The 60,948-nt window shown below is 41.6% G+C and overlaps 4 protein-coding genes across 5 annotated transcripts; 2 read left to right on the top strand and 2 right to left on the bottom strand.

Moving 5' to 3' along the window:
* The first annotated feature begins 523 nt into the window (after positions 1–523).
* LOC307031668 (uncharacterized protein) lies at positions 524–8,108 on the top strand. 2 transcript variants are annotated; one of them, XM_079668959.1, is made up of 6 exons: positions 524–891; positions 1,134–1,193; positions 5,607–5,738; positions 6,433–6,579; positions 7,074–7,131; positions 7,623–8,108. In XM_079668959.1, the coding sequence occupies exons 1-6, from the start codon at positions 727–729 to the stop codon at positions 7,730–7,732; spliced, it is 672 nt and encodes a 223-aa protein (XP_079525085.1). In that variant the 5' UTR covers positions 524–726; the 3' UTR covers positions 7,733–8,108. The 2 variants fall into 2 exon arrangements, with proteins under 2 accessions (XP_079525085.1, XP_079525084.1); XM_079668958.1 differs by having other exon boundaries at positions 1,104–1,193.
* A 3,631-nt stretch (positions 8,109–11,739) lies between these two features.
* Positions 11,740–16,657, bottom strand: rab33ba (RAB33B, member RAS oncogene family a; the record flags this gene model as incomplete). The annotated part of the gene is made up of 2 exons (XM_079671249.1): positions 15,789–16,657; positions 11,740–12,231 (listed from the first exon to the last, which is right to left on the bottom strand). Exons 1-2 carry the CDS (start codon positions 16,014–16,016, stop codon positions 11,740–11,742), a joined length of 720 nt encoding a protein of 239 aa, XP_079527375.1. The 5' UTR covers positions 16,017–16,657.
* A 1,202-nt stretch (positions 16,658–17,859) lies between these two features.
* Positions 17,860–52,509, top strand: hspa9 (heat shock protein 9). The gene is made up of 15 exons (XM_079670598.1): positions 17,860–18,161; positions 19,207–19,265; positions 19,520–19,607; positions 22,089–22,270; positions 35,160–35,284; positions 37,615–37,688; positions 41,947–42,053; positions 42,530–42,785; positions 43,000–43,209; positions 43,521–43,748; positions 46,210–46,432; positions 47,338–47,432; positions 47,924–48,016; positions 50,346–50,486; positions 51,171–52,509. Exons 1-15 carry the CDS (start codon positions 18,081–18,083, stop codon positions 51,276–51,278), a joined length of 2,070 nt encoding a protein of 689 aa, XP_079526724.1. The 5' UTR covers positions 17,860–18,080; the 3' UTR covers positions 51,279–52,509.
* On the bottom strand, positions 22,281–25,287 carry LOC307032550 (E3 SUMO-protein ligase ZBED1-like). Its single transcript, XM_079670599.1, has 2 exons — positions 24,650–25,287; positions 22,281–24,042 (listed from the first exon to the last, which is right to left on the bottom strand). The coding sequence occupies exons 1-2, from the start codon at positions 25,119–25,121 to the stop codon at positions 23,027–23,029; spliced, it is 1,488 nt and encodes a 495-aa protein (XP_079526725.1). The 5' UTR covers positions 25,122–25,287; the 3' UTR covers positions 22,281–23,026.
* Positions 52,510–60,948: the final 8,439 nt, after the last annotated feature.

Genomic DNA, 60,948 nt, shown 5'->3' with positions numbered 1-60,948 from the left:
ATGTGAAGGTAATATTTACATTTATTTCACATCTTTGATCTTTCCCCCAGAGTTGATCTCCTTTCATCTTTCCGCTACTGGTTTCGCAGTTTCACATTTCTCCAGTTTCACAGAGTAGGAGTGCAGCTTCTGCTGTCAAGTTTGTTATATATCCCAAAGTTTGCATAGAAGTCTTTTACACCTTCTTTCGGTTTTAAATGAGGCCCTGCACAGATGAATTGTTTTAACCATAGTCTACATACAAATATAAAGGCTTTAACCATAGGCTAACATTTATTATGTTATCACCATAGACTGTATATATAAAGGTAATCCCTTAAAGCACAGTTCCGATATCTGCAGGTAAGAAACTGGAATTTACATGTCACGTAAACCAAAGTAATGTTACCCATTCTACAGGCCACATAACTAGGTTTTGAATGATAATTTATTTCTCACAAATCCGATAATTAGTTTGTTTTTGTCTAAAAGTCAGTTTAAAACTCGTAGAGCCTGGTGTGGCCTGCAAGTCTAAACTCTGGGCAACAGATCCCTCTCTCCACCTGCTGCTGGTCAGCAGGTTAATGAGAAACCAACTTCCTACCTGCTTAGCGGCAGCCGGAACTCACCGCAGCTGGAATCAAGTGCTCCTTTCTGGGAAGAAAACTTGATTTAGGTGAATCCGTTGTCCGAACCGGGGAAAAGTATACCGAGCTAAGTTCCCCCTTCTGGGGTTCGAACCTGGAGATGGACCGGTACAGGTATTTCATTTTCAACCAGAAGAGCGTTCTGGTCCTCGGTATCCTGCAGATCGCCTGTGCGGGTCTTTGTGTGGTGTGTGGCTTCATGGACGCTATTTCCCGAAAGTACACCCCGCTGAGCGGCACCAGGGCCCCGGTGTGGGGAGGACTGGTGAGATATGGATCCTCTATCATCACACACTCTTTAGCAGTTATTCAAGCAGCACTGCAGCCTTTGTAAACTTCACTTTCATCATGACGTTACATATTTTTCACATGTCAGTCCGCCACTTTACAGTCTGCTCTAAATGTCCTGAATATTATAATGGAGTGAACCTCAGCTAAGAGATTGGAGCTCCTGGTCTTTGCCTTTGTTCCTGTCAGTTTATTCAGACTGCAAGTCTTCCTGCACAGATCCTGGGCTCTCCGGGTGTCCTGGCACTGTTCGCCTCCCAAAAGAAAAACTCAGTGCTGGTAAGTGAGAGGTGTCAGTGTATGTTTTGGTCATTGGGTTTTCTTTTCACAAATAGATATTCAAAAACAAAAAACGACTGGATTTAGTAGATAGGCCTATATAGTTTTAAAATTGAAAAACCAAAATTGAAATACAAGGCGTTTTTCTTTATCATGGTCAAAAAGGGATTTACTAAACTTAAAAAACGGGATGATTTTCATTTTCTACTTCTCAAAACTAAAACTAAAATCACTAGAAAACAGAAACAAAAAAATACAGTTTTTTCATATTCTGCTACCGGAAGTTACCTTACAAAATAAGAGTGCAGATGAGGACGGTCAGCCCGTGTATCTACGATCCATTTGTTTTTCTTTAAAGTGGACCGATTATGCTATATTGGAAACATATATTGTAGGGCCATACATATACAAAACATAGGCACATTCACACACACCGCAGTAGTTTTCCCACAAAGGTTCATGAGAACTTAGTTCATGAGAACTCTTTAGTTCTCATGAACGTACAGATCGCGTTCACACCGGAATACATTTCTGGGGAAGGATTAGGCAAATGAAGCCGCTGATGTCACTTCTTCTTCTTCTACTTTGGGTTTACTGGCAGGCCGCAAACAACTTCACGGCGTATACTGCCACCCGAAGTCCCCGGCCGGAAGTCCCCGGAGTTGGGGACTAGCTTCAGTAGAAGCAGCTGGGACTCCCAGCAGCTTCTACTGAAGCCTTCCGAGTAAATCGCCAGAACGCCGACACCTCCTCATCTCCACCGCTACCATGTTTTCTTTTGTGTTGCGTTAAACAGCTGCACTGTTCAGGATTCCAGCATCTGCATGTAAACGCACAATGGCGCACACAGCAGCAAGCTCAGACAGCGATGACAGTTTAATTTTGAACGTGTCTGAGAGCTCATATGAGGCTGAAGGATCGATTTATGTTGTATCTGTTAGAAGTTTAGGAATTAGGTGCGTCAATATGGGCGATCATACGGTCATGTAGCCAGTGGTGGACTGGGACTAAAAATCATCCCGGGACTCTCGACCGGCGCACTTCGGTTCCGCTAGTAAATTGTCAACGGGGGGAGTGGGGGATGTGCTAGTGACTTATCCGACCGGCCCACTTCGGTACCGGCCCATCGGGATTCGTCCCACGTAAACTGTCAACGGGGGGAGCCTCGCTGCGGGGAAACGGTAGACCTAGTGTCCCGATCGGAGTCGGAATAATAATAATCATTATCTGTGCATTTTATCCATTAATTTCCCCAACATTGTGGGAAAAAAAAAACACAAGTTTAATCCATATTGGTGTACTACAACTACAAAAAGCATCGGTTTGTTTTTTCAACAGGAAATGCAGACCGGCTCAAACAAACGATTTTTAAATCATCATCCTCACGATCATTTAATGTATCATATGTTCGCTGAATTGACATGAAAGCACTAATAAATGTAGTTTCATCCACTTGAGTTTACAACTACAAAAATAATCGATTTGTTTTTATATCACATCAGACGGGAGGAAATTCAGCAGCTCTCACTACCGATTTGTAATCCTAATTTAATCATCATCTTCACCACGATCATTTATGTTTATGTTCGCCGAATTGACATGAAAGCACAGACAAATATGAATATACTGTAGTCAACTTCATTAAGACGTTATTAACGTGCCTAAACTCAGTAATTCACCATTTCTACGCATGACAAAACACTTTGTCCGTGTTTCGCTCTCTCGCCGCACAGTGAAGCGAACGTTCCCGCATTGACGTCACTTCCGGCTTCCCCCAAAACTTCAAAATGAGTCGAAGAAATTTCCCCGCGATGTTCGAAATTATTGATATTTATCGGACAGTATCGCACCTTCTTTTTTAAACTGACGGTTCGAGATTACCCAATATTTCATTGCAGAACAGTTGTTGGGAGGCTGTCACAGTGTCACAGGCTCTTTAAGTTAGGCCCAATCCAAAACCACTCCCTCGACCCTGCCCCTCCGTGACGGAGTGAACTCCGTCTGAAGCCACACTCGCAGCTCAACGAGGCTCCCTCCTGTCAGGTGGAGGGAGTAAATACAGCGGCAAGCTTTGGGACGGCCTCCCCTCTCTCCAGCAGAAACAGGAAATGCCGTAACTGTATGTAACAACGGTTTCAAATCAGCATCTCTTTGACAAAAAATGTAAATTAATAACTCAAATAAAACTCCAAACATATTTCATTGTGTTTTAAACCTGATGTTTATAAGCTTCTTAGTTTTTGCAACAGTCTGTAAATATACACAACTTTATAATAAAATGCACACATTTACCTTTTACTAGACTAAACACAGGTATGATCCTAAGTTAAAACATTATGAGGTTATCTTGAGGTTGTTAACATCACAGTTTATCAGTGGATGTTTGCTGGAACTACTTGTAAACAGCGTGTTTCCTGACGGACACACACAGCGTCACTCCGGTCAGGTAGAGACCGGTCTCAAGTCAGCACCGCTGCAGCCTCGCTGTTTGAGGGCTTGATAGCCCACTCACCCTCCACACCGCTCCACACTCGTTGGTTTGGAACAGCCCTCAATATGGCGGACCCTCCGCGTGAACGCGCAAACGGCGGGGTAGGGTGTAGGGGGCGGTTTGGGAATGGGCCTTAGTCTCTCTGCGTTTGTGCGCTGGGCTAATGCTAATAATGCTAATGCGAGGATAATAAAATGGCGGCTTCACAAAACTTTTTTTGAGTTTTACGGGGCGTGGTTTGACATAGGAACCTTTTTCTCCCACGAAAGTACCTGCTCTCTAATACCTAATTCACACCAACGGTGTTTCAGGGCCGGTTTGGAGCTGGAGCTTGAAAAGCACCGGGTTTTCCTGTTCACACCGCAGCGGAGCAGCCTCTTAGCTCCGGAATCCGGTTTGTTTCAAGCACCAAAAAATTGTCCGGCTAGAGCAAAAGCACCACATACGTCACACTTACGTCGAGGCAGGGGCGGGGGCAGGGGCGGGATCAACTCCTGAACAACAACAAAGAGCTGGCGTTTTATCCAGTTTGTACACAACGATGGAGAAACTTAACAAGCAGCAGTGGTCCACTGAAGAGACCAGCTACCTACTGGGAATCTGGTCCTCCGATGAGGTACAGAGGAAGCTGGAGCACAATCGGCCATTGTTGTTGTTGTCGGTTGAGCTGTGAGGGGTTTCCGCGCGGTTTGGCTTTATGAAGCAGGCACGCAAACGGTTACGTCATGACGCAAACGATGACACAATGACGCAGCACCAGTCGGACTCTGGGCAGTGTGAAAAGAGCCGGAGCTAAACCGAATAACCGGTTCTGAACCTGAAAAGCTCTAGCACGGAGCTTGAACCGGAGTTGCGTTGGTTTGAATGAGGTATAGCAGGGATGGAAAAGGTGGTAAAAAAGGTTCTGATTAACTCATTTTAGTTACGGCTCTTTTTGGTGTGAACGCGACATTTCGGAACTATATCGGAACTAAAGTGGGAAAAGTACTGCGGTGTGAACGCGGCTTTTGACAGAAGATTACTCACAAAGTAAACAGTAAAAGTACTTAATTTTATTTCTTTATTTCTTAAGAACTTGAGGTAAAAAATATTTGTATCACTCGTTTGTATAGCGTGAAAAATGAAGAGCAGCAGATTTGAAAAAAACAAACGTGAGAGGCGGCTGATTTGACCTCAGTGCAGAATCGCTGTAGCCTATAGTTTACATTTTTATATCATGTGAGTTTCCCCCAGCCCCTCGCTCCAAGAACCATTTGACCATTTAGTAAGGTAAAAAGCAAAAACGCCTCGCAGACACTCTTCCGTTTACTTGTTTAATAAAGAAAAACAAATGGACCGTAGATACACAGATTCTGACCTAATCTGCGCTCTTATTTTGTAAGGTAACTTCCGGTAGCAGAATATGTTTCTGTTTTCTAGTGATTTTATTTTTTGTTTTGAGAAGTAGAAAATGAAAATCAATCCCGTTTTTTAAGTTTAGTAAATCCCATTTTGACCATGATAAAGAAAAACGCCTTGTATTTCAATTTATTTCAATTTTAAAACGAAAATTAAGTATCCAGTCGTTTTTTTTTTAAATATCTATTTGTGAAAAGAAAATCCAATGACCAAAACATACATTGACCAAAAACATACACTGACCAAGAGGGTTCCTTCACCCTTGTTTTCTATGTATGTGAACTTTTTCAAGGAAATGTATAATCTGATAAAACCCTCTATTTATTTTTTCAAGTATCATTTTCAGCATTGTGATCACCTACCTGTTATATTATTTGGAAAAATGTGTGCACAGATCGATGCCGTTACAGATACATTTATATAAACTCCCGAAAATAAGTTTTGTCAATAATAAGCTCTATTGTACACTCAACCCTCTCAGTATGAAAAAGAAAAGCGCGCACTCTGTGATGTTGTCCCTGCAGGTGAGTGTGATGGTGGCAACAGCCGGCCTCTCCTGTGTGGCTGCAGCTTTTATATCAGGCTACTCGTGTCTGACACTCACCTACGGGGAGGAGGATAAGGAGGTCTTCCACCACCACGACAGTCCCAAAGTGGTAAGGCATGTTAACACACACACATACATACATGTACACTACCACAAAATATATCCTTTGGGCGATCCCAGTGTTTGGTAAAGTGTGTGTTCAAATATTTGTGTGACCAAAAGGCCCTGACACTCCGAACCAACATAAAATAACTAGTTGCGACGGGGCTGACTGTTGTCCAAGAAGTTGAACGTGAATGCACCCCTACTGCCAAATATCATATCCATTCTAAACCTGTATAAAAGGAAATAACTCTCCATAACAGCAAAAAGCTTTAAAAAAGGAAAAACAGACTGGAGCAACATAAGTTATTACTTTACCACTTAGCTGCATTCCAGACAGACATGTCGTTGTTACAATATCAGTACATCAGAATGATCAGATGAGAGGATAGAGACTTGTGTTTTTCCCCTTGACTTCAATCGTTTAATCACGTTGGTTTTCCTTGCATCCTGAGTGCACTTATTCACTTAAGATGAACAGCCTATAAGAGTGGTTTATTTAGCAGATTAAACAGGCTGAATCGGGCTGAAAAAAGTTGGAATTAGCGAATAATGTGTGGCCCATCTAAAAAAAACATGGCCGACAGAAACTTATCGACCACTCAAACTATGCCAACGTCCAATATCGGCCCTCGGCTTGGTGTGTCAGAGCCATTAGACAGTGTACCTACAAGATGTTTACACTTAATGTCTCCGCTCAGACGTTTGTGCTTCATCGGATGGTGAAGGGGGCAAACGCCACCATCCTGCTGACCTGCACCATCAGCATGGCTCTCTCCGCTCTCATCGCCTATGTGGGATGCCGGAGTCTTCCAGGCTGCCGCTGCTATGATGCCAGAACCGGACTGGTAGGAAGAACATCCCTTTAAACTGAGTGACTGTTGCTTTGCAAGATTTCTGATCTCACAATACTTACGCTGTTTCCATTGACCATGGTGGCACATTTATCTCCAAACATCCTTGGTTTCAGACAGAGATAGACCAGAGCAGCTTCTCAGTTCTAGCCTGAAATTGTCCATTATAGTGTCTAAAATGTAAACAGTTGCTGGCAGCTTGTTTCAGCTGTAGCTAGTTAGCTAATAAAGCTAAAATGAACCCCCTGAATTGGTTGAACAAGCTAAAAACTAGTCATTCTTTTGCGTATATATTTCTGAAAAAAACTTACAGTTCTGCCTAGACAAATACTGTATGCCTGCCTGCACCAATTTATATTGCTGTCAGATAAGGAATCCCATTTGGATGCCTTTTTAACGTATGTCTTTCACTTTCCATTCTCAGAAAGAAGCCTTTTTTCCCCCTGCAATTAAAAGTCTGTCTGTCTGTCTGTCTTTCTTTCTTGCAGGAGACACTGGTTCCTCAGTGTGACCCTGGGGACACAGAGATGGCTTGTAGATGGCAAGGTAAGAACTATTAATGAAAGTTGTTTTTAAAAGGGCCCTGTTCCGCTAATTCCAGGTTCATATCAGTGTGTATTGTCTCTACTTTAAAGAGTCCTCTCCTGCTGATGTTCTGGTATATATCAGTGTGTAGTGTCTCTACTGGGACATGTCTCCATGCTTTAATGTTCAAAAAGCTATTTATTGTTCTCATACTGCCTGTGCTGCAGCACCTCTTTTCACCCTCTGTCTGAAACCAGAGCCCAGTCTGCTCTGATTGGTTAGCTGGCCGGCTCTGTTGTGATTGGTCAACTGCTTAGAGATGTCCTGCCCATAAGCCAATCACGTACAATGTATTGGAGTGCTGGCCAGTGATGTCATTATGTTACTGAAGTAAACAAAAGAGTCCAATGGAGGCATGCAACAAAAAAAAGGGAACCCCCAAAAAGCAGAATAAGGCCTCTTTAAAGGAACCCTCTGCTCTCAGCAGTGAGTGATGGTGTTCTTCTATCCAGCAGGGGCAGACGACAGGCTGTTCAACTCTCCTGCTCCGCTCCCTGATCGGGGCCCAGCAGAGGATGAGGAGGGGCCCTCCAAAGTGCCTCCTTACAGCAGACTGACCTGACACCCCCACACTACATAGCCTGGTCCTGTGTGTCTCCATCTCAGAGAGGAGGGGCTGGTTATGGTATATATGTTTTTAAAATTGAGCTTCACAATTATTATTTGTGGATTATGGGAATTTAAAGACTCAACTGAGGATTTCATATTGTAATGTTGTAAACCCCTGATTAGACTACAGTCTTTATTTCCTTTTTCGCTAAACATGTCTGGAGCCAAACTCATTTAATCTTGCCAAATTGAATATCTGTATATATAAAATGTCCAGCCTGAAACGCCTAATTCCCTGTGTGCTGTCTGAAAGTGAGATATCTTCTCAATGTATCAATTATTTTGTATGTGTATTTAATAAATAAAACCCTAATGAACACATGACCACATATTGAAATGTCCAGGGTAGTTTATTGCAGGGTTACACACGTTAACACCATTGCAACTACCTGTCCTGGGTAGATTAATTCATTACTCACAGTATGCACATAGCATTCTGTCATTGATATTCTTCTTCCAGGACATTTGCAATGAGAAATACAGTATTTGTTGTTGATGGCTGCAGTGAAGAGAAGGCAAATGAAATGATAGCATTCATAAAACAAAGGTCACTTGAAGAACAGAAGCAGCACCCGAAGCTAAGAAAAAGACCCACGTGATGTCCTCCACCGCAGAGAGGGTCGTTGAGAGTCCTGAGAGGTCATGTGACTGCGTGATCAGAAGAGGGGCCACAGGACCAGCTCGGGCCACAACATACATCCAAACAATCATGACATGGAGCCCAACTTGTGGTGCATCTTGGCTTGTGAAGGATTCAATGGTGCGTTAATCATACAAAGCTGAATATTATATCACAAGCTAACATACGGAAGCCATAGTGGGTGTAGGCTTCTTTTACACTGTAAGAGGTATGTGTTTGATTCACTAGCTAGCCTACACGGTACTTTAGTCTTGTTTGATAATCTAGCTAAACAGTGGTGCAGTGATGATGTATTTTTATTGGCCCTCCTGGAAGTAAGCAAGGGCTCCTTCGCAAAAAGCAATGGGATTATTCGATTGGATTTTTGAATATTTTAGAAAATCTGATATTTGGCAAACACACTTTTACAACACATTTTGTTCAGCAGGATTCTCATTTTTAAGCGTATTTGAAATAGCTAGAAGTAAAAAGCTAAAGCTATGCCTAAAAAACGACATTGTGTCATATGAATGCACATCACCACCGCTAAGCTAAATGTGGGTAATATTTGTGGAGCCTCGCAGATGGGGCTTCTGCAGCCCCCCCCCTCACAGCAAGCAGGACACCACACCAGCCAGCAAGTTACGTCATTCACACCAACGCAACTCCGGTTCAAGCTCCGTTCTAGAGCTTTTCAGGTTCAGAACCGGTTCTTCGGTTTAGCTCCGGCTCTTTTCACACTGCCCAGAGTCCGACTGGTGCTGCGTCATCGTTTGCGTCATGACGTAACCGTTTGCGTGCCTGCTTCATAAAGCCAAAGCGCGCAGAAACGGCTCACAGCTGACACCAATAACAATGGCCGATTGTGCTCCAGCTTCCTCTATACCTCTTTGGAAGACCAGATTCCCAGTAGGTAGCTGGTCTCTTTAGTGGACCACTGCTGCTTGTTAAGTTTCTCCATCGTTGTGTACAAACTGGATAAAACGCCGGCTTTTTGTTGTTGTTCAGGAGTTGATCCCGCCCCTGCCCCTGCCTCGACGTAAGCGTGACGTATGTGGTGCTTTTGCTCTGGCCAGACAATTTTTTGGTGCTCGAAATGAACCGGATTCTGGAGCTAAGAGGCTGCTCCGCTGCGGTGCGAAGAGGAAAACCCGGTGCTTTTCAAGCTCCAGCTCCGAACCGGCCCTGAAACACCGTTGGTGTGAATGAGGTCAACTGTCAGCTCCTCGTAGCACTGAGGGGGGGAGGGGGGCAGGAGCTCCAACAAGGCGTTTAGGACAGAGAGAAATTCAGTGAATACACATATAGATGCTGTATGAGAAACCAATGAGAGTTTGGAAAATTGCACAACGTAAATCTATTTTAGTATACCTCAAAGGAATTATGATCATTAGAAATGGACATGTCATGGGACCTTTAAGACACATAGAAGCTTCAAAACATCACCATTGGGGTATTTCTATTTACTGATGTATTTGATGGCGTAGAACAAAATGTGAATATCTCTTAAGCTTGTGTTAACCACAGACCTCATTTCAGGCTTTTAAACACATTTAAAAAATCGTTATCTTTGGGATGAGGTAACTGGAACTGCTAAAATGCTAACTCATTTCCAGGTTTTTGGAGTCATTCCTGCACCACTGTCTTTCACAGCATTCATAAACAAGAGGGAACAGGCAAATCATCACATTCTCTTCATTTCCATTATCTTAACAGGTTCCCTTTTCATGACTCTTTCAGACAATTTGTGGTGACACTTCCTCCTCCCTGTTATACAGATAGGATTCACCTTAACTGTTACAATGACACAGGCTGCATCTCACTTCGGTTAAATGGATTCCTTGCGTCCCTCACTTGCGTCGTTTCCCTGCGACTTGTCCCTCCCACCAGGGAAGCATGGAGAGACGCAAGGAAACCACAAGAAGCAGGGAAATGAGTTTTAAGAGCAATGGGACGTCCTTTCCTCCGGAGTGTCATGTGAAGCGACGTCCGTTTGTGATGACTCCGCACAGCTGATCGTCTGACAGCAGCCAGCTCTGTCCCCATTATTTTCGCTAACACCCCCGCCTCTGTTAGTATACATTTACTGACATAAACATTTGTATAATCTGTTGTAGATCCAAAAACATTAAATAAAATAATTCATTCTCAAAAAAGATAAACGCCATTCTTAAAATGTACAAAACACTATAAACTGAGGAGTGACTCCCGTAAGGTTCATGTATTTTCTTCACTCTGCTTGGAAACTGCTCTCATGTCAAAAGCAACAGATCAGTGCACGCGCTGCATCATCCAATCAGTGAGCGATAGACAGTAAGTGGGCGGGGCGAGTGCATGAGGATTTCACCGGAGGATGGTCTGGTAGTTCCTCGATTACCGATCCTCCGGCACCAATAAGGCCACTGGGACGCTACTCAAGATGGCGCAGACAAATCAACTTCCGGTGATACTGAGACCGAGGAGCGAGGAAATGAAAAATAACCGAAGTGAGACGCAGCCCATGACTAGCTATGGAGCTAACACTGTAGCCACCAGGGCTAGCAGTAGTCAGTTACAGCTCTCTCAATAACGACATGGCCCAATCACACCGATGTTTAGGAACACCTGTCATTCAAACCTCGCTCACCTTAACGGATAGAATCTTATAATACACCGGCGTAGTAATCAACAGAGGGTTGAGATCGTGCTTTGACTATCCATAAATATGCAAACAGAAGATTTTTGGAATGTAGAGAGAAGTCAGTATTCAGATAGAATACTGGACATGCTTTATTTCTATCATGTGAAATTGGGCAAGTGTTGCATTTTCTAACTTAGTGTTCATTGGCAGTGCACTTTCTGTTACTCATAAGCATGACATTGATTTCATTTTGAAATCTAATTACACACTTCACATCCCTACAAAATAAAAGGCTGCATTTTTTTTTTAATTAGGGATGTCACTGTTAATTCTTGCCAACAATTTGAAAACTTTGAACAAGTTAAAATGGATTACTTGACAGCCCTAATATATTTCCACTCAGTATCTCAAAGAGAGGGAATTGGAAACGCTAGATGCGGCTGCTTGTGTTTTCAATGCAGAATGGGGGAAAGGGGTTAGGCTTGTGGCTGCTTGTTCAAGATCACTCCAATGAACACGATTCCAAAACAATCAAACTGTAAACACTGAAAAGCATGTATAAAGTAACTCACAGGCATGCGAATAAATGATCCTCTTCTATATGAGGTGTGTGTGTGTGCTCTGATTGTGCAGCATCCATTCTCCCTTTATAGACCTCGACTCGATGCAAGCTTCGTGGTGTAGTGCTGAAGTTCTCCCTCTCCCTCCCTCCCTCCCTCCCTCAGCATCCGCCGCTGCAACCCCAGCTCCTCGCTCCCTCTCCCCCCTCTGTCCCCCCCTTGCTCAGGTTGATGGTGCCCCCTGACCCCACGGGGGGCTGGCTCAGTACCAGGGGCTTCTGAGACTTGAGCTTGTGTGCCACCGTCAGAAAAATAGCCTCCACATGGTCACTGTTTCCTCTGTCTCCCTGGCTGTTTGGGTTTTTCGCGGACGTCTCGAACAGGGGCATGGAGTGGGTGTCTGCAAACTGCTGCGCCACGTCTGTACCCACCTGGACCGAGTCTTGGAGGTCACACTTGTTGCCCACAAGAATCCTGGGTACCTCCGAGCCCAGAGCGTGCTGCTTACACTCCTCTATCCAGGCCGACAGGCTGCGGAAGCTGGTGCCGTTGGTGACATCGTAAACGAAGACCACGGCGTGCACGTTGCGGTAGTAGTGCTGCACCATGGACTTCCTGAAGCGCTCCTGACCCGCAGTGTCCCATAGCTGGATCTGCAGGGGGACAGTTTTGAAATTAATCAAATCCTAATAGCACCCGAATCACGAATGAAATGAATTCCAATAAGAACAGAATGTGTGGCTGTAAGTGTGTGTAGGGCTGTAAGTGTGTGTAGGGCTGTAAGTGTGTGTAGGTCTGTAGGTGTGTGTAGGGCATAGGTCAGTAACAGGCGGGACGCGGTCTGGATCCAGACGCCGACCTATATGGACCCGGACCTATAATCAATACATTAATAGGGGAATTCAATTTTGATGGGGCGATTCTATTTTAACCGCCGCCGACAGGGTGCGAAAGAGACGAGTGAGTGATACAGGGAGAGAAACACAGAAGAGACGAGTGAGTGATACAGGGAGAGAAACACAGAAGAAGTGACGAGTGAGTGATACAGGGAGAGAAACACAGAAGAAGAGACGAGTGAATGATACAGGGAGAGAAACTCAGAAGAAGAGACGAGTGAGTGATACAGGGAGAGAAACACAGAAGAGACGAGTGAGTGATACAGGGAGAGAAACACAGAAGAAGTGACGAGTGAGTTATACAGGGAGAGAAACACAGAAGAAGAGACGAGTGAGTGATACAGGGAGAGAAACACAGAAGAAGAGACGAGTGAGTAATACAGGGAGAGAAACACAGAAGAAGAGATGAGTGAGTGATACAGGGAGAGAAACACAGAAGAAGAGACGAGTGAGTGATACAGGGAGAGAAACACAGAAGAGACGAGTGAGTGATACAGGGAGAGAAACACAGAAGAAGAGACGAGTGAGTGATACAGGGAAAGAAACACAGAAGAAGAAACGAGTGAGTGACACAGGGAGAGAAACACAGAAGAAGAGACGATAGCGCGGCAGACAGAAGCGGAGGGGAAAGTGTGTGAAGAGAATAATTAGCGATACAGGGAGAGAAGCGGAGAGGAGAGTGAACAGGCGTGTTAGCGGCAGACAGGGAGAGACAAATAATTACACATAGCGCTCTCCAAGAAGAGGAAAGTGGACAGTGAGAACAGAGCTTTTAACCCTGAGTGGACTCATGTTCATCCTGCCCACTGGGAGCACAGAACCAGTGTGTCTCATTTGTTCAGAGACCGTGGCGCTCATTAAAAAGGCCAAAACACAAAGTGTTTGACCAAACATTCCCTCAAGTCAGAACTGAGGTCACAACAAATAACTAGTCTCAGAGCCCAATATGATCAGTCCACCAGGATCAAAATTAAACTAAATATCGTTCCAGGGCAGGCTAACCGAGGCTAACCAATGAGCACCTGCATGTGTGTATGAGAATGGCCCTGACACCATTTTAGCCCAGATTCAAAGTCCTGGCAGGACAAGCTCAAGCTCAATTCTCGGAGGGACTGCAATATAAGAGGGAAAGAAAGAGGAACTTTAAAACTGTTCAATTGTTATGATGTGTAAAGACTGACATTGTTCTATAATCGTCTGAAACTGTTAAATCATGATGTGAAACGGTTAGCAAAGAAAAAGGAAAACAAGCTGCTGCTACACTTTATTTTATTTATCTAAAATGAAACACTTTTAAGATGCACATATTTTCAAAAGCTATTTTATTTATTTTCTCTATTTTATTTTTAAATGCAGCCCGAGAGGAACATTACACATATCCACAGTATTTACTGTATATCTGTAGAGTTCAATGTTCATTGACAATAAATATTGTTGTTTATGAATTGTACTTTCTTTATTTGATTGGCAGTCAGTTGTTGATTACATGCAGACGTTGATAAAGCTACAGGCTACTTCAATATATATCACAATAATTCATAAAGCAAGTTAGACATTTTGAAGTTCCGGACCTTTGCATGGGGAGATGTTCTCTAACTGGACCTCGTTGAATACCCCTGGTGTAGGGGCTGCAGGAGGATGTTTTCTAGACTCCTCTGTCCTCAAGTCCCTTTCTCGCTTCATAGGCTCACATCTCTCTCGTGCGGACTAAGACACAAGGAGAGGACCCATGAATGTCCAAACTGGGAAATAGGAAAGGTCAAGGCCGGATTAACCATATGGGCACGTGCCCAGGGGCCCTTGAGCAAGAGAGGGCCCTCAGTGAGAAGAGAAAAACTATTTATTTGTTGGCACAACCTCACTCCTCATACATTGTTTTTGAATGAATCTCACTCTCCGCGCAATAAATAACTCGGCTTTTCAAGAGGATCAAATGTATACATTTTCTAAACCGTCTCTGTACCGTACGTCTCACTATGTATGCGCTCAACTTTATTAGTACGCGGCAGCAGTCTATAGCCGAATCACAACCCCACCTTCACTCATCATGTCACGCGAGCTGAAGGGATGGTGCCGGTAGCAGCCGAATGCCCAGCGGGGCGGCGGAAGGAAAGAAAGGAAGAGAGAGTGGCGGCTGCATTAAAACATTTCCCAACAATAAATAGCTTTTACAAAAAAGCTAAACGTGATGAATTAGGCCAGCAACCACAATTTACGGTCACGGAGCCTGAGGACGTTGTTGAGCAAGCGAGCAATGTTAGGATTTTGATGAACTTATCACAGACTTTGCAAAGAAAAGGGCGAGGAAGAAACACTTCCAAAAGGTAAGATCCAGTGATTTGAGGGATTGTCTTACAAACACACTTTCTCTCTCTATTGCACACTTGCGCACTCTCCCTCTCACATACACAATAATATCTTCTATCACTATACTGATCACTTAGTTGAGCAAACCACATACTTTCAATACATGTTTTACTTTTGTAACTCGATGTTGGTGACAAACAGAAAACCTTGTGGACTTATACAGCCAGCCAGTCATAAGTTGGCATTAAGTGGGGTGCTGCTCTGAGGTTTTGAGTGATATTACCAAGGTCTTCTTGTATCCTTGTCTTGTTATTTGTGACTGAAAGGGCAAAAGGCTAGACCTACTTTGGTTGAAAGCATCCCTGCTTTTGACAAATAGGTGTGTGATTGACTGAAAATGTAATATATTGGTCATGTTCGCTTGGCGTGTTCTTACGTGTTGGTGCGTGTTGTTACGTAGGTTGAAGGGCCCTGAGCTCTCAGTACCCAGGGGCCCCTGGAGGTACTAATCCGGCCTTGGAAAGGCCCTGTGTGTCCGCTGTGTCTTTGTCAGTTAGTCAATGCAACCAGTGAGTGGAATTACTGCTGTTTTCCCCTTGAGTTTTCAGTTTGGATACTGGATGATGTCCTCTCACTAACCATGAGAAGTCTTTATAATGCTTGCAAGCACTGCAGCAACAATATCCAGTATTTAAAACCTGGAAATCTGGAAAATCTCCAGCATGGGAACACTGGATCAATTAGGTTGTATCCAATGAAAATAATGATTTATAACACTATATTCATATAGTTAGACCAACAATAACTGACATATCTAAGGGCTGATAACTTCTTACTCAAATTGTTATGGATAGTTTCTGCTCTTCCTGTATACGTAAACTACATATTTGATGAGATGTACATGACTATAGTCTCCACATCAACAGACACCCAGAGTGATGGTCTGCATCTGGCCCGTTTCTAAGTTCTTTTTTTTTTTTAACAGGGTCCCGTGTCTGCAGGCACACCTTGATTTTCTCTCCGTCAATCTCCACCAGCCTCTCCCTGAAGTCCACCCCGATCGTGGCCTCGGTCTTCTCGGGGAACTTGCCGGCACAGAAGCGGTACGTGAGGCAGGTTTTCCCGACACCCGAGTCTCCGATCACGATGATTTTGAAGATACGGGTCCTCGGCGGCGGAAGATTCGAGCTCGTCAGAGAGCCGGAAAATTCAACTGACGACCCGCTCTCCGCCATATCAGTCCAGCAGGCCGGAGAGTCGGCAGAGTCGGCAGAAAGCTTGTTTACAGCAGCTGCAGCAGGAAGTAAACGTCACAGCCCCGCTGCTGCTGCTGTGTCGCCGGTCAATAAAAGGCTTTCTCGAGAACAGCTAAACTTAAAGAATACACAGCATGTATTCCACGTTCAGGTTTCCCATCTACAAACAGTACATTCAACTCTCTGTTAACAAACCCTGCCAGCCCTCAGCTGTGAAGCCACGTAGGCTACATGATGTCCAAATTAGAGATTTCTCGCGAGAGGAAGATTTGGAGCATTCACTGACCCATTGTAAATACAGTAAAGTCAAACCTCCTACAAGAAACTAATACACCGAAAATGTAGGTGATTCTAGAAATGTAATCTGTAGGAAAAGGTTCATATCATAGACTGGCTGTATAAGGTTTGTATACAAAAATAAGCATTATACAAGCGAACTCCCTGCCAGGCAGAATGCAGTGGGATACTCTTGCATAGACGGTTTAAAATAGGATATAACAAGAGCGACATCTGCTGGTTACATGGAATAATTGAGTGGAGGAATCAGGGCCTTAAAGATTGACTCAACCTTTATGCAGTCTCTGATCTCAATCCGAGGTAGAGCCATAGTAGACCGTTGCATGCAACAAAGCCTTATTTCAGCTATAGCCTACCTTTGAAATTGATACATGGCAACACCCATGCATTTGGGCAAAACATAAGTTATACACACTGGCCCTAGCCTTAACCCTAACCATTGAACATAAGCTCAGGGTGCCCAGGGACTTGCACCGAGCCCCTCTACTCTTCTCCCTCTCAATCTCTGCCTCAAATTTAGGACTTAGTTGGAAGATGGCTATAGTGCATACATTTTTGAAATGCCCTTATAATCAAGATTTTCCCATATACAAAGTATTCCAAACAAACAACTGAGCAGGTTTTCTACCTGCGTATGTCCCTTAGATTTTAATCATGTATTAGTTTATATATTTAAAAAGGAACTCAATTACCTATTTCTATTGCTGGTGGAGTTAATAAAACGAACAATGATATAGTGAACAGGGTATGTTAATTTGTGATGCAAATTCATCATAATCAATCTTCTGGCTTTACTTGATAAATAATGGAGACACGAAGGTAAGTCTTATTATTCTATTCTGCCACCTACTATATTGGAGTGTGTAGAAAGCCTATCATAGAATTATGTTATCTAATACAAGGTAATCATTGTAAAACAACGTATTTATAAATCGCATCCTATTTTCAAGTCCTGCCTATATAATCAATATAATATTATAATATGATGTATAGTCAACCCCCTTCTGATTATCCTGAAGTCCTGTCCTCTGCTTTTGGGTTTAGACCTCATTCTTGTCCTATGTGTTGTACTATACGTCTTATTGTTTCCCTCTCAAAAATATATATTCCAATGCATAATAATGAGTTGTATATCGTTAACGTGTTACACCACTGACACAAATTCTATTATATTGTACCCATTACACGTAAGTTCATTCAGCATCACTGATGCAACGCATGTGACACCGGTGTCCCCGCACACCCATCTATCTATACATTACATCCATGGTTACATCATGACCTTCACATGGCCACTACGCATGTGTGCCCTTTTCTGTTACTGATCACAAAAAAGGCAAAAATAGCAGAAATGTGATACGATTGAGTATCAAGCATTTTTCTAATTTGATTTGCATATAATACAAAGAATAAAAAGTGTACTTACATGTTATAAAGAATTATATAATGTTGCTTAAACCATTAATATCACTCAGGCAGTAAATGTGAAGCCCGATTTGGGGTCCTTCAGCGGTGCTGGTGCAACATGTGTTGGATAATTCTAGAAAAGCTTCGCAGTTGCTCTTGTGTTGGACCTTAGCTCGAGCTCGAACCCTCTAAGCCGCTACCCCTGGAAAAGAACCCCGGAGAATAGACATCTTTTAGTTTTTCTTCGCTTTTCAACATTTCAGGGAGCTCCTTTCTACACAAGACGTTTTATTACGTTTGCATTTATTTTACATTAGCCTGTTAGCCGAGTTGTCAAAAATGTTGAGTGTCGCCCAAATTGCTTCAAGGTCTCTCCCGAAAAGGAACTCCACAACAAATGTCTCCTCTTTGGTGAAGAAGGTGGGTTGCAAAATAATGTATTTTAGTTTATTAAACATTTGTTAATATTAGTGACGAGTGTATGTATGAGATTTGACAATCTGCCGCCTAGCTTAGCGTGCTAAATGTGTTAGCTTGGCGCTAGCTTACCTAATCGTGACTACCAATATGTCACTTGTGGCGTTAGTTAGCTAACGTTGGCTCGAAGTGGTCAGTGTTATTCCTCTCTTTTAATAAGCACGGTATTAAGAGTTTGTGCATACTTGCTAACAATGCATTTGGGACACCAGATGTTTGGAGCTAATGTAACCGTATGCAGTACCTGTCATGTGTTGAAACTACAATCTACAAAGAGTTTAAATTATTTCTATATGTGTTATTTATTAGATGTAAGTAATGACTGAATTAGTATCTAATTTACTAGATTTAAGTTAAGCATACGTGTTGTAAGAGAATGGCTCACGATTGATGTGACCTTCAATGAGTGCATCCCCACCCCCTAGCATGGTGCAACATTTCTTACATGTTGTTCCTAAGTTTAATACGTTTAGAAACCTTTGATTGTCTGCTTATCAACGTATTAAAGGCTGTTTTGTTGTCCATGAGCTAATCGACTTCTTGCACAGTGTCACCTTCCTCATGCATTTGATCACCCACAGATTTAAAGGTTATGTCATGTCTGTCCTGTTCGAATGAAGTCCCTTGAGCTTACAGTTGTTCATGGTCTACCGGGCTACTCTGAGAAATGTCTAAATCAAACATCATTTATTGTAATATCATGTCATTTGTGGCATACTTCTTTGTGACAGGAGTATCATAATTGTATAACAACCCTGTTCTACAAGACCACTTAACATTTGCAGTTGTTAAATGCATAATATTTACTATTGTGATAATCATGGCTGCTCCTTTAGGACTATTACATGACATTTTCTTAAATGTTGTTACTTGTTTCTACTTCATTGCTGTTATGCAATGCTGCTACTTATTTGTAACCATGGATGTGTACTTTTTTAATTGTCTTTAATTAACATGAGTTTGTATCCGTTTTGTTGTTTCTAAACAGGCTTCCTGGAGCGGCTTCCAACCCGATGCTCTCAGGGCTCTGTCCAGAAGAGACTATGCGTGAGTAACATCAGCACAAAACCTATAATATCTTGGTGTACTGTAAAAATGTAGAGGATAAATTGGTGCTGATCGTAAAGTCAAAGCGTAATTTATTTACATAAGCAAAAATACTTTACATTTGTTCCAATCCACTAATGTGACTAATGGATTATTAAGATTACTCAGTTCTTGGTGCGCCAATTTGTTCGGCGGCCGATCGATCGGATCATTCCTACTAATAATAACAACGGAGTATATCTTCTGTGTTGCAGGTCAGAGGCGGTCAAAGGCTCCGTCATTGGCATTGACCTGGGAACCACAAACTCATGTGTCGCCGTCATGGATGGGAAACAGGCAAAGGTGAGAATGAACTTCACTGAACTCACAACTGTCATGGACAGTAAAGTATGTCGACTTTGTGACCTTAATTATGTTACGATTGTGCTTTTGAAATAGCTGGGTTTATTACATTTGTGAACTCGGTGTAGTTCAGAATCTCTGGCCTTCACATTTAGGTAGTCTCAAACACACGCGCACACACACACACACACACACACACACACACACACACACACACACACACACACACACACACACACACACACACACACACACACACACACACACACACACACACACACACACACACACACATATTCTTAATCAACATGACTTGTCAAGTCCTTTTGACAAGGGGTTTAATACTCATTAGTTTTAGTGAAAGGAATGAAACTGACTAATTAATTTCATTTTTAAGATTTTATTTTATTATTCAGGGGTACAAGCTTGTCACCCATCCACAAAATTCGCCGTTTTAATCCAAAATAGGTAATTTGTGTGATTTATGTCGATCTGCAATAAAAATATTTTTTGGGGGGGGGGGGTGGTCTGGGATTGGAAAAAGAGAAATCTCCAACGAGGTGTTCTGGGGCAGCATAGACGGGTCTTTTCTGTGTTAGAGTTTTACTCGCTACAGGGTGTACTTTGAGGGTTTGTGACTCTGCAGACCGTTTACATGCAGAAAAACCTTCATAGTACACAAGGGGACGGGTAATAACCGGAAAAGCATGACATGGGACCTATAATCAAGTTTTTTTTAAACTTGATTACAGATTTGGCTGAATGATGTGAAATATAAAGTAACTGAAGGTATTAAATACATGTATTGGAGGAAAAGTACACCTTGTACCTCTGAACTGTAGAGGAGAAGATGAACAAAGTACCAAGACATTGAAATACTTAAGTAAAGTACAAGTATCTCAAAATATTACCCAAGTATAGTACTTGAGTTTATGAATTGGGTTACTTTACACCATTGGCTATAAGGATAGAAAAACTAAGCCTTGCACAGAGGCATGAAAATACATTTTCAAAATGCTCAACAGTGCTGCCAAAATTATAAACTGACTGCTACACAATTTAAAATACATGTTTTTATATTTTTCTATTAATGTGACTCTTTGGCGTTTCTTTTATTATTGACATTGCTGCTTTAGTTGTTCTGACTGCTAAAATCCTCTGTTATTCCTCATTTTAAAGCCGATATTCCATGGGGGGGGGGCTCGGATCCTTGACACCTTTTTCATACCTGATGAGTTTGCATCCCTGAGTCAGTGTTGCAAATTGGTCGCTTTTCGGCGCCTCCCGCTTTTTTAACGCTGATTTGGGTGACACTTGTGTAACTCGTGGAGAACCGAAGAGTTTTCGTTTTGGGGGGGGGGGCTCGGATCCTTGTCACCTTTTTCATACCTGATGAGTTTGCATCCCTGATTATTGACAACCAAGTGCTTGGGTCTTGGTTATAGTTTGCTCCCATACCATTTTCTAACATACTCATAGACATCTTAGTTAATGTTGTGACAAAATATTTTAGCTTGGAAAAAAAAAAATAAACATTTTGAATCAGTTTACAGCTCCACATGCCACGGCATGCTTTGTGAGCAGAGAAGCATGTTCAAGCTTTTTCCACAAAGTTAATACCAGCACCACATCAAAAACATTTGTAAGCTTGAGATTCAAAACTTAGTCTGACATGTTAGTTTCTTCTTGATGTACATTATTTTAAAGCGTTCATAAGAGGTGTAAATCACCGGTTTCATCACAACACCATATCATATACATTATTTGGAAAACAATAAGACATTTGCAGATGTCACGAAGTCTGCTCCAAACACATTTCAATTACACTCAAAGCCCGGGATGTATATGATCTGCCAGAAGAGCATGAGATGGATAACCTGTCTTTCCCTCAGTGCTAATGGCACTTCAGAGATTTAGCAGGGCAGGAATACAACCAATCAGAGCCGGGGATTCTCTAACGCAGCGTCAGTCACTGTTTTTCTTTGTCAGTCTCAGATCTTGCCCTGACTCGGTATATTCTCCAAGTTTGGTACCACCAGTTTTTACTTAAGTTGAAATATACCTTGTTGGCACCTTGAACGATGCCACCCATGTTTGTTTATAAAAGTGTCATTCTTTTAAGATAGTTTGCTGTCTGAACATGCTCTGCAGTGTCACTCAATTGCAGAGCTCATATATTTGCTGAGGGAAATTAGATTTATTTTGGCAAACATAGGTGTTAGAAAAATTAGTTTCAACAAGTTCTGACATTTTTATTAACTCAATTCTGATACGGTTACACTTTATTATCATTGAAAAATGTGTTAGTTTGCAAAATAATTTAATTGATTTAAGATAAATAATTGTTTATCATCAGAAAGCTCTAAGAGAAACTATTATGCATATGCATTACAGCAGTTTAACTGAAAACTTGGGTACGCCATGCAAGGAAATAATGCCTCTGCCAGGGTAAATTAACTGAACAACTTCTCCTCCCCTCAGGTGTTGGAGAACGCAGAGGGAGCTAGGACAACTCCTTCTGTCATCGCCTTCACAAGCGAGGGGGAGCGCCTGGTGGGCATGCCCGCCAAACGCCAGTCAGTCACCAATCCTCAGAACACACTGTACGCCACCAAGAGACTGATCGGACGCCGCTATGACGACGCTGAGGTGCAGAACGACTTGTGAGTGACCTTTGGCATTTATAAAGCATTCTACATTACTCCTGCGCTTGTGAATGGTTTCCCTTAGTCGCTGCAGGGTGTAAGGACAATGTTCCTGAAGACAATATGTGATATTAGGCCAGTGGTTCTCAAACTTTTTCTGTCAGGCCCCCCCTTCGGAAAAAAAAAAAAGGTGGACCCCCCAACAAAAATAGTCACGTAACAGGCCAAGTTAAAGGAGAGGTGTCATGGCCATTTCCACTGATCATAATTCCATTTTTGAGGTATACTAAAATTGAAAAATTCTGTGCAATTTTCCAAACTCACATTGGTTTCGCATACAGCATCTCTGTAAAGTATGTGTATTCAGCAGTAGGGCTGGGCGATATGGAAAAAAATGTTATCACGATATGTTTTTCCATATTGATCGATCTCGATTCTTATCACGATATGTAGTTTTTGCAGATGCTGCCAGTGTGAGGGACATCCTGAAGCTTGAAGAAACAAGAGATTCACTGAAACTTTATAATAAAGTTTAATGCCTTCCAATAGTGAGAACAAAATGCTTTCGCTCATACAGAATAAAAAAAAAAAAACAATTATTAAATAATAATAATCTCAAATATTTGTACAAAACCAAGGCAGTACAAAACCAAGTGGGTCAGACCCTCTGACACATTAAAGTGCTAAACATAAAAAACATGTGTAATGTGTAAACATAGTAAACTAGTCACAGTTATTCTACATCTTGTGCAGTAGTGAACATCATTTACCCCATTACAGGTTTTTTGCAAGAAAGACAAGTCTGTTCACCACATCTGGCTTTAAAGCTGCCCTATGGCAGGACACAATATTGCCACTTGTACTAAAAGCACGCTCTGAGGGTGAGCTGGTGGCAGGAATACATAGATACCGCTTTGCCAGGAAGCTCACTCTGGGGTATGATGTGCAGTGGAGTTTCCACCATGCCAGGGGGTTGGTCTCACCGTCTACTTCTGGAGCTAGCAGGTAACTGTTCAGTTCAGCCTCAACATCCTGCTCATCTGTTAGACTAGAGGTAGAAACAGAGTAGGACTTCTTGAAAAAGCTGCCCAGTGTCTTCCTCTGCATTTTGGCTGGTGGAGCTGAAGCTGTAGCAGTAGCAGTAGCTGTAGGTGTGAGAGTAGACTGTGGTGTGCTCTGACAGTCACCCAGGATCTGTGCCACAGCTCTGGATTTCACAGCCTCTACCTTGTCACCTTGGATGTAGCGGGTCTTGAACCGAGGATCAACAAGAGATGCCATGTTAAGGAGGTCATCAGTGGCATCATCATCATACTTTTCATTCAAATATGTGGTGATAGTAGTTTTGATGGCCTTCGTTAGCTCTGTGTCATCCTCTCCTGGCTTCAAGACCTCTGTATTGAAGAGCTGTAGGACAGGTTTCACACAAGAGACACTGACATGTGCTTCACCAGAGAGGGCATCAGTGAACTCAACAAGTGGATTAAGGGCCTTGTGTACAGACTCCAAGACCTCAATGTCTTGCCATGAGAGAGCCAGGTGCCTTGTTTTTCTATCAGCAGATAAAACCTTTGAAATGGCCTTCTCCTGCTCCAGTACTCGTGCTATCATTGCATGGCGAGAACCCCACCTGGTAGGTGATTCTGTCATCAACCGGTGCTCAGGTAGGTCGAGCTCCTTTTGTGCAGCTGTTAGTTCTTTTTTCTTCTTCCATGAGTATGAGAAAGTACTAACCACTTTTTTGCTCACACCCATGGCTCTCTCTATTCTCTTGTCTCTCACACTTCGCTCTGTAGATGACAAAAATGTAGTATTATTAGTATTAAGTATTATTTAAAAATTAGTTTCTGTCTTATAATAATAAATCATAATATTGTCATGACATCCTCGATATGAAAATCAATTAGACTACACACATAAACATATTTTTCCTCAATTTAAGTTGAGTACAGTGATAGAATATAAACTCTTCATTCAAATACATCTTAGATGCAAAATGTTAGTAATGATCGAATTATCACCTAGTATCAGTATCAATAGTTATAAAGTGATAGCCTGTACATTGGTTTATTGAGGCATGTAAAGTGAAATAATTTTGTTTTCAGATACATTCCTATTTCTATTCCAATTTATACACATCAGTAATTACCAGGTGCAATAATTACATAGGCTACTGAGTCCCAGTTACCAATTTTGAGAATATACTTTATGAAGAATAAATCACATTGTTACTATCATTTCATGAGAAGAGGTAAAAATATACATTTTATTCCAGCTTTATGGGCAACAGTGTATAAGAATACGAATCATTACACTGAGCTATTATTAGAGCTGAAAATGTAGCCTTTGACATCATCATGAACTTTTTTTATTATTAGCCTATCATCATGAACTTACCAATGGCAAGGTGCAGTCGATGACCAAAGCACTGCAGCCGGGACCAGTCTTTGAGGGAAACAGCCTTGACAACGTTTGCACCGTTGTCTGTTGTGATGCACACCTGTCGGTCTTCCCTAAGGCCCCAGGATTTGAGTGCATCCTCCAGCCCCTGGCTGATGATTTCCCCAGTATGGTCCTCTGGGAAGTATGCTGTCTGTAAGCATTTGCTGTGTAGAGCCCACTCCTCGTCAATGAAATGAATCGTGAGACTCATATATGGCTCCGATGTACGGCTAGACCATAGATCGGTGGTGGTGGCAAAGTATTTAACATCATTCAGATGAATTTCCACCTTACGACGGCATTCATTATAAAGCTGTGGCATCGCCGTCCGAGAAAAGTATTTTCTACCAGGGAGCTCGTACCTGGGGTCTAACACTTTGATCAGTTTCCTGAAGCCTTCTTTTTCCACTGTGTACAGGGGCATCATATCTTTAGCGAGGCAATAAGTGATAGCGCTCGTTATAGTTTTGCTCCGCTTTGACTGTTTTTCATACGGGGCAATGGCTGCAAAGCACGACTGGATGGATTGTTGTTTATTGATGTTACCGGGCGACGTGTGTGTGTGGCTTAGCTTCGTGTGTGGTGTGCTAGCTTGAGCCCACAGTGTCACACTCTCTGTGTAGTTAGTGGGGTGGTGCCTTTTCAGGTGATTGAAAAGGTTAGTCGTATTCCCCGTCCTGGCTGGTACTACCCACCGGCATATTTTGCAGACCGGCTTCGTCTGCTCCTGGTCGCTTTTGCCGTAACCGAACCATGTCCACACAGCTGACGTGGTGTGACATTTTTTGTCAACTATGTCTTCTAGTAGGCCTAGTAGGTGTCGCTTTCGCGTTCGCCAATAATTTCACTTTCACGGTCCTCTTTAGTTTCGCTCATTTTTGACAACTTCTTTGTTCATCCCTTTCTCCCTCTGTCTTCAGTCTCACTCTGTAGCCACGCTGCTCGCTCGTGGGCGTGTCCTACCGGCATACAGCAGCCAAACTGATACTGGTGTTGTTGCGCCTAGGCGGCCTACTTTTTATTAAGATGTCATATCGAATAATATGTCCCAAGCATAATATCGCAATCGATCAAAATTTTATCGCGATCCCGAACCGAGATCGAATTATCGCCCAGCCCTATTCAGCAGTATTGACTTTCTCCACTAAACGGCTCGCTGCAGCTCCCCCCCCCTCCGTGATTTCCTTGTTTAGCGATACACAGCCAAACACAGCCAAACTCAACCTGAACACACACAAAGTCACAGCCGAAATAAAAACAATAAGTGTGGTTTGATATTGAGTAAGAAAAAGGTTTATAGGTTGATAAACGCTGTGAGAATGGGTCTGCAGAGAGAATTTCGCTCGATCCCAACTGTCTTTTATCAGCCTGCAGCACAGAGCAGAAATCAGCAGGGCTGCCTGCAATGAGTGTGTGTGGATTGGTCAATTTGGACCAATCAGCGGGGGCTTAACGTAACGGCTCCACGGATTGGCCCATTTAGTTCCGGGTATGTGCTTATCAAATGGATGATGACGTCATGATGACGTTTCACCAACGAGGCGTTTTGGGGAGGTATTTTCTGTTTTAGAGTTTTACTCGCTACAGGGTGTACTTTGAGGGTTTTGACTCTGCACACCGTTTACATGCAGAAAAAACTTCATAACACACAAGGGGACGGGTAATAACCGGAAAAGCATGACATGTCACCTTTAACATTTAGTAAAATACATCAATATGAATGTGAGCATTCCTCTCAAACAAATAAAAAAATCACTTTGCTCGAACAGTGATAATAAAACAATGCTCCATAAGTCTGTGTGGTCAAAAAAATAAATACAATTGTGCAATCCCTTTGCTAGAGCAATAAGTTATAATACTTTGCCACTTTGCAATCTGTGCAAAAAAATGAAAAGAAAGAAAATGCTGATATTTGGCAGAAAAGTGTCTTCTTATCACAGCATTAGTGGCTGCAATGAGCCTGTGTTGCAATGCACATTTCTTCAAAACGGGGTTGCAGGCTCAGTGGCGGCGCCAGAGATTTATTTTGCGGGTTGCTGTGGGGTAGCTTGACGTTTCATAGAGGGTGCTCAAACATTTAGGGTTTCCCATTAAGGTACTGGGCGCTACAGTGGTATTTTCTACTGCAACACTCCCCACACATATACACAATGTGACTGTTACAATAAAGTAGGGCTGGGCGATATGGTCTCTAAATGATATCGCGATATTTACTGACTATTGCGATATACAATATATATCGCGATATTCTGAAATGTCCTCTAAACATTTTTTTTTGTATTTAACCCCTTGGTGTTTACAGTCACGCCAGTATGATGATTCTAGTAGTCCCTGTAACATATGTCTGCATTAAAAAAATCGACTAATAATGAAGAAAATTAACACTTGTTGCAATAGTAATTTATGCACGAACTACTACTTGTACTACAACATTTGAATCATCAGTTCTTCCTCATTTTCCTCAATTGTTCATATTTGGTTTATTAAAATAATGATATTGTGGTCATTGTTCAAAAATGTCTGCTATTATGAGTAGTATTATTATTATTAGTATAATGTGCTTTCTGTCTTCCTGTCATTATCAGGAATTAGAAATGTAATGGCTATGTATTAGATTATAACCTTCATTATCCTAAACTGCTGGGACATTTCCCTAAAGCCAATACCTTTTTATATTGTCTACTCTTCACTTACTTGTCAGCATAGGTCGGCATTGATGTACAGAGCCGACAGAAGACCTTGTTTATATTGGCATCATATTGAGAGGTGCAGCCAGTGACGCGTCCTAAAACCAGGAAGTAAGCTGCTGGTTCCCTCGACAAAAAGCAATGGGATTTCTCCATAGGGTTTTGGAAAATAGCTGGAAATAAGGTCTGTGGAAAACAAACCTGTTTGATAAATGCACGTTTTGTTCAGCCGGATAATATCCACATGTCTACAATAGTTTTATAATTTTCGAAATCATAAATCTAATCGATAGATTATAAAAGGGTTTTAGGACGCGTCACTGCACCACTAGAAAACAACTCCATCGATCAAGCTGGCTGAAACTTTCTCTCCCTCTTCTTCTCATGCTCCCTGTTACTCTCCTTTAACTCCTCCGGTGACTTTCTTTTATTTGAAGATAGTTTTTTGCCCGGCGCTCACGGGCAAACGGGAGCCTGCTCGCGCTGGCTCCCGTTTGCCTTTCACCCAACAACGACAACCGCCTCACGAAACGCTATGTTGTAGCGTTAATAAACGAAACAATTTAACAACATTGCTTGTCAAAGTACCTATACCACTGGACAATCTTTTTTTTTTAACCAATATTTTTAGTGGCCCGAGCGGGCAAGTGGAAAGTACGTTATGCTGGCCCGGGGTGTCCAAATAGTGCTTCCGAGCCAGCGGGCCATTTATAATGCCGAGCCCTGCTCTCTGTCACTGTGCATGTGTGTAATGTTTGTGTGCAAGTTAGACGGGGCCTGCGTGTGTGACTGTGTCTGAGGGAGAAAGGAAAGCTCATTTTGGCCGCGGCGGGAAATTGATTTGACAACATAATACTCGACGTTCACGATGTGGTCATTTACGACATCGCATGGAGTGCAATCCACGATGTATCGTGTAAACTCGATATATCGCCCAGCCCTAAAATGAAGGCTGGATAATCAGCTCACGGCATATACAGTGGGGCAAAAAAGTGTTTAGTCAGCTGCCAATTGTGCAAGTTCTCCCACTGAAAAAGATGAGAGGCCTGTAATTTTCATCCTAGGTAAACTTCAACTATGAGAGACAAAATGGGGGGAAAGAATCCAGGAAATCACATTGTAGGATTTTTAATGAATTAATTGCCTGCATCTGGTGCTGAGTTGCTATATTCCTTTCATGAACCACTTCCTGATATTCATTGTTGCAGATAAATATAAATGATAATAGCCAAACTAACCTAGCAAGAGTAAATTCCTCGATAAAATAATTATTTGGTCACCTACAAACAAGATTTCTGGCTCTCACAGACCTGTAACTTCTTCTTTAAGAGCCTCCTCTGTCCTCCACTTGTTAACTGTATTAATGGCGCCTGTTTGAACTCGTTATCAGTATAAAAGACACCTGTCCACAACCTCAAACAGTCACACTCCAAACTCCACTATGGCCAAGACCAAAGAGCTGTCAAAGGACACCAGAAACAAAATTGTAGACCTGCACCAGGCTGGGAAGACTGAATCTGCAATAGGTAAGCAGCTTGGTGTGAAGAAATCAACTGTGGGAGCAATTATTAGAAAATGGAAGACATACAAGACCACTGATAAACTCCCTCGATCTGGGACTCCATGCAAAAATCCCAGAACCACACGGGGGGACCTAGTCAATGACCTGCAGAGAGCTGGGACCAAAGTAACAAAGGCTACCATCAGTAACGCACTACGCCGCCAGGGACTCAAATCCTGCAGTGCCAGACGTGTCCCCCTGCTTAAGCCAGTACATGTCCAGGCCCGTCTGAAGTTCGCTAGAGAGCATTTAGATGATCCAGAAGAGGATTGGGAGAATGTCATATTGTCAGATGAAACCAAAATAGAACTTTTTGGTTAAAAACTCAACTAGATTTGTTCGGAGGAGAAAGAATGCTGAGTTGCATCCAAAGAACACCATACCTACTGTGAAACATGGGGGTGGAAACATCATGCTTTGGGGCTGTTTTTCTGCAAAGGGACCAGGGCGACTGATCCGTCTAAATGAAAGAATGAATGGGGCCATGTATCGTGAGATTTTGAGTGACAACCTCCTTCCATCAGCAAGGGCATTGAAGATGAAATGTGGCTGGGTCTTTCAGCATGACAATGATCCCAAACACACCGCCCGGGCAACGAAGGAGGGGCTTCGTAAGAAGCATTTCAAGGTCCTGGAGTGGCCTAGCCAGTCTCCAGATCTCAACCCCATAGAAAATCTTTGGAGGGAGTTGAAAGTCTGTGTTGCCCAGCGACAGCCCCAAAACATCACTGCTCTAGAGGAGATCTGCATGGAGGAATTGGCCAAAAATACCAGCAACAGTGTGTGAAAACCTTGTGAAGACTTACAGAAAACGTTTGACCTCTGTCATTGCCAACAAAGGGTATACAACAAAGTATTGAGATGAACTTTTGTTATTGACCAAATACTTATTTTCCACCATAATTTGCAAATAAATGTGATTTTCTGGATTTATTTATTTTTCTCATTTTGTCTCTCATAGTTGAGGTATACCTAGGATGAAAATTACAGGCCTCATCTTTTTAAGTGGGAGAACTTGCACAACTGGTGGCTGACTAAATACTTTTTTTCACCACTGTTGGTTCAAGCAGGGGTCAAGTGATATTTGTATAGGTGGTGTGTGGACCTCACATCCTCTAGGGGGGTCCTCACCTCTAGGGGGGTCCTCACCTCCTCTAGGGCAGGGGTTCCCAAAGTGGGGATCGCGAGATGATTACAAAATAAAAATGATTAATTAATTTTTTAATTTTTATTATTAATACAGTGTTTCACCTAGGATGGAGTCATAGCAGTGGTGCGAAGGCATGTGGGCCCAGCATAATGTGAGCGCGGAGCGGGTGGAATCTTTTTTGTGTGTGCGAAGTGTGCCCCGCCAATTTGTTTCTGTGTCAGCACAAGAAAGGCTCTTGAGGCCTAGTACTAGGGCCGGTTCTAGACAATTTGCTGCCCTAGGTGAGATTTTAGGCGACATTTTATATGTAAAGAATAAATGAAAAATCTCTACAAAAGACAAATACACTGCAAAAACAGAAACTTATTGACATAGGTAATAGACGTCAAAATGGCTTCAAATGTATTCAGTATTGTATGAACATGTTTGAATTGGGGGGTGGACGTGACATCCTCTAGGGGGGTCCGGGGCAATGTCTCAAGATTTAGCAAAAATACACCTTTATTGAACAGACAGTAACACAAATACTACAAATCCACATAACAAACAATAAAAAATGGAAAAAGAGTCCCCACTTATTATTATTTTAAGAAAAAAGATTAAAAAATCTTCTTTTTTTTGGGTACCTGGCTGGCACCCCTAGCAGCGGCGCTCATATTTCAGCAGCGGCGCTGCGTCGCCACTATTTGTATATAGGGGAAACACTGTAATAATAACATTTGCATAAACATTTTCAGGGGCGGACTAGCCATCTGTATAATTTGACAATCCACGAGCGCAGCGTTTCTCAAACTTTTTCATACCAAGGACCACTTAACCAATAAAAAATACTCATGGACCACCTAACTCCACAAATATCCAAAAACAATAGGCCTGCTTACCCATTCCAACAGTATATAACAAATTACAGCCTAATAATGACAGCTTAACCTTCTCTATATCGCCTCGTTCACACATTAAATCAACAATAGAAATACAGATTGCATTTAATTCAAATGCGATTTAAAATCCTCAGGTTTTACACCTTATTATGAAATATAGACTACATTTTATTATGTAGTATTATTTTAAACACGAGTTTATGTCCGAGCCAACAGACTCACAGATTGTTGGCTACTGAGAGATATGCGAAATACACCGCATGTAGGACGACACAAACCTCCGCTGTGGATTTTCAAAACAAAATACAATAAAACTATGGTCGCAGGTCCAAGTTTAACTCTCTGAGGCCTGCATGGTCTGTCTCCAAAACAAAAATGAAAAAAACGTTTATGCAGCCCCAACAACAGCCTCTGATCATCAACAGACTTCATGCAATGCTTCATCAGATGCATATATTAGATTATAATCTCTATCTCACTCCTAAAACATCTAAATCTACTTTCAGCATGGATAAATGTTCATAAAATACATCCATTGTTGGTTCTATATGCTTCTTGAAATCCTAAAAAACACATCACTCTTGAATTGTTTTTACGGAAACAGAGGGGTTTTAGGTTGCCATAAGGCTGTTGACGGTCTTATTATAGGCTGCATCCATTGGTTGGTTTTGTGGCACATTTGTAACGCTGTGCCAACTTGGGCAAGCATGCAGGCAAACTTGAGGAGCGCACACAGGGTGGAGTGAGGTTGAGCGATGGAGAGAAAGGGAGAGAGAGAGTGAGCGAGGCAGATGGCGTGTGCAGCGGTCTGCTTGCGCACAGAGCCGGAGTTTTGGAGAGAGCCGGCTTGAGTCAGAGTCAATTTCTCTTCAAAATATAATTGATTGCCAGCCTCCCTTGTCCCTGGCAAATCAGTTACGTTGGTAACGTAACTGATTTCTTCTAATGTGCCTGCCTGCATCTGGCGCTGAGTTGCCATATTCCTTTCATGAACCACTTCCTGATATTCATTGTTGCAGATAAATATAAATGATAATAGCCAAACTAACCTAGCAAGAGTAAACTGACAGGTTGCTGTGCCGCATCTCACTCAAACACCCACACGACTCAACCCAGCGAAAAACCAGTCTCGCGCGCAGCCTTTCATTCAGAATTTCATTCAGAATTTCATAGCAAAATAAAAAAATTATATTAAACTAATCTTTCAACATAGTTTAAAACAAAAATAAATATTAGGACAGAGCCCTACAAATAACAACCATAAACATAATAATAAAAACAATTAAAGTGTTGTATTCAGCCCTGATTAAACCCCCCCGTCCCGTCCCCCCGTCCCCGTTGACAGACACCCCTGCTCTAGGTGGGCCAGGGGCATGCTCCCAAATATTGAGAGCAACATTAAGAGATCTATGGAAACAGATCTCAACACCCATATGAAACAGAACTGTAAACAGATTTATTATTTCTTTATGGATATTTTACAAATCACTCTCCTTTTAAACTTTATCCTTTTTTTACTTTCATATAGTATTTGAAACCTGTTTTTCATTTATTCTCTTATTTTTTCATAACTATAATGATCATATAAACGTGTGCCTCGGAAATAATTGTTTACATTAATGGTGACCAAACGTTTGAGACCCACTGAGATAACTTAGACTAAAGTGAACTATCTAAACACTGAGAGTCCTTTAGTTCACTGAGCCTCTCAGTCGGACAGGAGAGGACTCTCCTCCGCGTAGCTCGCTAGCACCAGAAGTTAACAACAACGATCTCCGGCACCGGTGTGCTCTCTCTCCGTGTAATTCATGTCTAAAATGAAACGGATTAAATTTGAGTAAAACAGGTCTTTATCACTCTACTTTCACCACAGCCGGGACTGAGATACGTTGGGACTGAATTATGACTTCATATTACATACCAAGGTTCATGTGATGTGTACAAATACAAATGGAGCATTCTAACTTTTTTTTCAACCAACTATTTATATAAATATAAGAAACTGGAAAATCTCTCTATTTACAATATTAAACATCAGCATTTTCAACCAACTATTCATTAAACATTTCAAGACAGTGTCAAGGTCTTTGTCTGTCTTCCAAGACAGTGGGTCTGGCTGCTGTGTAGGTGGGGGTGATGGTGCATGGGCTGCTGTGGGGGTGGGGGGTACAAGTGCTATACGAGACCTCCTTGCTGGCTGGGTTGAAGGTGATGACTGTGGTGGAGCCTTTGTGCTGAGGTGTATGGTGGCAGCCGCAGATGGAAGTGGAGGCAGCTCTAGTGATGCTGGTCTGCTGGTCCTTGGTTATGATGGCTCTGGTGGAGGCCCTTGAGCCACAGTAGATCTTGACCTGGGGGCCGGCACAGATGGATGTTCTGGCTGCTGGATAAACGCCGTCTGTGGACCACTAGGCCCAGGCAGCTGTGAAACATCTCTGTTAAACAAATTAAAATGTAGAACAATAATTACAACTAATTTCATTGAAATAAAGTTAAAATAAAATTTTGCTCAAGCACAAATAACAATGCACACATAAAAAGAACATTTGGGAGGTGGGGTAGTAGTCTCTGAGGGATTATTTGTATCATTTACACACCAAAATAAGGTTTACACATTAGAGATGTGCATCTCCATCACTGGGGCCGATGCGATGCTCGTCTCGATACCTTGCCAACGATACATTTGAAGCTCCAGGCAATGCGATACGATTCATCTCTGTTGAACTGTTACAGTTTGATATGATTTGATTCAACATTATGCAATTCAACACGATGCAAAATAATGATACTTGAATATGGTACGACAGAGGATTTTGTTTTATTCCTTTTTATATAGCAAATCATAAATTAACAAAAAAGTGCTTTAAATATTTTTGGTTCTCTACTGCACATCCCATCATGCAGTTTCTTTTTTGCCTTGACAAAAAAAAACACTTGGACCTCTCTCAAACTGGCCTTTTCACAAGTGTAGTAGTGTTCTCTGTCTCCAGAGTACAGTACCATTTTATAACACCTCACAGTTAAACAAGTTAAGGATGCATTGCCCATGATTAACAATGTGCAAATAACAACTACCATAGTGCAATGCCCATACAGCTGCCAGCCTGATGTGCTTAACACTCATTCATAGGCTAACTCACCAGTGAGCACTGGTTTCTATTAGGGATGCCAGCGATTTTTCGAATATTCGTTATTGTCTCCATAATCGAAAATTATTATTTTTTTAATTCGATTTTATTTATATATTTTATTTGTTTTTCTTTTCTTTTTTCCTGGCTTAGTTTCAACCAAAATATAGACTAATGCTAATAATAGTAATAGTATTAATAATTGTAAATGGCCCTTGGCCACACCACCAGTTTGTTTTACTGTAAACTTGCTTTACTTTCACGAAACACATTTTTGGTGATAACAAACAAATGTAACAAAGTAACATATTTACCAACACATGCTCTACGCCACTACATACTTATATTTAAATGTGTGCTACGTCGGTTCAGCCATTCTCCGCAAGGTTTTTTTTAATTGGTCCATGCGCAAAGCATTGTGGGGATTTTAAGGACGCGAAGTCTACCCATGTAAATTTCCCCCAAACCAAGGACGCGGCCTCGGTGGAATTCCAAGTATGCTGGAGATAGGAACAGTACTTCGGCGGCACTCGATGACGTAGCATCCTTGAAATATTGGCTTGGAAGCCAGTTTCCTCGTGATGGAGAAACGGCCACGATCTCTCTCCACAGACGTCAACTGATGGCAGACACGTTGTTTATTTTTTCTTTCTTGGTGGGTAGGTCCTTAGTGATTTCTCAAAGTCCATTGGTCATTTCAGACCATCATGGCTGCCGGCCGAGATTTCCTTGACGGACACACGAATCCACCAATCCCACACAGTGTAAAGTCAAGCTGCTTTGAGCGGCCATATTGGCTGCTGTGCCCTGGTTACCGTCTCACAGGAGATACCGCTGGAAAGCTACACTTCCACCGACTCCGCGCATATCTGAATCGTATTTCTACTCCTTATAATCGAAAATATATGATTTAATTACGTAAATGATGCGTACCTGGACGCGCCGGTGCGTCCACCGACTCCAGAGGGTTAAAGAAAAAATGACTGAACGGATAAACAGATGAATAAACCTGATTCATTAGCCTAAAGATGTTAAATATGCCTTTTTTCTATTCACAGGAAGAACGTCCCCTACAAGATTGTGCGTGCTTCTAACGGTGACGCCTGGCTGGAGGCTCATGGGAAACTGTACTCCCCCAGCCAGGCTGGAGCCTTCGTCCTGATGAAGATGAAGGAGACTGCAGGTATGAGCAAACAGTGCCAGTGTTTCTTTGACGTTTTATTATCTATCAGTGATGCAAATTATTCGCTTTACGGCGCCTCCCGCTTTTTTGGGTGACTTGTGTAATTCGTGGAGAACCAAAGAGTTTTCGTTTTGGGGGGGGGGGGCGGACAACGTCTCACTTCAAAAAAGAAGAAGAATAAATCTAGATCGCAAAATAATTAAACAAGCGAGTGCCTGTTTTTCCTGGCCAAGGACAGGTTCATTGAACACAACACGAGCGTAACGTGTCTTCACGTCGTTATGTCTCGTCTGAAAGGAGTAACGGAGAGCATCGGAACGCCGCTCCAGCTCTTCAAATATTGCAGTACCCATAAGGAGCCGTACACATGCCGCAGTGTTTGCGTGGCTGTGTCTTTAGTTGTAAGCACAGTAGGGCTGTCCCGAATACCATTTTTCGGGCTCCGGATATTTGGTAGTAATGAGCAGCGAATATTCGGTGCGGAGATCCGAATCCGAGACACCTGACAACACGCTGTTAAGCAGAAGCGCAGAAAGAGCATACTATTACGATTTATATTTATTTATTGTCTCAGTACTCGCAAACATTAAAACTAAATGTGTCCTCTGTAGGTTAACTGTAGGGTCTGCTGTATTGTTAAGGATGTTGATGGCGGGGATGCACCTATGGACACAAGTTGTTATTATTAGGCTGAGCTAATCAACTTTATGCCAATAATTGCCTTAGCCCCAGATTTTCCCACATTACTCCTATTATTTTCACTATTCGGATAAAATTAAAAAAACTAATACAAAAAACAATTCGGTTGGTTGCTTGCAACTATTTTCCAAGCAAAGTAAATGCACGTTTTTATCATGTGTAACGTTACTGTTTAAACGGCGGATAAAGCAGCTTCATCATGGCAACTTGACAACAGCTAAGCTAGGCTACTACTTAAAGCATCCAGGTGACTTTTCAGAGTTGTTGTGCCACCTTGGTAGGCCAGTTTCTTATCGCATATTTGGCACATATTCTTCTTACCGTCGTCCAATTTAAAATGGTCCCATACAGCTGAAGTCTTCGGCATTTTGTGGGTGAAACGAGGTGAAGCGTGCCGTGTGCGTTCGTGACTGAGTGAACGCGATGTCAGGAGCACAGGCTGAGATTGTATATATTTCCGCATTTTAACAGTGCAATTCAAAAGTATAAATATAATATAAGAATATGGCAATTTGCCTTTATTAATAGCATAGATTTAGAAAAAAAAAAACGAATATCCGAATAATGAAATTGAAACCCGAATAGTTGGCCAACGAACGAATATTCGAATATTCGGGTACAGCCCTAAAGCACAGTGGCGATCCGTTGTTATTAGTATCTGGTTAGCTAGCTATGCTAACGAATTTAAAGAACTTTTTTACAACCAGGTGGAAGAGAGCTCTCTCCTGAGAGGCTCAAATAACCTCAGCTCAGTGAGGTTAAGGCACACCTTGATATGATCATTATAGTTATTAATGAGACATTAGAGACTAAATTATTAACAGGTATAAAATACTATATGACAGTAACAAAAAAAAGTTGTTAAAAATAACAAGAATAGAGTTTGAAAGGGGAGTGATTTGTAAAATATCCAAAAAGAATAATCTGCTTACAGTTCTGTTTCATATGGGTGTTGAAAGATGTATCCATAGATCTCCTCATGTTGCTCTCAAAGTGCACCAGATTGATGCTTTTAACTTCAATATTAAGAAATAAATCTTCCCGGGGGGGCATGCCCCCGGACCCCCCGAGAGGAGGTTAGGTCCCCCCCACTTAAATCATGTTCACATGGATAGGATACTAAATACATTTGCACGCATCTTGTGTCCATATCTTTCTGTTTTGGTGGTCATGCCACAACCGTGCACGTGAATGCACGCATGCATGTGTCAAACATGAGTCATGGTGAGATATCTGGATTAAGAGGTTGCTTTTTCTTTGCACAGCATGAAAGAAAGGCCAAATGAATAGGCTGTGATTTTAGTTTTTTAAGCAGAGGTTGAGTTCAATAATTTGTACGGCCCTCGGAGGATGTTGGACAAATCGAAAGGAAAAAGGTTCCCCACCCCTGCTGTAAATAATAATAAAAACCCTTGATTTATAACTTAACATCTCTGTCTCCTATTGATCAGAGTATATTATAAAGAATAGCCAGTTAATTGAAGCATTATAGCACAGGCCTTTGTCAGATGGTATATTACGCTGTTGTTCTTCTGCTTCGAATAGTTCTCTTTTTTCACCATACCTGTGTTTGCATCACTGATCTATACATGAGCCCTGGTTATAGTAATGATTTTATATTTGTGTTGCAGAGAACTTCCTGGGAACCAAAGTGAAGAACGCTGTGGTCACTGTACCAGCATACTTCAACGACTCCCAAAGACAGGTACGCTCACACACACTCAGCATGATGCTCTGATGGACCAGTCTGAATCCATTTGGTCAGTGGAGTTGGTCTGACTGATGAATCCTATGAAATAAAAAAAATATATATATTTAAGCAATAGCTCACGACAGGCCGTGGTATATGCTCATTATATCACAGCTAAGGGGCGTGGTTTGGCCCGACGCGAAGCGGAGGGTCGACAACCCCCTTAGCTGTGATATAATGAGCATATATCACGGCCTGAAGTGAGCTATTGCTTTTATAAAACGGTTACCAAGTGTGGCAATATGAAAGAAAAATACACACTCTAATTTAAATAGTTTTTATTAGTAAATAATGATGTTCAAAATAAAATAGTCCCTCCGTTGCCTTCTGCACAAAACATAGTGCAATGTGGTTGCTATGCAACAACACTAACAGCAAGCGAACATATTAGACAGAGAGCGTTGATCCATTATTTGGCTGTTTATTTACATTAATGTGTATGTTGCTGTTTATTGTGCAGCCACTGAAAAACTGTCCAGCATCAGTAGCATGGCTTACGTGGTCACTTGTAGAGGTTTGTCGAGGCTGTTGCTTGGCGTGGCGAGAATATTGCTCCACTTTCTCCGGTCCCTGAGATTGGGCTTCCAGTAGCTCTGGAGAGAGCTTTCGCACCTGTGGCCACTAACGGTCATAATTTCTCTGCTTTGTTTCAAGACCCGCATCAGAAAGCTTTTGAACGGTGGTACTTTTCCAGTTGGTCTACCTGCTCTTCACGTAGCTCTGCATGCCGTCGTTTAGGTGCTTTTTTTTCTGGAGATAGGCACTGCTCAATCCACTCCTCAATACTATCGTAAGACCCCCCCGGAGGTCGAAGTTAATCTTAAATGTTTCCATTTTATGCTTTGTAAGTTTGTTTCGTAACGGAAGAAATTAAATATATTTATAAAACTGATAAGTCAAATCAAGCAATCTGATTGGTCGATAGCGTTTTTGCGGACCTCTTTGATTACAGATTTGAAAACATCGTTGCTTGCTTTGCTTGCTCCGAGTCCGACCCTTGTCAATTAACTACAGGGGTCCCTCAGGGCTCGGTTCTTGGTCCCCTCCTCTTCTCCCTGTACACAAACTCGCTCGGGTCTGTCATTAGCCCGCATGGTTTTTCATACCACTGCTACGCTGACGACACCCAACTAATTCTGTCCTTTCCCCGCTCAGAGACCCAGGTCATCGCACGCATCTCTGCTTGCCTAGCAGACATCTCTCGGTGGATGTCTGCTCATCACCTCAAGCTCAACCTTGACAAGACTGAACTGCTCTTCCTTCCGGGAAAAGATTGTCCCACTCTTGACCTAACAATCAACATCGGCACCTCTGTTGTTTCCCTGACTCAGACTGCAAGGAATCTGGGTGTGGTCCTAGATAACAAACTGTCCTTCACTGCAAACATCGCTGCTACAACCCGCTGCTGCAGATACACGCTTTACAACATCAGGAGGATACGTCCCCAGCTGACCCAGACATCAGCGCAGATTCTGGTCCAGGCTCTCGTCATCTCACGCCTAGACTACTGCAACTCCCTCCTGGCTGGTCTACCTGCATGTGCCATCCGACCTCTGCAGCTCATCCAGAATGCAGCGGCTCGTCTGGTCTTCAACCTTCCCAAATTCTCCCACACCACACCGCTCCTCCGCTCCCTTCACTGGCTTCCAGTAACTGCTAGAATCCACTTCAAGACACTGGTACTTGCGTACCATGCTGCGAATGGATCTGGCCCTTCCTACATCCAGGACATGGTTAAACCGTACACCCCAGCACGTGCACTCCGCTCTGCATCAGCCAAACAGCTCGCTGCACCCGCACTGCGAGGGGGACCCAAGTTCCCGTCAGCAAAAACATGTGGGTTTGCTATCCTGGCTCCAAAATGGTGGAATGAGCTCCCCATTGAAATCAGGACAGCAGATAGCTTACACATCTTCCGACCCAAACTGAAAACTCATCTCTTTAGACTCCACTTCGAGCGATAGAATTACTAACAAAGCACTTATATACTAATAAAGGGCTGGCTTTCTAAATGCCAGTTGAGTAGCACTTGAAATGTTTGGCTCTATGAAACCTGATGTACTTATATGATTCTGTTTTCTTAAAGGTTGTATCTTCCTGGTCGAATGCACTTATTGTAAGTCGCTTTGGATAAAAGCGTCAGCTAAATGCAATGTAATGTAATGTAATGCTTGCTTTAAAAGTAGCACAATTCATTATGTTAAACCTTCAAAAGTATCTAGATATCCCTGCCCTAATGCCAAAGGAACTGCACACTGAATATATTTTGCCGTTTGATGTCGATGTCTGGACCACTGCGTAAAAAGGAGGTTTTCTGCCCCGTTTCTTCTCCGCTGCTTTCTTGTTCCAGTTTGAAGCAGTTTGCTTTTCGGCCCAACGGTATACTGTTTTTCTCAGACGCGGCGGGATACTGACTTGTTGTGAAAAGTAACTTACAATTCTACCCGTGGTATACGCTCAGTATATCACGGCTAAGAACCAATCAGATTGCTTGATTTGACTTGTCCGTTTTATAAACATAAATAAATGTGAGCACTATAACAATCTGATAAGCAATTATCTTTCAGAAATAACAGCAGACATCTCATGGGTTTATCTAGAAAAATATAGTATGAGGTTGCTAAAGTCACTTCCGTAATTGTTTTTGACGGAACAATAATTCTTTACGTCCTCTACAGAAAAAAGGACAGTAAAAGAAAAGGTCTAATTCAGAAATCACAGTTTAAGTGTAAGCGTGCTGCCTGCCGCTCGTCCACCGGCAGACCTACTGGACATCCATCCCCTATTTGTTCTAAACTTTATAAAAACAAATATGTCTCTGGCGGTTTATTTGACACGATTTTCATATTTTTTGTGTAATTAGAGTTTTTGACGAAAAAAATATATTGTTTTCGAAGGACACGCATGGATGTACACTGCAGTGTGAAAGGGCGGCAGACAAATAAAGATTTTGTGTATCCCTGGTGCTGCATTAAAAGTGTGGACAAAATATTGGCAATCCAGAACCTCACAATATTCTCAAATATGTTTTATTTAGGGCTGGGACTTTAACGCGTTAATTAAGATTAATTAATTACACAAAAATTAACGCGTTAAAAAAATTAACGCATTTTAATCGCACTTATTTTTGCACCGCGGAACGTTTCTCACTGGATGAGTTTCAGGGGTACCGATTATACTGGAGCACCAACTAACGTTCATGATTTCAGACAACAACAAACCACAGTGAACAATAGTCAAACATGAACGAAGAAGCTGATGAGACCGCTTTGGTTGGTCCCGTGGATGGGACATTTTGTTTTTAAAAAACGGACAGATGGAAGCGTCAATAAGAGCACGGTTGTTTGCAAATTATGCAAAAAGGAATTCGCATATCACGCAGCACATCATGCCTCAAGTATCACCTCAATGCAAAACATATAGCGGCTAGCGTGGAAGCTAGCGTGGATGTTAGCCCGACTCGGAGTACAAGGACCCACACCCAATTCGCGTTGATCAAACGGTGGCCTATGCAACAGAGATTTTATTTTTCATCAGGATATTGGAAGAATAGGAGGGATTGAGGGCAATCACTGGCACTTTTTTATTTTATTTTAAATGGTACACTTTATGTTGAACTATTTATTACGTTGTTGGTGCAACTGGCACTTTTTATGTTGAACTGTTTATTGTTTTGGCCAAGGTTATTGAGATAGTTGGACTGAAATTGATTGGATTTTTTAAATCAACTGTTGGTAAATCAACAAAGTCTGTTCTGGCCTCTGAAGCAACAGAGAGATGCTTTCTAATAGTCAGGGTTTCCAATGTTCTGAATGTACTTGAAAGTATTGTGTTTTACTTAAAAAACAAAGTGTTATAGTTTACAGAAGGTCTACCTACCTATAGGCTACCTGAATCTCTGAAATGTACTATATTCCTAAATATGCTATTGCTACACTTTATGGCAAAAATTGCACTTTTCTGTTGGTCTTGGTTAAGTACCACCTTGAAAAAAATAAACAATGTTTTGTTGCTTAAGCTTATTTATTCAGTCAATATTCAATGGTATACTAAAATCCATGTGAAAAAAATTGCTTCTCACTGTTCTCAGGTCAAATATTTATGTGATTAAAAATGCGATTAATTTCGATTAATTAATTAAAAAGCCTCTAATTAATTAGATTAATTTTTTTAATCGAGTCCCGGCCCTAGTTTTATTGTGTTGTTTTTTTAGGCTACCAAAGATGCGGGTCAGATCGCTGGTCTGAACGTCCTGCGTGTGATCAACGAGCCCACAGCCGCTGCTCTGGCCTACGGTCTGGAGAAAACTGAGGATAAAGTGTAAGTGGAGAATTCATTCACGGGCCAAATTCTGTTAAAGAGAAAACCAAAGAACTGTTCAAAAAGCAATCAAAGGGTAAAAGTAGAAATTAATGTATTTCAAAAATCTGTAATAACTTATTTTTCTTGAATGTAATTAGAAAAATAAAGGTAGATAAATTACAATTTAGGGTCCTCTCAGTTGAAAGTTTACTTATGTTTAATATAAATGACTATTTATTGTATTTGTAGAAGAAGTTTGTATGTCTGTTTTTGTGTATGTGGCTTTAGTGTGTAAATGGGTATTAAGATTATATGCGTGTGTGTGGACCCCAGAAAGAATGTCCATTAGTCATGCTAATGCTAACAGGGATCATAATAAAGACGCAAGAGGGGCCTGGTACTGAAGGACAAGTGATGGTGGAAGAAAACACTGTCCGGTCATTTCTTCAGCTTTTGATGTGCCAGTGTTATTGAAATGACCTTTCCGTTTCCAGTATTGCCGTCTATGACCTGGGTGGAGGTACGTTTGATATCTCTGTCCTGGAGATCCAGAAGGGGGTTTTTGAGGTGAAGTCTACCAACGGAGACACCTTCCTTGGAGGAGAGGACTTCGACCAGCACCTCCTCAGACACATTGTCAAGGAGTTCAAGAGAGAGTCTGGTGTGGATCTGACAAAAGACAACATGGCTCTGCAGAGAGTCCGGGAGGCTGCTGAGAAGGCCAAGTGTGAGCTGTCCTCTTCTCTGCAGGTAACATAACCCTCAGTCCCTCATGCAACAGGCCTCAAGTCAAAATACACTTCATGAGCAATTCATATTTATACCTAAAAACATTTTGGCATGCTCTTTATTCTTCACTGATTTAATATGTTATTAAATATCAAGAAGACTCCTTTTAGTGAGTTTTTTTTTTTATTAAAATGTTTTCCTGTTTATTTAAAACACTGGATATTCTCTCTTCCAGACGGACATCAACCTGCCCTACCTGACCATGGACGCCTCCGGCCCCAAACATCTGAATATAAAGCTGACCCGCTCTCAGTTTGAAGGCATCGTGGGTGACCTGATCCGACGTACAGTGGCTCCCTGTCAGAAGGCCATGCAGGACGCTGAGGTGTCCAAGGGAGACATCGGGGAGGTGCTCCTGGTGGGAGGCATGAGCCGCATGCCAAAGGTAAACACACCGTGTACAACGCGGTTACATCCACAACAATACTGTTTCTAATTAGTCCAGAAGCTTTCCATTATTATATTGAGTATTCTAATGTTGAAATACTTTTGATTTATTAAAGAGCAAAGTTAAGTGAGACCAAAATCAGTCATCTGTTTCCTCTCAAAAAATGTAATACTAATAAAAGGCTCCCTACTTGCTTGCAAATAACCCATTTTAGGAGATTTTCCCCATAGAGAAATGGCGTTCTGTACGGAACAAAGACGAACGTACTCGCCAGAAGTAACCTGAATGCATCATTGTTTCTCCTGCAGGTTCAGCAGACGGTGCAAGATCTGTTCGGCCGTGCGCCCAGCAAATCAGTCAACCCCGACGAGGCCGTTGCCATCGGAGCAGCCATCCAGGGTGGTGTTTTGGCCGGTGATGTCACTGATGTGCTGCTGCTGGATGTGACACCACTGTCTCTGGGTATCGAGACCCTGGGCGGTGTCTTCACCAAACTCATCAACAGGAACACCACTATCCCCACCAAGAAGAGCCAGGTACTGACAGATGCTTCAGCTTTATAGTGAGCTGTTAGCCTCTTTGCCATTTAAAAAAAGCTGTTGGCAGGTGTAAAAAAAACAAACATATATATATATTTAAAAAAAAAAGTGTATACATCAGAGTTCCTGTTAGAATATTTTTTCGCCGGTCAACATGTCCGTTAAAGTTGAAATCTTCCGGACTAAATGAGAAAAGTGCCAGTCAAAGGTCAACTTTGTTATTTATTGTGCTTTAAAACAAATTGATATGGTTCGATATTAAACAAATTAATTATAGTAGATTAACAACATTATTCAAAAGTGAACAGTAACTTACAATAACACGGGAATAATAACACGGGAATAATAAACGGAGCGCTCTCTCCCTCTCCTGACAGCCCGTCAGTATCATGCAGCTCGCGGATCAGTAATGAGTGACTCGACAGTAAAACTAAACATATCTATGACTAGTTTAGGTAGTTTGAGAGGTAATTAAAATAGCTACGTGTGATATTCCAGGGTGTCCGCGGGGTCTTAAAAAGAACTAAACGACTACGGTAACGGGCCCCAAGGTGGGTAGACCGGCATACGCAACACTCTGGGGGTCCAACGGCTCCGTGTGTAAGCCCGGGCCTATATGATCATTTTCTGATAACGATGAAATAGCCCGCCTCCCTCTCCCCATGTCTCCTGCTGCTGCTGGGCTGTCAGAAGAGGGGGAGGAAAAGAGAGGCAGTCACCGTTTATTAAATATTATTATATTATTATACAGAGAACAGAGTCGTTATCAATTTGTTTTAAAGCTCAATAAATAACAAAGAAGACCTCTGACCGGCACTTTTCTAATTTTGTACGTTAGATTTAAACTTTAACAGACATGTTGACCGGCGGAATTTTTTTTTAACAGAAACTGCCGCACGGTCCCCTCATTCCTTGGAAGAGGCGGAGAGGTGGGTGTTTTTCCATCTGCTGGTGGACTACCTGAGAGATATACAGCAGGAGAACACGCCGTCCACCGCGGAGAATAAACAGAAGGGCAACCATAGCGACCATGCTCCGGGGTCTTCTTCGCTGCTTTTGGTGTATTTCGGGCCGCAGAAGCGCCACTTACAGGCCTGACATATGTACTACATCGTTTCCAGCATTTCCAGCGGTCTAGTGTGAACGGACACGTTAATGAATCGAATGCGTGTGAACGGAAGCCTTTTTTTGCGCTTGCGAATGCGTTTTACCGTATGCGTCCTCCCGTATGCGTCCTCGTGGGGCCGGGGTCTAAGCCAAACTATATCCGGTCACAGAGATCTGCTATTTTAAAGTAAAGTCAACACATATCGACCCTAATATAGTCTATATTAAGAACGAGAAAAGTCTTAACATATATATCCTTTTTTGTAAACATATGACAAATGTGTGAGGGTGATGACGTCAGAGCATCGTTCTATGTGCCAGGGCTTAGCCCCGGACAGCCCCAACCCAATTTAACCCCTGGGTATTTGTGAGGGAGCTCCTGTATGGCATTACCCCGCTGAAGCTCACCAAAGTTTAACGTATGTCATAGTTCAAAGTTTTGTCAATTGTTTTGTTTATTGGTCAAATACAGGTTTCTGAGGAGTTTTACTGGAATGAAAGAGCACAGAGTACAGAAGCAACAAAGCAGCATACTGCATTAAACCTGACCTTCACAGAGAGGTTGAAGTTCATGTGGAAAGGATGCTTCAGTGCTCTGTCTGCACTCTGTTTAGTTTTGCTGTCTTACAATCAATATAGTAAATGTGAGGCAAAGTGTGGTGCTAATGTAACCGGTTAGAAATCAAAGTTGCGATGAGATCTTAAAATATATGGAAAGGGTCTTAAAAGGTATTAAATTTGACATCAGGATTCCTGCATATACCCTGTATTCAAACCTGAAGTGTGTGTTTTGTCCGCTCACCACTGCATGTGATCATGCAGAACTGCTTGTCGACTCGTCAGCAGCAGCTGATCTCTCTCTCCCGTCAGATTAGACTTCACTCGCGTTTATGTCCATATCGATCAGATTCAGCTAGTTATAGCTAATGATATGACTACCTGCTTATTAAAAGACACCTAAACAATAAGCGTCGCTATGCAACCGGGTGAGGCCACAAAGTATAGCGCAGCATTATGCATTTGTTTACATGCCCACCGGAACCCCGAGGCATTACCAACAGATCAACGCACAATCAACCCAGACAGGACATCTCTTTCTCCATATTAAGTGTTAGACATTAAAATGGACTATTCTTGTCTGTCACATACTCTTTTGTCTGTCACATAAGTTGCGCAAGTTGCGCAACTGATGCGGTATTGCGCTAAACGGAAATGATTTTGAACGGACACTTTGACCGGAGAGATTTAGATTTGCCGGTCTTCAGCATATTTTACCGGTCGTAGTCCGGTAATTACCGGCTAACGGGAACTCTGGTATACATGTCCTAATGTATCTCACTGCTCCCTCCAGGTGTTTTCCACAGCAGCTGACGGTCAGACTCAGGTGGAGATCAAGGTGTGTCAGGGGGAGAGAGAGATGGCTGCTGACAACAAGGTGATGGGTCAGTTCACTCTGGTGGGACTCCCACCCGCCCCCCGCGGTGTTCCTCAGGTGGAGGTCACCTTCGACATCGATGCCAACGGCATCGTCCACGTCTCCGCCAAGGACAAGGGAACGGGCCGGGAACAGCAGAGTGAGTGTCACGTAATGAGCTGAACATACATCAAGAACTTAAGAATTGTGTTCACATGACTGCTAAGTCTTCCGTTAGATTGAATATTCAATATTAATATTAATATGAATAGAGTGGAGCAGTGAGGACATATTTCTGTAGGCCCACCAGGAAGTTAGCATCACAAGGATCCCTCGACAAAAAGTTTTGCGAATATCAACAAATGAGGATCTGTGGCAAACAATCATTTGGTTTCATGACAGTTGCACTATATTACAATAAAATACATTTTAATATAAACATACGTTGAAGAAAATATGTGCAAAGAAATAGTAATGTTTATGATACTGAACTCCACATATTAACACCACTTTGTGATTTTTGAAGCATAAATGCAATTGCCAGAAATAAAAAGGTAACGTTGGGCTATAAACAAACTACATCCCGGCCTTATGGCTGTGCATCAACTCTGCTTATGTTGGGTGTGATGATGGTTAGTAGTCTCATTTAGTCACTTGTTAGCAACCACTGTTTTATGACGTTGTAGAAGCTTCAGACATTCACCTGTTGGGTATTTACTTGCGTATTTATATCGTAGAACAAAACCTGAAAATCTCTTCAGCTTGTGTAGACCTCAGATCTTAATTCGGGATTCTAGCCCAAAAACTTCAGGACGATGGAACCAGATGTTGTAAAATGCTGACTCATTTCCGGGTTCTAGGACTCATTCTTGCACCAATCTATACATGTAGCTACATAAACAAACAGTGAATGTTTGGTTTAATCCAAAGGTTCGTTAATGAGTTTGGTTTAGAAGAGCATTTGGGGAGCTCAATGTGTCTCAAAAGACTGTGTTGATATTAGTTGAAATGGTCCGATGTAAATGTGGAGCGGCTCTTTGCTGAGCGTCTCTGCTCTCTCCTCAGTTGTGATCCAGTCATCAGGAGGTCTCAGTAAAGATGACATCGAGAACATGATCAAGAATGCTGAGAAGTACGCAGAGGAGGACCGCAGGAGGAAGGTAAAGACCGGAAACGCTGAAGTGCATTACCACCACAACAATGATTCCATTTATTTCGAAGTGGCTTTTAAGACGCAAGTCCAGGTTGATTTGGCTCAGAGTTTCAGTAGTTCCATAGAATGTCCCTTATTTCTGCCCCCTCACTGACGGGCAGTAGACGGTGCATATATCAGCACAGGTACTATATAATACAATGCACCATGTAAAGAACTCTAAACATTAGAATATCATAAATATACTAAAGTATATACACATGTTAAACTACTATACTAGGGATCTTTAACAACATCTTTTCTTTGTTACATATACTGCAAATATATTAATATTGCAATACTTTCATCAGAGGCTCAATCACCATGATTGTTTGTCATTAGACCATAGTCAGACTCTAGACATTTGTTTATTTACATGAAATCTTCCAGTTTGAGTAGTTGGAATCTCTCATTTACAGATCTGTTAGCTCTGTGTCTAACTAATTTGATTGTTGACAGGACCGTGTGGAGGCCGTCAACATGGCTGAGGGCATCGTCCACGACACAGAATCCAAGATGGAGGAGTTCAAGGACCAGCTTCCTGCTGATGAGGTAACATTACTCTTTGTTGTTCAAACTAGCAAATACACAACTCAGCATTTTTCACCTCCTTCGACTCCACTTCGAGCAATACAATTACTATCAAAGCACTTATATACTAACTAAGCCCCCTTATATACTAACTAAGCCCCCTTATATTATTATTACATTATTATTACATTGCATTTAGCTGACGCTTTTATCCAAAGCGACTTACAATAAGTACATTCAACCAGGAAGATACAAACTTGAAGAAAACAGAAAGTACATCAGGTTTCATAGAGCCAAACATTTCAAGTGCTACTCAACTGGCTTTAGATAAGGCAGTCCTTTATTAGTATATAAGTGCTTTGTTAGTAATTCTATCGCTCGAAGTGGAGTCTAAAGAGATGAGTTTTCAGTCTGCGCCGGAAGATGTGCAAGCTATCTAGCTATTTCAATGGGGAGCTCATTCCACCATTTTGGAGCCAGGATAGCAAACCCACGTGTTTTTGCTGATGGGAACTTGGAACTCACAGCGAGTCGTTTGGCTGATGCAGAGTGAAGTGCACGTGCTGGGGTGTACGGTTTAACCATGTCCTGGATGTAGGAGGTAGGGATGCCAGAAACTGACCATGATCAAAATCGAAAATCGGACAGCCCTGGCGAATAATAATCGATTATTCGACGCTGTCCGCCCTTCCGCCCGCAGGGTGCAGCAGTCTGCACTCTGCGCAGCCTGCGCTGCTGGCTTCCTCCAAGTTTACAGTAAAACAAACTGGTGGTGTGACCAATGGCCATTTACAATTATTAATACTATTACTATTATTAGCATTAGTCTATATTTTTGGTTGAAACTAAGCCAGGAAAAAAATAAAAAACATAAATAATAATAAAAATATATATAAATAAAATCGAATTAAAAAAAAATATTTTCGATTATGGAGACTGTAACAAATAATCAAATAATCGCTGGCATCCCTAGTAGGAAGGGCCAGATCCATTCGCAACATGGTACGCAAGTAACATTGTTTTGAAGTGGATTCTAGCAATTACTGGAAGCCTGTGAAGTGAGCGGAGGAGCGGTGTGGTGTGGGAAAATTTTGGAAGGTTGAAGACCAGACGAGCCGCTGCATTCTGGATGAGCTGCAGAGGTCGGATGGCACATGCAGGTAGACCAGCCAGGAGGGAGTTGCAGTAGTCTAGGCGTGAGATGACGAGAGCCTGGAACAGAACCTGCGCTGATTTCTGGGACAGCTGGGGACGTATCCTCCTGATGTTGTAATGTGTGTATCTGCAGTAGGAGCTATGTTTGCTGTGAAGGACAGTTTGTTATCTAGGATCACACCCAGATTCCTTGCAGTCTGAGTCGGGGAAACAACAGAGGTGCCGATGTTGATTGTTAGGTCAAGAGTGGGACAATCTTTTCCCGGAAGGAAAAGCAGTTCAGTCTTGTCAAGGTTGAGCTTGAGGTGATGAGCAGACATCCACTGAGAGATGTCAGCTAGACAAGCAGAGATGCGTGCGACGACCTGGGTCTCTGAGCGGGGAAAGGACAGAATTAATTGGGTGTCGTCAGCGTAGCAGTGGTATGAAAAACCATGCGGGCTAATGACTGATCCGAGCGAGTTTGTGTACAAGGAGAAGAGGAGGGGACCAAGAACCGAGCCCTGAGAGACCCCTGTAGTTAATTGACAAGGGTCGGACTCGGACCCTCTCCAAGTAACCCTATTGGTGTGGTCTTTGAGGTATGAGGTGAGGAGGGAAAGTGCAGAGCCTGAAACTCCAAGTTCTTGGAGAGTGCGAAGGAGGATCTGATGGTTCACCATGTCGAATGCAGCAGACAGGTCCAAAAGGATGATGACAGAGGAGAGGGAGGCTGCTTTAGCCGTGTGAAGTTCCTCAGTGACAGCAAGGGGGGCAGTTTCTGTTGAGTGACCTGCCTTGAAACCAGACTGGTGCGGATCCAGAAGGTTGTTCTGATGGAGATAACAGGAGAGTTGTTTAAAGACAGCGCGTTCAAGTGTTTTAGACAGGAACTTATATACTAACTAAGCCCCCTTATATACTAACTAAGCCCCCTTGTATACTAACTAAGCCCTTATATACTAACAAAGCACTTATATACTAATAAAGGACTGGCTTATCTAAAGCCAGTTGAGTAGCACTTGAAATGGTTTAGCTCTATGAAACGTGATGTACTTATATGATTCTGTTTTCTTCAAGTTCTTATCTTCTTGGTCGAATGCACTTATTGTAAGTCGCTTTGGATAAAAGCGTCAGCTAAATGAAATGGACCCCTCATGTATTTTTCGCACGAGCCATCTTTATTCATTCCCGTTTCCTCTCCTTCCGTCCTCAGTGCACCAAGCTGAAGGAGGAAATCACCAAGGTCAAGGACCTTCTGGCCAACAAGGACTCAGAAACGGGAGAGAACATCAAGCAGGCGGCCACCACCCTGCAGCAGGCCTCACTCAAACTCTTTGAGATGGCTTATAAAAAGGTAGGAACATGTGTGCTAAACATATCCCCGCGCAGAACTGTCATTTCATTCCTGTGGAAAAAAACCATTGTATTTTCATACCTTTTGGGAAAATGTAGATTGAATTGCTACTCAATTCAAACTGTTAAATGTGACTACTAATGAGGGCAGTAACTAACAAATGGTATATCTCTTATTAAAGATCGATTTTTTGGGGGGCTTTTAATCTAGACCTGTTGTACTATCGCCAGACAAAGAAAAGCAGCTCACAATGTAACACTTACCTGGGTGTTGGTACCTATTTTGGTCATGTTGATTACTGTTTCATATCAGTTCTTGATTTCAAATTGTTTCAAAACATTTTGGATGCTTATTTTTTATATAGTATTTGCCTTTTTATTTGATTTTAGATTTTAATTCACAATTCACACATTTATGAGACTTCAATTCAGTTGCTGTTAACCAAAACTATATTTGATATTTTTCCATGTGCAGCAGAGCGTATATGACTGAAAAAATTGTTTGGTATATACTAGCAATTACTGGTAATAGATATTTGGAATAGTACAGAGTAAACACTGTCTTTATTTTAGTAACAAATGCCATGGTTCTCACTGACCTTATTGGCGAGAACGATTATATTATCAGTTGTAAATTAAGTGTTGGCAGTTTGAGTGACAGTGTCGCCCCCCCCCCCCCCCACAGATGGCAGCAGAACGCGACGGTAGCGGCGGCGGCGGCAGCAGCAGCGACGGCAGCAGCGGTAGCAGCTCGGGCTCTTCAGAGGGCGAGAAGAAGGAGGGACAGCAGTAGATCTTTCACTTGTGTGTCAGTGTTTCCATGACAACGGTGGACCCTTGAGTGACGAGCTGAAGTCATTCTCACTATAATATATTATTCTACTGTGTTTTGGCAGTAAAATCCTCTAGCGAAATGATACATGTCAATGTAGGCTCCTCCATGTCTGTCTGTAATTTAATTGTCAAAATCAAAGTGTGTTTATTTTTACACAGCTGTTGATTTACATTCTGAGGTAGTGAAGGTTCTGTTTTGTAGGGTCCATGTGGTTCTGCTCCATCCTCTGAAGAAGCCTGTCCATGGCTCTGATCATTTCATGTTTGTACCAGTTGAGTGGAGGACAGCCCTACGCAGTCTACATAATGTAATATTGTGCTCTACATCAGTTATAGCCATCTTGTTTTTAAAAGTGCGCTCATAGCAACCTGGAGGTGGGAAGTTACTGTATAAAACACTTTAAATACATGAGCCTTGTTCTGTCAGAAACGTGTCACTTCTCAGTTGTCCTGGGGTCACTCAAAAGTTCCAAACCAATGCACATCTGTGATAATAATTCATTACTGTCACGTTCGAGATCTGGAATTATGATCATATTTGTCCTTATTTCTTCAACAACACGAGGCTTGCTACATTGGGGCTTGTTTTGTTCATATCTGACATTTTTAAACTGCCGATGGACATTATTGTAGAGAAGCAGTGATAAGGGGGAAGGACAGAAAATAAATAAATCAAATCTGTGGATGAGGTCAACCTTAGGTTTTCTTTTCTCATTTAATAAGAATGTAAAGCCTTGATTTGTGAGAACCCCAATTATTATTTTTTATATTTGCGTCCTTACTCGGCGTTCTGACTGAAACCACGTCTGAAAGATCTGCTGGCTAAACTAGCAACACAATCATCTGATTTTGAAATGGAACAATTGAAGATGAGGCCTGGGTTTACTTCAGACAGATACTGGAATGCAGGATGAGCCTGGCCCTGTCATGCCTGCGTTATGAAGTGTTGTTTCTGCCACAAAGTGCTCTGTGCAGTGTACCATCTGCTACTGGCTTGCCTGATAATGTTCAATTTGGCTCTACTCTTGAAAAGAGCGGTGAGGCCAGCAGGACGCAGCGTGTGGAACTGAATTAGGGGACGATTTGTTTTCTTTTTGTGTGTGGGCGGGATTATATAATGGAGTGGAAAGTGAGGGCCAAGATAATAGTTGCTGTCTTTTCTAATAAAACATCTCAAATTTGAAATGTTACCCTGCTGTTTCATATTCCTTGGTAGTGCATTCTAAAGTTTACTTAAATCTGTCGAGTCCTTATGTTTTAAATATCCCCTATTATACTGTTTTTCATCAATATATTACAGGTCTCAGATATATACAGAACATGTCTCTGAAGGGTTTGACTCCAAACACCAAACGGATCATTGCAGCATCCCATAATCCCCTCTGTTTCAGCCCTGTTTCAAAAGTGCTGATTCTCTGTTTCGAGGAGTCGAGGAGGGGAAATGAGAGAAATGAGAAACCTTCCATGTGTGTGAAGAAGCAGGAAATAAAAAGGAACTCACCTTGTGGCATAACCGGCAAGAGAGAAAGCCTTTGAGCTCCATACTGTTTCAGGAATAATCCATGATGTGGCGTTTCATCACAGCAGTATTTAGTTAAGACAGTAGCTGCCGGGTCCCGCATGAGCTCACCCCCCTTGTTTGTTTTTTTACACATTTTTTTTTTTTTTAAAGCTGTATACATAAAATCAGCACTTTTGAAACAGGAAGTGAAATAGGGATATGAGGCATGGCTAGAATGGTTGATCTGCATAGAACACTTCAGAGACATGTTTTTTTATATATCTTAGACCTATGCTATTGCCTAAAAATAGCATGATAGGTGACCTTTAAAGTGCATCCATCAGTTATTTTGTTAAAAATATGTTATCAATTTTCCACATGTTTTTAATTTTGGCATCCTTAAACTTCCCTCTGTCCCAGAGGATGTAGTCAAGGACCGTTGTGAGGCCAGACTTTACCTGTGTGGACATCTGGCATTTTTTATAAAGGCGGTTAACTTCCTACACCTCCATATTCCTTCTTTTAAGCAATTAATTACAGCCCACCATCGTTGGTGTCTTTCAGGATCCTTGGGGTCTAAATCGACGTAAAGTACATCTTATATATTGGGTCCCCTAAAAAGACCAGTGAACCATGGCCTTACGGTCCCCCACACCCTTTTTTTTTACACAGGAACAATACCAAATAAGATGAGCCACATTTTCCTCAAAAGGACAATTGAATATGGGGCATTTTGTACGCTTTAGTAGGGAGACAACTATTTGCTGTTTTCCATGCCAAATCCTTATGGGAATTCAAATGGAATGGTGAGTTTACATTTTTCCATACATGCATGCATTTTAGTTCTGCTAATGTCCCTTTTGGTATGAGGCTTGTAGTCAGAGGTGCGAGGCTTTTTCAACACAACTTCTGTTAGCAAAGCCTAGAGAGGGTTTTTCTCTTAAATACGGTCACAGCTCTGCCATACAATGCTAGCCTAGTCTCTGCATGGGGGATGTTCAGAGGGGCTCTTTTGCCCATGCCAGCAATAAACTTTTGGCCCACCCAAAATTTTGCAAAGTGTGTCCAGAGGCTGTTGTTCTTTTCAGATAACACAGCATTTAGAATCTGTGTTAAAAATAGGGCTTCCAGTTTAACTCCCTGCTCTGGAACTGCTCTCCCTCCTTTTTCTAATGGTTTATACATGATCTCTCTTTTTAAGTATTCCTGATCCACAGATACATTGAAATATATATCTTCTCAAGGTCGTTTGAAAGGCTCTTGGTAAAGGCAGGGTGGCCCTATTTTCAAACCTACGGAGTTTCCCCTTGATTGCTGGAAGTCTGATATCCTAAAAATCAACGTCCGGTGAGACCGAGGACCGAGGAAATGACAAATACGTAAATTGAGATCGATCCAATATAGTGTCCACTTTAGCATTAAAGAGTTAAGCAATTTAACATGTTCGATAATGGACGCTTAGTGTTGTGAACATGTTTTCTTCTGAATAAGGATGGGAAGGACAAAGGCCTTACTGACCCAAAGCTTTTACAAATAGCAGAAGATGTTTTCGATCCATCGACCTCTGGGTTATGGGCCCAGCACGCTTCCGCTGCGCCACTCTGATAGCCTCTTTCATGAACAGACCCATTCATTATCATCCCTCGCACTTCTCGGGGTTGTTTTACCTCCTTCCACAGGTAAAACAAATTGGAATATCACCTACTTTGATTTAAAAGAAGAAATATTCATCCGTTTTTTAATATATGTTAAAAACACATAGCAAGAATACAAGGTTTCATGTCAGGAAACACTGGGTAAACAGACCGTGGTCAAGCCAGCCCCCACTTCGGAAAACACAGTCAAGCCAGCCCGCACGTTGTATTGCGGTCCGCGAATATCCTATGCATTACGGTAGATGCCTGTAAAAACTGTCTTCAAAATAAAAGCGCTTACTCGATATATAACAAATATACCTAAAAAACACACCAAACATATTCATATATACTGGAGCTTAAATTATGAAATATGTACTATATAATGTGATCAATAATAATTTAAAACAAACTACGTTTAACCTGTTAAGCCCCGAGCCTGTTTTTCATGTCTCAGGCTCGAAAATGACATTCCCAGAACAAATGACCATATCTTCCCTTCTAAAAGGGTTAAATTAATAATCTTTTTTCTCAAAGCAAGGTTACACCTGTGAGTTGGATATGAAAGTGTCAGAATCAATATAGATGTTTTTATTTTAAAGTAAATTCAGATTGAACACAGTAAAAAGATTAAAATGATTGTGTCCGTCCAAAAAGAAAATATTACTTATAGTGAAAACCACCCTTGAATGATGGGATGGTAGACTAAAAGCTATAGGAATCCAAAGTACAACATATAATAAGTTCTCTGTATCAAGATTGATGCAAAACAAGTTAAATGTGACCTTTTTAGAGAGATTTAGCCAAAAAACCCCACTTCTGGGATCATTTGGGTGGATTTTCCATATCTCTGGCCCACCTCGATTTTGCTCATTGACATCTCTTTCTAACCATCAGAGCCAATGGAATCGAGGGGAACTCCCACATACTCCTTATTTGGTAATGTGTGTATGAGACTGCCGCTAGCCAAGACCGGAAACTGCGATAACTCTGGTGGCTACCATTAGCAGTTAACTTTTACTCTCCGATTTTTACATTAAAATGGAATTATGGATTATATATAAAAAGAATTATTACCCAGAAACATTATCAACCTATGGATTAACCGATTCAGCCGTGTTTTATCTCGTTTTAATGCCATTGAACAAGTCTTTTGATCAGATTGACAGCTACGGTGAGACGATCTCCTCGGAAAGGTACGTGTTGTGATGTCTGAGTTTGTCTCCCTGTCGCGAGTTCGGATCACTTAGTGATGATATATATACCTAAATAATCTGTGGAACCTCAGCTTTAATCGGATATCTTGTATGTGCAGCTAAGATAAGTAATAAGGGTATCTTTTATCTTGAGTTCTGTGCTAAAGTGCGTTAGCATTTTTCGCTCAGGGGTCATTTAGATGCTTCTTATGAGACTAATGTTTTGTTTTGGTAAAAATGGTTTATATCGTCAGTTAGCTGAGATTATTCCCGTTAATCTGGTATTACACATTAATAGGTTCTTAAATATTAAGATCCCCTGAGACACAGTGTCTTAAAAAAAAAAAAAAAGTACCCGCCGGCGGGGACCTTGGGGCTTAACAGGTTAAATACCACATTATAACTGAGTGAATGTAAAATGTAAGGATACAGTTATGAAGATATATCTGACATTTCCACTGGGTGACTCATTTCAATTGATTTTGACACCATCTCACAACACTCCTAAAATAACATTACTTTCTGAAGCACAATTTAAAATGTATGCTGTTTAAAATCTCAAATTAGATCTATCGTCCATCTATATTGATTATTATTTAATGGAAACTGTCCATAATCAAAGAGTCATTCGAAGTCAATCAAATACTTATTTCACTCCAGGGTGATTGCAGGAGACCCCATCTAGTCAATCATAGAAAATCAGGACAATCTGATGTAGAGTTTCAAAATAAAATACTTTTGAAATCTCATATATGGGCTATCGTCCTTATGATATATGTTACTCATAGTTTCACATCTCCTATTGTCCATATTCAGAACCAAGAGCAGGTTATTATCCCCCCTGTCATAGAATTGGAAATGTACACTGTGTTAAAGGTCCCTAAATGTTTTCTTATACAAATATTGTATACGATTGTAATTAAGGTTCTTATGAACACATTGGAGAGGCTTTCAAGGCTTACTGCCAGAAATATATTTTTAACCCAAACAATAACTTTTTCACACACAATTTCTGGCATAAAGACCTGACAGCTTACTCCTCGTAAAAGTGTTTCACTTGATACATATGTTTCTGATATTGTTTCTATGCATTAAAAAATGTTCTCGCATTTATGACTCTAAACGTCTAAGATGTAGTGATGTACACTTTCAAAAAAATTCATATTATGGAAAGACTTAAGTTAAGTACAAGTACATCACATTTATACTTAAGTATACGTGTCATTGAGTCATAGTAATTACTATTTATATAGCACTTTTCACAAATGAAATACAAAACAAAGTGCTGTTTAACAAGGGACTATATTTACAATAAACATAAAACTGTGACAGAATGCCAAATGTATGGAAAATGACTTATGTTGTTCCCTAGTTCACGGGTTCGAATCCCGCTTGCAGCGTTTCCGAAAAATGTAAAAAACATGAAAAGTTTCCCATGTGTTTCCCATGTGTGCCCCCAGCTAAAAACACATCAATCAAGTAAAAATGTAACTTTTTTCTTTCTCATTTTTTTCTTCTTCCCCCTTTCCCCCCTCTTCCCCCTTCTTCCCCTTCTTTGACGGCCGAGTGTTCCCCAGCTTATAGCAGGATTTGGAAAGACTTGTCCATGCTTTTATATTAAGTAGACTGGACTACTGGAATGGTGTCTTCACAGGTCTCACTAAAAAATATATCAGAAAGCTGCAGCTAATTCACAACGCTGCTGCTCGAGTCCTCACTAACACTAAGAATGTGGATCAGTCCAGTTCTGAAGTCTTTACACTGGTTCCTCTCTAACACTAAAAAGTGGATCAGTCCAGTTCTGAAGTCTTTACACTGGTTCCTCTCTAAGACTAAGAAAGTGGATCAGTCCAGTTCTGAAGTCTTTACACGGGTTTCTCACTAACACTAAGAAAGTGGATCAGTCCAGTTCTGAAGTATTTACACTGGTTCCTCACTAACACTAAGAAAGTGGATCAGTCCAGTTCTGAAGTATTTACACTGGTTCCTCACTAACACTAAGAAAGTGGATCAGTCCAGTTCTGAAGTCTGTACACTGGTTCCTCTCTAACACTAAGAAAGTGGATCAGTCCAGTTCTGAAGTATTTACACTGGTTCCTCACTAACACTAAGAAAGTGGATCAGTCCAGTTCTGAAGTCTTTACACTGCTTCCTCACTGACACTAAGAAAGTGGATCAGTCCAGTTCTGAAGTCTTTACACTGGTTCCTCACTAACACTAAGAAAGTGGATCAGTCCAGTTCTGAAGTCTGTACACTGGTTCCTCACTAACACTAAGAAAGTGGATCAGTCCAGTTCTGAAGTCTTTACACTGCTTCCTCACTGACACTAAGAAAGTGGATCAGTCCAGTTCTGAAGTCTTTACACTGGTTCCTCACTAACACTAAGAAAGTGGATCAGTCCAGTTCTGAAGTCTTTACACTGGTTCCTCACTAACACTAAGAAAGTGGATCAGTCCAGTTCTGAAGTCTTTACACTGGTTCCTCTCTAACACTAAGAAAGTGGATCAGTTCAGTTCTGAAGTCTTTACACTGGTTCCTCACTGACATTAAGAAAGTGGATCAGTCCAGTTCTGAAGTCTTTACACTGGTTCCTCACTAACACTAAGAAAGTGGATCAGTCCAGTTCTGAAGTATTTACACTGGTTCCTCACTAACACTAAGCAAGTGGATCAGTCCAGTTCTGAAGTCTTTACACTGCTTCCTCACTGACACTAAGAAAGTGGATCAGTCCAGTTCTGAAGTCTTTACACTGGTTCCTCACTAACAATAAGAAAGTGGATCAGTCCAGTTCTGAAGTCTGTACACTGGTTCCTCACTAACACTAAGAAAGTGGATCAGTCCAGTTCTGAAGTATTTACACTGTTTCCTCACTAACACTAAGAAAGTGGATTAGTCCAGTTCTGAAGTCTTTACACTGGTTCCTCACTAACACTAAGAAAGTGGATCAGTCCAGTTCTGAAGTCTTTACACTGGTTCCTCTCTAACACTAAGAAAGTGGATCAGCCCAATTCTGAAGTCTTTACACTGGTTCCTCACTGACATTAAGAAAGTGGATCAGTCCAGTTCTGAAGTCTTTACATTGGTTCCTCACTAACACTAAGAAAGTGGATCAGTCAAGTTCTGAAGTCTTTACACTGGTTCCTCACTAACACTAAGCAAGTGGATCAGTCCAGTTCTGAAGTCTTTACACAGGTTCCTCACTAACACTAAGAAAGGGGATCAGTCCAGTTCTGAAGTCTTTACACTGGTTCCTCTCTAACACTAAGAAAGTGGATCAGTCCAGTTCTGAAGTCTTTACACTGGCTTTTTGAGAGTCAAATAAATGTTTTCAAAAATACTGCTGCTGGTTTATAAAGCACTGAATGGTTTAGGCTCAAAATACATTTCTGACCTCCTGCTAAATTATGAACCATCCAGATCTCTCAGGTCTTCTGGGATTGGTCTGCTTTCTGTCCCCAGAGAACTGAACAGGGAGAAGTTCAGTTATTATGATGATCCAAATATCTGGAACAAACTCCCAGAAACCTGCAGGTCCGCTGCAACTCTGACTACTTTTAAATCCAGGCTGAAGACTTTTCTTTTTGCCGCTGCTTTTAATTGAACTATTCACATCTTAACTGCACTGTAACTTTTATTCATCTATTTTGTCTTTTAATGTTTATTTTATTATCTTTGCTTTTTAATGACTGTTTTTAAATGCAATTTTCTTAATGTCTTTCATGTTTGTAAAACGCCTTGCCTTGCGTTGCGTTGCCTTGCCTCGCCTCGCCTCGGTTTTTAGTTTGCTTTTGAAGGAATGAAAGGAGAGGTGCTCGGAATGAAAAGGCTCTGCCACCGACGGATTTATTTCTCTGCACTCTCCCTTGCAGCTGCTGCTTTGGTGGCTATGTTCTGGAGCCCTCTCTGTTGTTAGTCCTAATTGTCTTAACTGCAATCTAATTTGTCTTAATTGTTTTCTTTGCAAAGAGAGTTTAGATTACTCTGATTAAAAAGACTAAATCCATTTGGCTCCAATACAGAACACCTGCATTGTTTGTCAATAGCTTGTGCAAACGTCATTGGACATGTGTTGTTTTTTGAGATTATTGTCAAGAATCAACCCTGTCTCCTCAAAATTACGTTCCCACAGAACTAAACTGCATTCTCAATTACGTTTAGCGAGAAACGTATTTTCTCCTACATTACGTTTGTTTTAGACGTAACTTAAATACGTTTATTTTCTACATATATTTGCCATTTATTGTCTTGCTTTCCTACAATGCGCCCGACTACGAACGGGACTGCTATTCATTCAAACAATCTTGCTGGCCTTTATTATTATTATTATTATTAGGATACTATACGTTTATACAAAGAGAAAATAATGTTACAATCTCACGTTTTCTGGCCACAGTAGTTGCTTTAGAGAATTTTACACCCGGAAGTAAGTATTCTCTCTAATGTCGATTGATTTGACACTGATATCTGCACTACTCATCAACTCAAAAACACCAGTTTATCCTTGTTAATTACACAACATTGATTGGTTTAAATTGTGTACAATGCTTTTGTGTTTTCCCCCTTCGATTCGGAGAAACAAATCGTTTTTTCGGAGTTTAGGATAATATTATTCCAACTTTTTACTATAATACCTTTTTGGGACATTATTGTATGGGTATGATGTGTTAAAAGAGAGGTACACACATTGTTTTCTATTATATTTAATTTTGTAGCTCTCGCCATTGGTTGCGATCAAATTGTAAAACCAATGAAAAAAGTAAACATTCAAATAACCAAATACCCTAGAGGACAATGAATTTAGATCTTTAAAATATTGCACATTTAAAATATTCATCACACTTACCTCCTAGTTCTACTTTGAACTACTGTGCGTGTTGTAGCTGTGTTTCCTGTGCAATGAGTAATAAGGGATATTACACTTGTAGTAACTTTTAGTTATGCCTTTTAAATAGCGTGGCAGCCATTTTGTCAACATTTTGGGCAGTAACACTGTTATACCCTGTAGATTGCTGACCAGATCTGTTACGTTAACACATGTCAGGATCAATCATCTCAGAATTCATGGGAGTGTGAACATGTGCAGCTGTTGTGTTGGAAAGAAGAGGGGAAAAGTCTGAGTGAAGGTTTGGAGCTTTTTATCTCCACATCACTTGGAAACATTTCCCAGCCATTTGTGTCTTGGGTAGAGAAGCAGGGTGGATCTGAAGGCAGGAAGGCTAAAGAGAAAATACCTTTACAAGTGATGATAGAGACATGGCTGTCCTAGTTTTACATTTGATAAAATGGAGGAAATTAAA

This window comes from Notothenia rossii (assembly GCF_949606895.1).
Source record: "Notothenia rossii genome assembly, chromosome: 3".
Classification (NCBI taxonomy): Eukaryota; Metazoa; Chordata; class Actinopteri; order Perciformes; family Nototheniidae; genus Notothenia; species Notothenia rossii.
This window is presented reverse-complemented; position numbering and strand designations above follow the sequence as displayed.

What these genes read in the sequence shown, in the direction of transcription:
- LOC307031668 (XM_079668958.1), top strand. Translation starts at nt 727, where the DNA reads ATGGACCGGTACAGGTATTTCATTTTCAACCAGAAGAGCGTTCTGGTC. An exon ending in AAAAGAAAAACTCAGTGCTG is followed by an intron (nt 1,194 to 5,606) that starts GTAAGTGAGAGG and finishes TTGTCCCTGCAG; the next exon opens with GTGAGTGTGATGGTGGCAAC. An exon ending in GATGGCTTGTAGATGGCAAG is followed by an intron (nt 7,132 to 7,622) that starts GTAAGAACTATT and finishes TCTTCTATCCAG; the next exon opens with CAGGGGCAGACGACAGGCTG.
- hspa9 (XM_079670598.1), top strand. Translation starts at nt 18,081, where the DNA reads ATGTTGAGTGTCGCCCAAATTGCTTCAAGGTCTCTCCCGAAAAGGAAC. An exon ending in TCCCCACCAAGAAGAGCCAG is followed by an intron (nt 43,749 to 46,209) that starts GTACTGACAGAT and finishes TGCTCCCTCCAG; the next exon opens with GTGTTTTCCACAGCAGCTGA. An exon ending in AACGGGCCGGGAACAGCAGA is followed by an intron (nt 46,433 to 47,337) that starts GTGAGTGTCACG and finishes CTCTCTCCTCAG; the next exon opens with TTGTGATCCAGTCATCAGGA.
- LOC307032550 (XM_079670599.1), bottom strand. Translation starts at nt 25,121, where the DNA reads ATGATGCCCCTGTACACAGTGGAAAAAGAAGGCTTCAGGAAACTGATC. An exon ending in TCGACTGCACCTTGCCATTG is followed by an intron (nt 24,043 to 24,649) that starts GTAAGTTCATGA and finishes TGTCATCTACAG; the next exon opens with AGCGAAGTGTGAGAGACAAG.